Source organism: Eptesicus fuscus, chromosome 22 (assembly GCF_027574615.1).
Source record: "Eptesicus fuscus isolate TK198812 chromosome 22, DD_ASM_mEF_20220401, whole genome shotgun sequence".
Lineage (NCBI taxonomy): Eukaryota > Metazoa > Chordata > Mammalia > Chiroptera > Vespertilionidae > Eptesicus > Eptesicus fuscus.
The window spans coordinates 40,566,242-40,637,204 of NC_072494.1; the positions used below are offsets into that span (position 1 = coordinate 40,566,242).

The 70,963-nt window shown below is 54.5% G+C and overlaps 1 protein-coding gene across 2 annotated transcripts; it reads left to right on the forward strand.

Annotated features, from left to right (window-relative positions):
- The first annotated feature begins 27,094 nt into the window (after positions 1–27,094).
- On the forward strand, positions 27,095–56,661 carry DPT (dermatopontin). 2 transcript variants are annotated; one of them, XM_008153122.3, is made up of 4 exons: positions 27,095–27,409; positions 41,235–41,360; positions 53,967–54,074; positions 56,314–56,661. In XM_008153122.3, exons 1-4 carry the CDS (start codon positions 27,105–27,107, stop codon positions 56,378–56,380), a joined length of 606 nt encoding a protein of 201 aa, XP_008151344.1. In that variant the 5' UTR covers positions 27,095–27,104; the 3' UTR covers positions 56,381–56,661. The 2 variants fall into 2 exon arrangements, with proteins under 2 accessions (XP_008151344.1, XP_054567949.1); XM_054711974.1 differs by lacking the exon at positions 53,967–54,074.
- Positions 56,662–70,963: the final 14,302 nt, after the last annotated feature.

Sequence of the window (70,963 nt, forward strand, 5' to 3'; positions counted from 1 at the left end):
TATGCTAAGGCCACTCAACCACTCGCTATGACATGCACTGACCACCAGGGGGCAGATAGTCAACCAGTCAACCACTCGCTATGACATGCACTGACCACCAGGAGGCAGACAGTCAACCAGTCAACCAGTTGCTATGATGTGCACTGACCACCAGGGGGCAGACAGTCAACCAGTCAACCAGTTGCTATGATGTGCACTGACCACCAGGGAGCAGATGCTCTGACCAGTAGGTTAGCTTGCTGCTGGGGTCCAGCCGATTGGGACTGAGCAAGATGGGCTGGACATGCTCTGGAGCCCTCCTATGGTCCCTCCCCAGCTGGCCAACTTCCCATGTCCCTCCCCAGCCCTGATCATGCACTGGTGGGGTCACTCGGCCTGGCCTGCGCCCTCTCGCAATCCGGGCTGAGGGACCCCCCACCCCCTGAGTGCATGAATTTCATGTACCAGGCCTCTAGTTAAATTATAAATAAAAAGCAAACTCTACTTCTATAGCACTTCTATGTACCTTACAGGGTGTCCCAAAAATGTATACACACTGTGAATGATTATAAAGGCGGTGTTTGTTAACATAATTTCATTTTCAAGAAGTCAGAGAGCCTACAGACACTGTGCATGCATTTTGGGGGGACACCCTGTATTTGGTGTTCTCTGGTACCAACCTCATACGTTTTGTGCTCCTTTTCCCTCAGGGGCCACATCAGTTTTCTTTTGAGTTATGTAAAGTCCTCAATGCCGGGCTGGGTTTACCGTTATTCCATCAACTCTGATCGGATCGCTGGGAGGTGGTCGATACCCAGGTCCTTCCTATCCCCCTCCTCCTCAGATTGCATCTTCTCTGTCTGGAATTCCTTTCCTTTCGCCCCTATCCAGAGGGAGAGGCTCAGCTTCGACCTCACCCCCTCCAGACTGTCTCTTACTGTTTCCGCATAAGCCATCCACCCCCTCCCGTCCTTCTTGGGACAGGACTGGGATTTAAGAGACCTGTGTGTCGATGACCAACTGTGGCAGTGGTCGGCAAACTCATTAGTCAACAGAGCCAAATATCAACAGTACAACGATTGAAATTTCTTTTGAGAGCCAAATGTTTTAAACTTAAACTTCTTCTAATACCACTTCTTCAAAATAGACTCGCCCAGGCCGTAGTATTTTGTGGAAGAGCCACACTCAAGGGGCCAAAGAGCCGCATGTGGCTCGCGAGCTGCAGTTTGCCGACCACGGAGCTGTGGGAAACAGAACAAGGAGTTTAATCTCTCTGCGCTTGGTTATCTCTGACTTAGTCTAAACCAAGAATACCGATGCCCAGCCCCTGGAGCCGGAGCCTGGATTCACATGAAAGGCCTGATTATCTCTGGATGCGCTTCCCCGGGTCTGCCTTGTGCTCTAGCTCCTGGGCAGAGGGCCCTTCTCCCGACCTGGCTGGAGAAATCCCGGGAGAGCAATGGCTGTTCTCCTGGTCTTGTAACTCGCCCTGGGCTGGGCACACGTTGGAATGAGTGAGATGGAGTGTGTGTGGGAGCCAGGCCCTTCCTTCCACAGAGAGCCAGTGTCCACCCCACGCTAATGCCACAGAGAGCTCCCCGCCAGAACAGCCCAAGCACACGGGCCTTTTCCTCTGTGCACCCCAAGACGCTTTTCCAAGGAGAAGGAGGGGGGCGTCTCCCCTGATGAGTGACACGTGTTCAAAGCCGAGGAGCAAGGAACTAACATCATTCATCAAATGAGATTACAGACAGTCAGGAGACAGCAAGTCCCGATTAAACCAAACAACAGCCCACGCCAGACGCACACTCTGTTTCAGGCTCTGGCCTCGCAGTGCGTTATCCCATGGGGTTCAGCGCCAGGAGGGAGCAGAGGGGCGGAGCTGGGGGCCAGGGTGAACGACAGGCCCGCTCTGGAGAGGAGGCTAAAGGGAGTGTCGGATGTTTATCTTCTAACCATGGAGGGAAGGTGCTCTCAATTGACCAAATGACTTCCTGGACCCACCATATGCTTTTGAAGGTCAAATGAAACAAGGTAGGAAAGAGTGGCACGTGGAGATGCTAGCATTCCACGGATATTGCTTCCTTCCTGGTTTCCCATTCTTTCCCATTTTCTCACCGCCACCACCACCACCCCTCAGCCTCCATCCATGAACGTAGAAAGAAGAGGATCAAACAGCACAGGATACATTCAATTTTCATGTGGCTGATTTTTCAATTTTGGACACATTTACTCTCTGAAGTAACTAAATGTTAGCATGTTCCTTTTGCTCCATATTTGAGTCTTTATAACCTGGTCTGCCTGGTTCTGGAGCTCATGGACTGGATGCTCTACTTGTGTCTCCTGGGTCTCCCCGGGGTCATAGGGAAGCTGCCAGGCGATTAGTAAAGGAATCGGCATGAGGACGGTTGGATAACGTGACCCAGCCAGAGGTCAGGGGACCCCACTCTGTCACTTCGCTCTTGCAATCCTGTTAGACTTCAGTGTCTACTCTAGAAGGTCCTTGAGCTTTGCTCAAGTGTCCTCAGAGCTGAACCCGAGGCAGAGCAGGCTTGATGGAGGAGCTGCCTTCTAACCGGCCCTGGGAGATGGCCAGGAGCTTGTTCCCAGGAGAAGGAAGGGCCACATTCTGGGCAGAGGAAGCTACAGGTGTAAAACCTTGGAGGGAAGAGAACACGGCACGTTTATCAAAAGACAATTATTCTGCCCTGGCTGGTGTGGCTCAGTGGGTAGAGCGTCGGCCTGCGGACTGAAGGGTCCCAGGTTCGATTCTGGTCAAGGACACCTACCTTGGTTGCAGGCTCCTCCCCAGCCTGGGCCCTGGTCGGGACTCGTGCAGGAGGCAACCAATCGAAGCGTTTCTCTCACATCGATGTTTCTCTCTGTCTTTCCCTCTCTCTTCCACTCTCCCTAAAAATCAATGGGAAAATATCCTCGGGTGAGGATTAACCAAAAAAATAAAAATTAAAAAAAAAACCACACACACAACTATTCCAATGCTGGCAGGAGCCGCGGCTGGAAGGGCAGAGCTCACACACGGGAGGCCCTTCTATGCGAAGACACTTGCACTTGGTTCTGCCGACGACGGAAACTGCTGAGGGGCTAACCCGGGAAGAGGCAGGACCAGACTCAGTTTTAGTAAGAAAACCCTCACGGGGGTAAATGAGGATTCGGGGTGATTATTTCCTGTTGGCGGGCACTTTCCCTGAGCGCCTCCAACAATACCACTTATTTTATTACTTCTCAGAACTGTGAAAACGGGTGCTTTTGGTGGAAACTTTCATTAGAATATATCTTTCGGTTATTTTTTTTTTCTGCCTTTCAATTTATCATCCAAAAAAAAAGTTTGTTTGGTTGTTTGTTTTTTGTTAATCCTCACCCAAGGACATTTTTTTCTATTAATTAATTTATTTATGTTTAGAGAGCGTGGAAGGGATGGAGGGAGGGCAGGGAGACACATCAATTGGTTGCCTCCAGCCCGGGCACCCACCAGGGCTGGGGATCGAACCTGCAACCTAGGCACATGCTCTTGACCGGGAATCTAACCCGTGACCCTTCATTGCTTAGGCCAATGCTCTAACCACTGAGAAACAGTGGCCAGGGCCAAAAAATATTTTAAATAAATGTGTTAGCCAAGGTTCCCCCTGGCAGAAAACAGTATAGCATCCTCTCAGGAAGTTTTATGTTCCAGGTCTTTCTCATTTATCAGAAATCCTCTATCCTTCCTCAAAACGGAAATAGTCAACTGCTCAGTCCCTTGTTGGAGATCCTAACGGGAGACAAGGCTCTGCTGTTGGAACTGTTGGTAATGATTTTGGGGGAAGGCCATAGTTTCGCAATGTCGCCCTTAAATTCCTTCAAATTCTTGGGTGAATTTCATCTAGATTTAGTGATTTATTTAATTTAGTTTGACAATTTGACGTAGGAAATCCTGTTTATTCCCAATCCTCTTATAACTAAGAACCAAATGGTACATAGATTATCTTTTCTTTTCCACTTAAAATTAACATTGCTTGGTGGATGAAATGTGGCAGCTGGCATCCCATTCATCCGTGCCCAATGGAACACGCAGGCATGAACAGCGTTTGAACCTTGACCCCACTGCCAGGAGTCCCTGGAGTAACTGCTGGCTGGTCCACTGCACGGACATGGAGAGGATCATCAAACAGCCATCAGCTGAGGTGACCAGACAGTCCGACTGGATGGCTCATCTGTTTCTGACCCTCAACCTGACTGCATCGACTACATGGTCACTTCCCAGTTAGAAGTTTCAGGATGCCTGCAGCTTGCAGACTTTACCATACCGATGTGTAGCTAATTTTGTGCGGAATTTTAGAATAAGTTAATAAAGAGACATACATGTGAAGTCATCTATGTATGCAAATTCCTTTCATTTGTTTATTCATTTATTTTATTCGCTGAGTCATAAATTGCCACGCACAGAGGATATACACTCAAGCATAACCCTGTCTCTTGAGAGAAACGTAAATATAGGGTGTTCCCCAAAATGTATACCCCCTTTAACAGTTGATAACTCACTTACTTTTCACTCCTTTTCAGGTTTAACTGATTTGACATAATGGGTGAAGCCAGACTAAGCTTTGAATAAAGAAAACTTATCCTAAAGTGCCACTAGACTTTTTTTACGGGGATACATAAAAGATGAAGTTTATAGTATGAAACTGGCAACAGTAGACAAATTGCGGGCACACAAACACCAAACAAAAGGATTCTTGATGTTTTCGATTCCATTGCTTCACATTATCAGCAGTGCCTGGATCAGAATGGTCATCAGTTTGAAAATAGGCTTTGACCAAAAAAATTACTCATTTCTATAGATTCTTTTACATTTTAAAAAGGAACTGTATGTTAATAAACACTGACTTTACAATCACTCAAAGTGCGTCTACATTTTTTGGGGACACCCTGTATCATGTTGAACTTGATAAAGATATGAATACGGAGAAAAAATGTTGCTAAGATACAATGTCAAAATCAGATTAAGGGAGCCCTGGCCAGGTGACTCAGTTGGTTGGAATGTCGTCCCATACACCAAAAGGTTGTGGGTTCAATTGCTGGTCAGGGCACATACCTAGGTTGCAGATTCAACCCAACCGATCAATATTTCTCACATCAATGTTCTCTCCCCCCACTCTCTGTCTCTCTGTTTATCCCTCTTCCTTTCTCTCCCTTCCTCTCTCACATCAATAAACATATCCTTGTTTGAGGATAAAAGAAAAACAGTCAAACTAAGGGATTGGGAAATGTTTCCTAGAGAAAGAAATGTCTGTATTTATTTTAAAGGATCTGAAGGTGATCATTTGATTAAGAAGGTGGTGGAACAGAGTGAGAGAGGAAATTACAGTAGGTTTTGATAGTGGTCATATTCCCCAAGGACAGTGGGCAAGGACGAAAAATTCCTAAAGATACAGAGTAATGAAATTTAGAGAAGAATGAAGTTGAGGAAATTTACATCTTGGCTTTGATTTTTCTATGTGAAGTAAGAGACAAGATAATTTGCTAGAAGTGAGGAGTAACGGGACGCATCTTAAGAGATCTAAGGAGAGAGGAATGCATGTTACACATGTTGTTGAGGAAGCTTCAGAGCCTGAAGCGTGGATGGGTCAAGGGATTCCTGGGTGATGGGACTTACTGGGAAGAGAGAGTGGGGCCCAGAGTGCTGAGTGGACCCTTGAATACCTGATGCTGACGTAGCTTAGAGTATTGTGAGAGACTAGGAGAGGAACAGGGATCAGGAAAGGGACCTCAGCCAGATGCTAAAGGAGCGTAGCGTGTCCTGGAGGCAGAGAGACATGTCCGAGAAAGGGAGAGAGAACTGGAAGTGCATCCTCTCATGTCAGGAGAAACAACGCAGGTGGACCAGGACCAAGAAACGACACGGGGCAAAGTCAATCCTCGCCCTCCTCCTGGTCCTGGAGAGGAAGGGATGGAGAAAAGGGTGCGCTCGGGGGATGAGAGGTGGAAGCTCTGTATCAAGAGAAAGTCAGATGTGCTTTAAGGTTGAAGAATGTACACAAAGACTATCGGGTTGTCGTCCATGTCCAGCCCCGAGGAGGGTGGCAATGCGACCCATGGCCAGGAGAAACATCGGTTGGTACAAAGAGACCCAGAGATGACGCTGGCCCTATTGCCATCTCTAGATCCGATGACGTTGGCAAATGAGGACATTGAAACATCTCCTGTAAATATGAGCTCCAGGATGTAAAGGAAATGCAAACCCAATGAGGAGACAAGAAGGAGACACTAGAAAGAACCAAATGGAACTTCTAGAGATGAAAAATGCAGTGTCAAATGGAAACGTAACTGTGGGATTCAGAGTGGGTTAGAATCTAGGGCCCGACAGGACAGAGATGGAATCCGAGGAGAAGAGCTTGTCCCGAGGGTGTGGGTGTGGTGGCCACCCATTTACTTCTCTGTAAGGAGTTTACCAAAGCGTGCTAACACTGTTGAGTGCTTTCTACACGCTGTACTTGGTACTCGTCCCAGGAAATACCAAGATACATCAGACACGGTGTATAGTCATACAGGGAGGCAGGCAGGATGCAGACAACTGCAGGACAGAGGCTAAGTGCTGGGTGGAGGTGTGGACATGGAAGGAGGCCGTGCAAGAGCAGAGTCGGCTCTTCCCTGCCCCCCAGAGTGAGAGCCCCTTCAATTTCACAGCCTCCATGCTCTCGGGCGTCACCTCAATCTGGTCCCGGGATGGGACAAGGTAATGACCGTGGACAGAAGTGCTGGTTCCGGACCAGGCTGCCCAGGAGCCTGCTGCTATTCCCACGCCCCTGCCTGCGTGGCGGGGTCCGCGTGTGGGGACAGCTGAGCCTGTGGCTTGTGCAAAAGAACCGCTCATCTTGGAAGCCAGGGCTCCAGAGCCTCCTTCCCTGACCAGCACCGCCTCCGAGAAACCAAACAAACACAGCGAATACAAGTTAAATTTAGCGCACGGCTTCCTCCTCGCAGCAGCGCGCGCTTCACAAACCTCTCTTCTCACGGTGACCCTCCACAGGTCCACGGGAGGACCAGGACCATCTGATTCATGTGCTGTTGTTATTTTTTTTGTAAAACACTTTGGTTTTTGCAGTAAAATCTGTCACATAAACCTTCCCTTTTTAACCATCTTTTAAATATATATATATATATTTTATTGATTACAGAGAGGAAGGGAGAGGGAGAGATAGAAACATCAATGATGAGAGGGAATCATTGATCGGCTGCCTCCTGCACACCCCTCACTGGGGATCGAGTCCGAAACCTGATCACGTGCCCTTGACCGGAATCGAACCCGGGACCCTTCAGCCCTCTCTATCCACTGGGCCAAACCAGCTAGACCATCTTTTTAACCATCTTCAAACACACAATTCAGTGGCATTCATCACAGTCACCACGTTGGACAAGCATCACCAGTATCTACTTCCAAACGTCTTACTCAGTTCTTGTATCCAGACCACGCAAGTGTGATTTAATCTCTCTTTACTGAATGACTTGTTAAACTGATGCATGAATTAATCAATGGGCTGGGGCTGGACTATAAATACACGGCAGTTCCGATTTCCTTTGCTGTTAGGCAAAAATGGCAGCGACCAGAGGCTCTCACATCCAGACAAGTTGCAGCTGATAGAAGTGGGCAGATGAAGGGACGACCTTGAGGAAGCGCCCGCGCCCTCTGCTTTTGTAATTCCCGGCAGGCGCCGGAGTAAGAAGCCTCACGCAGACTCGAAGACTCGAGATGGCCACCGCAGGTGACAGGTTCCCTTCGCCAGGAGACAGCTTTCAAAGGAGGCGGCCGGCTGGCCTTCTGCCGGTGCTTTGACCCCCGGGGCGTTGAGGAAGTACTCAAAGATTTCCGATGTTTAATAACTGTATTTGCTCTCTCTCTAGGAGGAAGCCATGCTGGTCCTATTCCCGTCTCTCGTCCGGAAAAGTAGATGACAACAACCCCTCTTCTCTGTGCTTTATCCACACTGAGCCTCGGGGCACCGGGCCTGAGTGTTTCACAGGAGGGGGCAGGTCTGTCTGTAGGCGGAGACCCGGAGGGGAGGGCACAATGACACGTAGAAATCTCAGGTCACACGGAAAAATCAACCAAGGCTTGTTTCATTCTAGTGAAACGTTGGCAGATATGCTAAGCATGCTGTCTCCTTCGTTAACACCAGCCTCCTTCACGCGGTGCTACACACGAGGACGCACTTCTCTGACCGGCTGTCTGCCAGCCAGGAGCCGGCGGGCCTGGCTCAGAGGCCGGAGGGGAGCAGGGCCCAGGGAGGCCAGGGCACCGCGGACAGGCTCAGCACAGCCCCTCGGGGCTCCATGCCTCTCTGCGTGTGTGGATGTGTGTGTAACTGCCATGATCGTTATTACAACACAAGTCCCATAAATTCCTGACGTTTCTCCCCGTTGGAATAACTGTGCCCGCTCCTAACCTCCAGACAGACATAGACTCACACCATCCCCCTCCCTGGGTGTGAGTGTGAGATGGGGTGCAGGCATGAGTCTCACACTGCACTCCAGCCCCTCTGAAGGCTCTTCGCGCTGCGGCAGGAAAAACCCAAGTGTCACCGACATGTCCCCAGTGAGAGGCTCGCCTCTTCCTGGGAAGCAGCGGAGGCGGCGGCGTTGCCGGGAGGGCGTAGGTGCTGGGAGAGGAGCAGCGGGCACCTGGGCTTCCTCAGCAGCCCGCCCGCGGGAAGTAAGAGAAAATGAGACCCCTGCTCCCCTCGAACTTGGGTGCAGGAGCCGTTTTTTAGGAAAACTCAACCATCACAGGCTCTTTCCCTTCATCACTCCCCCTCTTCCTCACCACTAACTCAGGCACCCGTGTACTTTGGCGAGTCCGGACCAGGGACCCAGACAGAGACCAAAACCTAAACTCCAGCTTGGAGTAACCGAACAGGTAACCGAGTGCTCTTCATACATGTACACCTCAGCTTCGGTGCACACGGAGATCATGTGTCATTTCTGCGGCCCTAAAGCATCGTGCTCCCCAAAAAGATCCCGAGCCCGGCTGGCCTGGCTCAGCGGTTGAGCATCGACCCATGAACCAGGAGGTCAGTTACATTCCCGCTCAGGGCACATGCCCGGGTGGCGGGCTCCATCCCCAGTGTGAGGCGTGCAGGAGGCAGCTGATCCACGGTTCTCTCTCATCATTGACATATCTATCTCTCTCCCTCTCCCTTCCTCTGAAATCAATAAAAATACTTAAAAAAATAAAAATAAAAAGATCCTGAGAGGAAGATCGAGATATTCCCAGTAAGATCAGCCTAAGGCCAGGAGTTACTTTAGCTCACGGTGGGGGAGTGGGAGGGTGGGGGGGGGGGTGGGGGGAGAGACAATTTGGGGTGCTTCCTTTGAAACTCTACCTCTTCTTTGGCTCTTTTTAAAACACACATATTTTCTTTGGGAAAGTCACCCCATCGATTTGAATTACTCACTGCATCCTTAGCACAGACTCTTCTTAGAGAAAGAGAAGAGGGCGGGTGAAGGTCACATCCGCAGGGGCGTCTTTGGGAGGCAGGGGTGAGAGGTTCTGGGCCAAGGCGGGCGGCCAGGTAGCCCTGGGAAGGGACTGCAGTCTGAGGGCTCAGTAAAGTTTAAGGAAAATGAGGGCCCCACATAAACCCTACCTTGGGGGTTGGCCCTGACCCAGCCCCGACTCTCCCCACCCTCTCCCTCCAGCGCCCTGGCCCTCCAGCCCCTCTCCCCTCCCTCCGTGGCTCCGGCTTGGGTCCTGAGCTGCGCCTGCTCAGGGACGGCCCCAGGGAGGAGGCTCTATGGGTTACGCCAGCTACGGTGCACACGGCGGTCCCCACAGACTGGCTCTCCCCAGAGGTGTGAGTGGAAGAAAGCACAGCACTGCGTAAGACGTAAATCAGTTTGGAACAAGCCACTTGCTGCAGCCCAGGAGAAAACCACCCCCTGGGGGTGAGGAAGGAGCGGGATGATGGGGCAGAAACTCAGACCTGGAGCCGGGCCTGGCCTGGAGGGAGCCTGCGCAGTGGCCCTGATCACGCACAACAGCTTCTTAAACAGCTTCTCCCAGGCTCCTCGGAGCTCTGACGCCTCAGGAGCTCTCAGCCCAGTTTCTCTTTCTTTATTTGATGCTGCCTCAGGCTTGCACTGAGCTCTACGCAGCCTCCTGGGCGACAGAGCTGGAGGCTCTGCTCACTCCCTTCCCCCCACACTCAGGTCGCAGTGGGCATTCACGGTGGCCTCTGGCTTAGAATCTAAGGTCTGTCTCTAAGTGTCTCAGCCCTGGCAGCAGTGTCGTGGTTGTGGCCCAGACTCCTCGGCCTGAGTCAGTCAGTCCCCCTTCTGCAGACTGAGACCTGAATCACTAGGTGGTCTGGGATCTGCTATTGGAATGGGAACCCCATGAATGAGAATAGACCCCAATCCCTCTCCGAAGCAACACTCCCGGTAAGGCGTCGAGTCTGCCCTTTTCTGTAAAAGCCCCAGCAGGTATGTGAGGGTTTCCAGCCACCTGGCCTCTGTTGCAAGACTCCACCCGGTCCTTGTGGCGGGGAAGCAGCCACAGCTGGACGGACGCATGAGCAGCTGTGCCCGGCAACCTTTCCCTCTGCGCAGGCGCAGGCGGGCGGGCTGCTCACCCCTGATCCACACGACCCTTTAAAACGCCGCTTTCTTCTATTTTCACGTGTTCCCTATTACCACTATCTGCGAGTTACAAAGGCTCTTACATTTACATAAACTGCACTCATGGACTTTCCAATAATTTAAAATCATAACCTTACAGATAAAAAGCACAATAAGTTCCCTCTATATTCCAGCTCCTTCTCTGAACATGTGAGCCTATTTCACGCAGTTCTCATGTGTGTATGTGCTACAGTTTCCCTGTGTCGCACCCAGCACCCTTTTCCAGCACCGTAGAGACATGTCGGTCTATTCTGCTTACTTATTTTCAAAGCTCATGCCATAAGTATCTCATTACACTTATAAAGCTGGCCTGCAAAAAATTCTCCTATGGTTCAATGTTTGGATGTTTCCATGAGCTGGATAAACAAGGCTGCTATAAAAATCTTTGTGCAAGTGACATACAAGAAACTTCATATCCAAATGTAAATAAAAGCCACATTACTCCAGCTGGCTCTACTAATTATTAGGCTTGAAACATGGTCACATGCCCTAGCCAGCGTGCTCAGTAGTTAGAGCATTGGCCCGTGGATGGGAGGATCTCGGGTTCAATCCCTGGTGAAGGGCGTGTACCTGGGTTGCAGGTTTGATGTCTCACACTGATGTTTCTCTCTTTCTCTCTCCCACCCTATCTCCCTCCCTCTCTTCCTCTCTTTCTAAAAATCAATGGGAAAAATATTCTTGGGTGAGGATGAACAAACAACAACACAGCCAGATCATTTTTTTGAAGCAACCAGAATGCAAATTCATTGATTTGCCCATCCTGTTGAATAATCTATCAGAAACAACATTTTCTAAGAGATGTGATCTGATCTTAAATGTTTCTTAGAAGTCTGTAGTTGTCTACAGACATCACATGTCCCTTCCCAGATGCAATGATGCATCTTGTCACCATACAAGCTCACCTGCGCCCATGGCTTAGGCATTTCAAACTGCATTCAGATACCTTAGTATTCTAAATAAGACCGTTTCATTACCATGTCCACTGTGGAAAGGAGTTTTGTAAACAAGACTCCATAAGCACAAACACAGGTAGAAAAATGTTGGTTCTGACTACATAAACATTAAAGATTTCTCTTCGACACGGGCACAGCAGGCAGTGGTGACGGACGTGTACCATACTAAGACAAGGTTTCTTTTTTAAAAATATATTTTTACTAGAGGCCTAGTGCACGAATTTGTGCACAGGTGGGGTCCAGCCAGCCCTGCCCCCGATGGGGCCCATCGGGGACAGGGCCAGCTGGGGGGAGGGGCTGTGGGAGGGCTCCAGGGCATATCCGGCTCATCTCACTCAGTCCCGATTGGCCGGACCCCAGCAGCAAGCTAGCCTACCAGTTGGAGGTTTGCCCCCTGGTGGTCAGTGCATGTCATAGTGAGCGGTTGAGCGGCATTAGCATTACGCTTTGATTGGTTAAACAGACAACCAGATGACTGGACACTAGCATATTAGGCTTTTATTATATAGGATTGATTTCAGAGAGGAAGGGAGAAGGAGAGAGAGCTAGAAACATCAATGATGATAGAGAATCATTGACCGGTTGTCTCCTGCTGGGGATCAAGCCCGCAACTGGGGCATGTGCCCTTGACCGGAATCGAACCCAGGATCCTTCAATCTGCAGGCCAACGCTCTATCCACAGAGCCAAACTGATTAAGGCTAAAACAAGGTTTCTTCAAAGTTTAAAATCAATGGGAGTTTTTCCTTTTTATTGAGTTTATTAGGATGAATGACACTGGTTAACAAAATTATACAGGTTTCATGTACACAGTTCCACAGCACATCATCTGTACACTGTATTGTGTGTTCACCACCCCAAGTCAAGTCTCCGTTCATCACCATTTTCCCCCTCCACCCTCCTCCTTCACCTCCCTTCAGCCCTCCTCCCCACAGCACTCACCACCCTTTTGTCTGTGTCCATGAATTTTTTCTCTGCTTTTTTTTTTTTGGGGGGGGGGCGGTCAATCCCTCTACCCACTCCCCCACACCAAAGTCCCCTGCCCGACAGTTGTCAGCCTTCTCCCTGTCTATGAGTCTGTCACTATGTTGTTAGTTCATTCTGTTCCTTAGATTCCACATGAGTGAGATCATATGGTATTTGTCTTTCTCTGACGGGCTCATTTCACTTAGCATGACACTCTCCAGGTCCACATTAGATTATAAAATGAATGCCTATAAATCATTGAAAAAGTAGGAAAATGGGTCAAGGATATGCACAGTCAGTGCCCAAAATGAGAAACCTCAATGACGAAAGTTAGAGATTCTAACTTCACCCATAACTATAAGAGACATAAAAATTTAAACAACAGCATGATGCCACGTAATACCCACCAGTTGGAAAGCCCTTCAAAATGAGAGGACTCCCAGGTTTCCAACAACCTGTGGGAGACAGGAATCCACCCGCACAGCTGGGGGAGTGGGACCTGGCACAGGCGTGGGGGAATGCGTGTCCGTGCACCCCACAGGGAACATAGGCCTGGGATTCTCACACAGGCTCAATGCGCAGCTTCTGGACAACAGGAAAGAGAGCGAGACTGAGCAGAGAAGGCTGGGAAGCAGCAGGAACCCGCGAGGGGCTGCGAGAACCCTCTCACCTGAGGGGCAGTGAGCTTCTGTCCCCTCCACCTCCATGGGGCCGGCGGGGCCCACTCCAGGCGCCTGGCCTGGCCTGGCTGCAAGGCTGCCACAGCGAGTTCCGGACATGGCACATTACCTGAGCCCCTCGGCTCCTAGCCAAGGGGCCACGATGGAAAACAGTACGGATTTCCTCAAAAAGTTAAAAGTAGAGCTGCCATACAATCCAGCAATTCCACTTCTGGGGATTCACCCAAATAACACAAGCACACTCATCTGAGAAGATACGTGCGCCCTAGGGTCACAGCAGCATTACTAGGAACAGCCAAGATATGGGCGCAACTTAGCTGCCCATCAGCAGATGACTGGGCGAAGACAATATGGTGTATCTACGGACTATTACTCAGAAATAAAAAAAGAAAGAAATCTTGCCATTTGCAACAACATAGATGGACCTAGAGGGTGTTACGTTACGTGAAATAAGTCAGACAAAGACAAAAACTATATGATTTCACTCGTATGTGGAATTAAAAACAACAACAGCATACAAAAAAATGAATAAACAAAACAGAAACAAAGGGTTGCCCAAGGGGAGAAGAAGGGGGGATGGGAATTTTGAAAAATAAAGAAAATGGGGGAGAGGGAGCCGAAGGGGAAACTAAATATAACAAGAGAGGGACCTGTGGGGGCGAACACAATAGTGTGCCGTACGTTGAGAGAGGTGTTTGAGTCAATCCAAACTCTGCACTTAAATTCCAAGAAGTTAAAAAAAAAACACACAAAAAACCATACACAATATGGAGCAGAGAGTCCCCAGAGGCACACCAGGGCCGGAGATGCTTTCCCACGCGCAGGGTAAGTCCTGAGCCCGCAGGACAGGAAAAGCAGATGGAGGCTGTTCTTAAATGCATGAACTGTGGTTCTCCCAGCCTGTGCTCCCCTCTCCAAGTTCCTTCCCTCTGCACTGCGCGGTCATGCGCCAACTGGGGAGGGAGTCATGACAAAGCTTCCTCCGGAGCGTATCCTGGAAACGCGCTTGTGTTCTCGCCTGAGCCGCATTTTCCATGTTTCTCATCCGCATGCTGGCGGTAGCAAATGTCTCTAGCATGGCCGCCGTCCAGGCAATCTGAGCAGAGCTTTGCTCCGGGCCATCTTCCAGAAGACTCGTTTGGATTCCACAGCTGAAGAGCCCCAAACTTTAAGGAGGACCCAGAGACTACGAGTCTTGAAGCCTTTGCAAGTGGAAGAGGGGAAGGGGCTGGGTGCCCTCAGCCGCCCTCCAGGCCATGCTTTGCCTCTGGCTCTCATTACAGGACGCCAGGGGTTCCCGAGGATTTCAGGAGCAAGGGGTGAAGCATTGTGGGATAGTATATATTTGTGTTTCGAACCCAAACTGGGTTTGAAGATGAGTTGGGTAGCATTTTCCTCATGAGCACTGTGTTCATGAAAGGGCTGACGGGTGTATCTTTCCAGGGTGGGAGAATCACCATGCATGGACAAAGCCGCAGGTTTCTTCATAAGGTGGTAAGGGACCTTCTAGTCTCACTTAATAGAAGTCCCTTCATTCTTCTGGATGGTAAAATCAACCATGTTCAATATCTATGGTGTTGTAAGCTATCTATATATATCCTACCTAATAAAAGGAAGTATGCAAATAACCATCACTCCGCTACGCCCACGATTGGGCCGGTGGCAGGCTGGGGGTGGGACTTGGGATGGCCAATTGGGCTGACAGGATGAGCGGGGGGCGGGGACTCACAAGTCCCCCCCCCCCCCCGGTTCCTCCCGCAGGCCCCAACGGCTGGCACTGCAGGGGGACCGATGGAGCCGGTGGAAGGCGCCAGTGGCGGAACTCGGGGTGGCTGATTGCGTGGCTGCCAGCACCAGTTTTCCACCAGCAGCAGTTTTCCTCTGGCCACCCACCCGATCGGAGCGCCTCCCGATCGATCAGAGTTCCTCTCAGGGTGGCCGATCGCGCTGGCGGGAGGCGCTCCGATCGGTGGGTGGCCAGAGGAAAACTGCTGCTGGCGGAAAACTGGTGCCGGCAGCCAGGTGAAGGAAGGTCTATTGCACGAAACTTCGTGCAAGGGGCTTCTAGTATATATATAAAAGCCTAAGCTACTGGAATGACCAGTCGCTGTGACATGCACTGACCACCAAGGGGTAGACACTCAATGTAGGAGCTGCCCCCTGATGGTCAGTGCACTCCCCCCAGCCGGCCAACTTCCCCCAGTCTTCCCCATCCCCTCCCGTGGCCGGGCCCCAGGCTGGGAAGGGGAATCGGGGTGGGTGCTGGTGGACCCAGCTCCTTTCCCAGGGGGGCCTTGGGCCAACTTCCTCCTTGAGGCAGGTGGCCAACCTCCCATGGGTCCCTTCCCCTGGCGGGCAGGCCCCGATCGGCCTTGTTACACAGCAGGCAGTAAGGGAAAGAGGAGAGGAGAAGGCGGCCAACTTCCCGTGGCCCCTCCCCCTGGCCAGCAAACCTCCTGCAGTCCCTCCCCCTGGCCAGAAGGTCCTGTCCCTCCCCCCAGCCGGCAGGCCCCAGTGGCAGTGCGGTGGCAAGAGGAGGAGGGGAGGAAAGGGGGAGGTGGGAAACCACGGGGTGGCAGGGTGCCGATGGTGGCGTTGGCATCTGGTGTCTATTCCTTCCATGCCCAGCCCGGCAACCGTCACCTCCTCTCCTGACCCCGCCTTTATCACAGACCAGGCCGAGAGACCCCACCCATGCACAAATTTCGTGCACTGGGCCTCTAGTTTGTAAATAAAATCTCATAACTTTAACAAAACTGCTAAGTAGCATTCCTAGTTTACAAGTAAAGAATGGTTTCGGGGAGGTGCCTGCCGTGTCCGAGGTGACAGCTAGAATACAGCAGACCAAGCCGGGCCCACATGGGTCTGTGTGCACAGCCTTCCACCATTTCAGTGTTGGGGTATAAGCCTCTGTTAAGATACAGATGTATTTCAAGCAGCAGGTGGGAAGCTAAGTCATTCCTACGACCTTGTAGTATTGACGGATCAAAATCAGGCAGATGTGGCCTCAGAAAAAGAACCTTGAAGGAACAAAGCACAGGAACTTTGTAAAGCTCCCGCCCTTGGACCACTCAGCATGTAAGGAGGACAGAGAGTGCCCAGCACACAGGAGAGGCCCGGTCAGTACAAACTCCTCTCCTTTCCTCCTGTCCTGCATGAGGTGCACAGTGGAATGTGGGGGACAGAAGGCTGGACACCAGAGACCAGGATTCTAGGAGAGGGGGTCAAAGGCACTCCGCAGGAGTGACATGGCAGTCTCCAAGGGAAACGTGACCTATTTTTCCAAGCGCTACAAAGGTCAAGCCTCTCTCCTCATACAGAGCTGTTCTCTGTGCCATTTTCCAGCCGAGGCTGACAGTCCTGAAGCATCCTAAAGGTTCTGATTCCTTCTCATCACCTCTAAGTCCACCCAAGGATTGAATCTGCTGAGAAGGAGCCTATACTTTGTTCGTTGTTATGTGTCAGGAATAGTGGTGGTGGTGGAAGTGGTAGAAGTGGTGGTGGTGATGGTGGTGTTGGTAGTGATGATAGTAGTGGTGGTGATAGTGATGGTAATGGTGATGATGGTGGTGGTGGTGGGGTAGTGATGGTGGTGGTAGTGGTGGTAGTGATGGTGGTGGTGATGATGGTGGCGGTGGTGGTGATAGTGGTGATAGTGGTGGTGACAATGTCGTGGTGGTGAGGTGAAGATGGTGATAATGGTGGTAGTGGTGGTGGTAGTGGTGGTGGTGGTGGTGGTGGTGATAATGGTAGTAGTGATTATGGTGGTGGTGGTGGTGATGGTGGTGGTGGTGGTGAGGTGGTGGTGGTGGTGGTGGTGATAGTGGTGGTGGTGGTGATGGTGGTGGTGGTGGTGAGGTGATGGTGATGGTGATGGTGATGGTGGTGGTGGTGGTGGTGAAGGTGGTGGTGGTGGTGATAGTGGTGGTGGTGGTGGTGATAGTAAAGGTGGTGGTGGTGATAGTGGTGGTGGTGGTGGTGGTGGTGGTGGTGAGGTGGTGGTGATGGTGATGGTGATGGTGATGGTGATGATGGTGGTGGTGGTGGTGGTGGTGGTGGAGGTGGTGGTGGTGATTGTGGTAGTGAAGATGGTGGTATTATTATTTTCCCTTTTGGAGAAGTATCTTTTCTTGTATATTTTATGTTCCACAACATTAAGCATAGTGCTTTGCAAATAATAGGTTCTCAAATATAATTTTTGAAGGGATGACTGATTTTTTAAAATACTATGAGGTAATAAAGAGATGGCAACCACTGTAGTATTTTTCCAATTCTATGTAGGTGTGCAGTCGTCACTTTCCCTGTGGAGGCAGCAGAGCTCACTGCTGACAAGGGAGGGTCTCAGGAATGGGAGCTCGGACAGTGCACTTCATTTCCCTGAGCCTCGCTCCTTCTTTGTAAAGTTGGAGTAATCCTATCTAATAATAGACAAATATGCAAATTGACCATACCTCCGACACGCCCACAAGCCACGCCCACAAGCCACGCCTACCATCCAATCAGAGCGAGCATGCAAATTAACCCAAACCAAGATGGCTACAGCCACAGAGAGCAAGGTTTCCTAGGTAACAGAGGAAGCCAAGCTTTCCGCCTGCCCTTGCCAGGCCTAAGCCTCCACTCAAGCTACAAAGTTTCAATTATAGAAGGTAAACAAATTCAAACAAATGGCGGCAGAATGGAGCTTGAGAGAGCAGGCCAGGGTTGCCGCCAGCAACAGGGGAAGCAAAGCTTTCCGCATACCCTGGCCGGGCCCACCCGCTTAAGGCAACAAAGTTTCAATTATAACCCCAATACAAATGGCTGCCGGCCTCGGAGGGAGACCCAGGCTTGGCTCCGCTCCAGGCTACAAAGTTTCAATTGTAGAAGGAAAATAAATTCCAGATACCAGGGCCTCTGCTTGGGTTGCCAGGGGGTGTGGTCGGCCTGCAAACCACCACAGGCCCCTCGCTCAGGCTGCCCCACGCCCCAAGGGAACTCCCACCTGATCCGGGACGCCCTTCAGGGCAAACCAGCTGGCCCCCACCCCTGTACCAGGCCTCTATCCTATCTAATAAAAGAGTACTATGCAGATTGATCATCACTGCAACACACAATATAGCTGCCCCCATGTGGTCAAAGATCCTGCCCCCATGTGGACACAAGATAGCCACCACAAGATGGCCAGCAGGGGAGGGCAATTGGGAGGGTCTAGGCCTGCAAGGGAGGGCAGTTGGAGGTGATCAACCCTGCAGGAGAGGGCAGTTAGGGGTGGGAAGGAGGGAAGAGGAGGGAAGTTGGGGGCAAACAGGCTGGTAGAGGAGGGAAGTTGGGGGCAAACAGGCTGGCAGCAGAGTGGTTAGGAGGTGATAAGGCTGGCAGGCAGAAGCGGTTAGGGGCAATCAGGAAGGCAGGCAGGCAAGCAGTTGGGAGCCAGCAGTCCTGGATTGTGAGAGGGATGTCCGACTGCCCGTTTAGGGATCCGACTGCCCACTGGGATTGGGCCTAAACGGGCAATCGGACATCCCTCAAGGGGTCCCATATTGGAGAGGGTACAGGCTGGGCTGAGGGACAACCCCCCTCTGTGCATGAATTTCGTGCACCAGGCCTCTAGTGATAATTATAATGCCCACTGCAAAAGACCGGTGTGAGGATCTGAGAAGATAGACCACAGCATATGCTTGTACTTTGCTGGCACTTGGGAAGCATCTTGGCAAATATCTATTCTTCTTCGATGATGTTCTGTCCTCCCACTCACGTGGCAGAATTTACTGTTCCTTTGGCATAAAAATTTGGTCATATTATCATGACTAAAGGGTTCTTATTATTTAACAATTATCCCATGTTTCTCTTTATTATATCTCATGTCTCTGTATCTATATCTAAATCCAAATGTAAATCATCTATATCTGTATCTCCATACCTATAAAACAACTACTAGCTCACAGGTGCTCAATAGATATTCACGAACCCCTAAACCAACCCAAAATACATAGGTGGGTTTTTTATTAGATCAACAAGAGGTTGAGTTGGTCCATAAAGTGGCCAGAAAAGTGGGCTTAGGTGTGACCTGATGCATTTTGGGATAACTGGCAGCATCCCACACTCGCCATGGGTTTAATGAGAGACAGGACAGCTTAGCAAAGTCCTCAGTATATGGTACAAAAAGAGAAGATGAGAAAATGAATCAGTGAATGCTTGCCAAGGACACTAGGCTCTGGAGGTAAATAAATAAATAAATAAAACGTTGTATAATAACATAATAGCTGTGGGTGCTTGGGTGGCCAGAATCTTTCTCCTTAGTCATTGAGGGAACTCAATATTTTACAGTAATCGGTCGCAGTATTTTATAAATCTTTTTTAAGAATGGGTGAGACATGCAGGGGACTCAGATTACTCTCATTCTACAGAGGGGGAAACTGAGGCATGGCAAAGCCATAAAATTCCTCCTAAGCCACGTACCAATGTGGTGGACACGGTAAAAAATAGCTCCAGATTATCAAGAATCTACCATTTCTGCCCACTGTCAAGCCTGTTATCAACATCGCTAATTCTCACATTTACCCTGGGAGGTAAATATTAGCAAACTAAGGTTCAGAGAGGTTAAGCGACTTGTCTAAGGTCACACCGTGATTAAGCGACAGAATTTGGGACCAGCCTGTCTGATCCCAGAGTCCAAGCCCTGACATTCTGATCCATGGCCCAGAAGCCTGCCCGGGGGTGGGGAAAGGACCCTGCCTTCTGAAAGAATGAGTCAAGTTTCCAGACTTCGGAGACCAGAGCTCAGCACAGGCTGAAGGGGACTCTGGCCTCGGTGAACGCTGCTACATAGGCAGGCGTTGCTAGTTTAAGGAACGTGATTAAGCTGCAGTGGGGAGAGGGTGCTGGGGGAGAGCTTAGGGGTCCTGCTCTGACTCAGGAATGAACCGTGAGAGGGTCCATCCTAAGGGGCCTCTCTTAGGATGTGGGCGGTGCTACCTTCCAGGGGAGCATCGTGCAGAGGGAGCAGGAGGGGGAGGCTGGGAGCACTCCCTTCCCAGCCAGACCGGGAGGATGTCTCAGCCTGACTCTCCAGGTGTGCCCTGGGTGAGGTCCCTTCACCTGGCCAGCCACAGCTTCCCAGTCAGGAAACCAGGACTCTCTATCGGTCACAGGGAAGAGATGGTGGCTGACTGAGCCTGTCTGGTTAAAGTGTTAAGCAAGGAGCAGGAGTTTTGACCTTGCGGCTCTGGAATGGCCGGGACGCAGAAAGCCAAGCTGCTTCCCGGGGAGGCTGACTGTGACCCAGGGCGGCCCAGGCTGGTTTAGTGTCACCAGCACCAGCCGGGCCTTGCCGTAACGGTATTGCCTTGTGGGAAGGAACTGGGACAAGGCTCTGGCTGACCGGCTGGGGCAAGGCGGTTTCCACCAGGCAGCTTAGAAGGAGGAGGCCCTGAGTACAGGGCCTGCTGGAGGGGAGACCCCCTACCCCCTAGGAGCGGTACCGGCAGCCTTGCTCTGCCTGGAGACCACAGCCTGCAGGTGGGCTCGCAGGCCCCCAGGTACTGGGCGAGGGTGCGAGAGCAGGTGCATGCCTCTCACGGCCTCCTGCAGGCCTCAGACTTCCCTTAGGTGACCCCACCTTTGAGCAGGGCACCCACCCCTGCCGGACAGCTCAGCTCCGTGTTTCTGCCGGCTGAGCAGCGGCCTCAGGGGCAGCTTCAGAAGAGGGAGAGCTTCCAATTTCAAACTGAATGGGCACCAGCATTTATTATTCCTCGGGAGCCTGGAGCTCTCCTGTAATTTGCAATTAATATTGCCAGTGACCTTGACAGAGAGCCCTCCTGCAGAGCGCAGGGCCTGGGAGCCCTGACTTTGAAATGCACGCCATGGACCGGGAACCAGCTCTACTGCTTAGCTCACCAGACCCCTGATTCCAACAGCCCAGCTGTAACTGGGAATCACATTCCTGTAGCCCCGATGCCGAGGAACAAACACACTTTCTCTACTGCCTGGCACTCGTTAGATGCTCCACAAATGCCACCACCAGCCCCCACCCCACCCACCCGGACCCCTGGCAGCCTGTTCTCATCTGTGAGTCTGTCACTATTTTGCTTGTTAGTTCATTTTGTTCCTTAGATTCCACATGAGTGAGATCACATGGTACTTGTCTTCCTCTGACTGGCTCATTTCACTTAGCGTTAGTTCATTTTGTTCCTTAGATTCCACATGAGTGAGATCACATGGTACTTGTCTTCCTCTGACTGGCTCATTTCACTTAGCGTAGTGCCCCCAGGCCCGTCCATGCTGTGGCAAAGGATAAGAGTTCCTTCTTTTTTACCCCCAAGCCGGGGGCATGCGAGGGAATGGTGGAGGGATTGATTTTAGAAGAAAAACCTCCTGGACATGCATAACAGTGTGGTGACTGCCAAGGTGGGGTGGAGGGAGGTAGGTAATTTTGTTAACCAGTGTCACCCCAATAAATTAAATTAAATAAAAATGGAAAAATTGCCCCCAGTGTAATGAGTGGTGGAATAGTGACATTACCAACATGGTCACGAAGCAAAGCCAAGGGGATGGACTCGCATGAAGAGACCGAGCTTGGGATGGGAGTTCGGGGAATGACCTCGGGATGGGAGTTCGGGGAATGACCTCGGGATGGGAGTTTTGGGAATGACCTCGGGATGGGAGTTCGGGGAATGACCTCAGGATGAGAGTTTGGGGAATGACCTCGGGATGGGAGTTTGGGGAATGACCTCGGGATGGGAGTTTGGGAAATGACCTCGGGATGGGAGTTTGGGGAATGGCCTCGGGATGGGAGTTTGGGGAATGACCTTGCGATGGGAGTTTGGGGAATGACCTCGGGATGGGAGTTCGGGAAATGGCCTTATTGGCATTCAGACAGGTGGCCGCTCTGTGGCGCAGCAAAGGCACCGCTGCTGGGGCGTCCGCATCAGAACTGCTCTAAGGAGAAGGCTTTTTTAACTTAGCTATCAGAGGCTCTGGGTGTTGGGGATAATTTCATTCGTTCCACAGATATTTCCCCTGCCCACCATGTGCAAAGTTTTCAAAATAAAGTAACTGCCTCACTGAGAGGACAGCGGCGCACAGCAGGGCTTCCTCGCCGATTGGAATGATTCGGGGTGAGGTTTGCCCTGGACATTCTCGGGATTCTCTCCACATTCTCCCTGCTCCCTCTCCTCCCACCACGCCCCACCTCAGCACGCGGGTCCTTAGTCTCCATTTTCCTGATGTTGATCAGCTCTTACCTGCCCTGGCCCATTGCCTTTGGTTTCCTCAACGCCCAGCATTTGCAACACATCCCCAGGTGTTGCTGATGCTTCGGGTCCTAGAAGCACTTTGAAAGCGACTGATTAAACCTTAGTTCTTAAAGGCCCCAGCACCTCTCGAGCAACCTGCCAACAACAGCAGAAATCCACACTGCAAATTAGTTACGCGTGTGTTAATACAGATACCCTTATACATAGTTTGTTGGGCAATTGTTTCTAAATTGTTATCATTAGTGACGGCAGTTTTGATATCATGATGAAGGAACTCACAGAATAGGAATCGGAAGAGCTGGGGCTTATAACCTTCCAGCTCTTAGATTTTGTGCCAAAAAAGTCAAATCCCAGTAATGCATCACGGATGTACATCACAGGGTTGTGAGAAAGAGAATCTGGTGAGCCAGCTGAAAATGCAGAGTAAATTGTGACTGTGTCTTCTTGGTGAGCCATGCTCTGTGGGGCCCCAGCAGCTCGCCCCAGGCCTCAGCGTTCTGGGCCCTGAGACGCTGCCTGAGCGAGCGCGCCTTCAGCTCTAAGTCACGGGAACCTGCACCCAAACCGGCTGCAAGGACAAAGATGCTTCCTCTGCGCATTACCGGGCGCCCAGCCCTGGAGCGCTGGCTGTAAGAGGAGAGGGCTGCAGGGACGGGCCAGGGGGTTGCTGGGAAACGAGTGTGTAATAGAGATGGTGTTTATGATCATTTGCATTGGCTCTTGGAGCTCTTTAAGGTTAGGATGACTCATAAGCCAGACCCAGGACACTCGGGACGATGCATTTTAAACCCCAGAGCAGTGGGTCTCCGCGGGGGCTGCACGTGAGGACCACAGGCAGGTTTTAGGGTCCCCTGTCTGGGCGCTGCTCCACAGCTGCTCCTCTGGTGGGGCTGGGCTGTGCCTCAGACACTGGTGTTTTGCCAAAGCTCCCCAAGTAATTCTTTTCTTTTTTTTTAAAGATTTTTAAAATTTGATTTTTAGAGTGAGAGGTTGGGCAAAGGGTGGGATTCATAGGGCGATCCCTCCCCCCCTCCCCCCCACCCCCCCCCCGCCGCCACGCCACTCCCACCCCGTTCCACAATCCCTTAGAAATCAGTTCTTAAACTTTGGTGTGAATAAGAATCACCTGGAAAACTTTATTTTATTTTATTTATTTTATTGCAGACACCTGGGCATCCCCTCTGAGGGCTGATTTAGTAGGTCTGGAGGGGAGCCCCAGAGTCAGCACTTTCACCAGCTTCTTGAAAGTCTAAGATACGGTGGACCTCGGTTCTCGAACTTAAATCGTTCAGGAAGGCTGTTCGAGAAGCGATTTGTTCAAAAGCCAAACCATTTTCCCCATTAGAAATAATATAAATTGAATTAATCCGTTCCAGACCCCCCAAGGGATTCCGTTAACCTTCCTTATATACAGTACATGTCTAATGGACTGTTTAATCTATAAACAAACACTTCCTTTCTTAAATTGATGGAACCACCCCTACCGGCCTCACAGGACTCATTTTCAGCACTCATTCCAGGGGTGTCTCTCAGGTCAGCATGCAGTATCTTTGCTTGATCACGTATCACTGCCTCAGAAATGCTGTCACCTGCTCACTGCTTTGTCTTTATCCAAATCAACAGTCTTTCTACCTCTTCCATTGCCTGTGATCATTGCTTCTTTCACACCCTTAACAACATTAGCACTCTTGATGGTCTCTATGTGTTTTAAAATTGTGCTAATCACTGGTTTCCCCAGAAACAAAAGCTTTCTCTCCTTTGTTTGTTGCGTGAGAGACACTTTTTATCATGATGAGGTATCAGGAAGAAAGAGTTGTCAGGTTGAAAACCGAAGTTTGGTTTGACAACTGAGACATCGACATTTTTTCCATGAACAATTTAGTCAAGAACTGAATTGTTCAAGATGGGAGATGTTTGAGAAACGAGATTTGACTGTAATTGATCTACCACCACCATATTAGTAGAATTCCTCAAGGACAACCCTGATGAAAAATGGAAATGATTCATACTTAGGAGACACCCAAAAAACTCAAAAGATTGAACAGCCAAATCACCAAACAACACATATAGTTGTCCAATAGACACACATGAAAAGATGCCCCAAATCATTGGTCATTATGGAAATGCAAATCAAAACCTCATTGAAATACCACTAAAAAACTATTAACTTACTAAATGACTAAAATTTAAAAAGAGATTATGGCAATTTTGGTAGGGAAGCACAATGGCTCAGCCACTATAAATTTCAGACAGTTGCTTAGAAAGTTAAACATACACTTACCTTATCACCCAGCAATTCCACTCCCAGGTATTTGCCCACATGACATAAAAATTTGTTCATATAAAAGCCTGTTCATGTTCCTCTAATCCTCCTCCCCCAGCCCTCTGCTTCTGGTAACCATGCATCTGATCTCTTTTTTTTAGATTTTGGTGATCAAAGGGTTACAAACGTCCAGTTATAACATAAAAGATAAGTAAGTACTAGGGATGTAATGTACAACAAGCATGTCAAACTCAAAGGCTAACACGGGCCAAATAAACAAAGCATGCGGCCCACGGGACTCAAGTTTGACATGCTTGATGTGCACATGGTGACTATAGCTTAGTGCTGAATGATGAATAAGAAAGTTGTTAAGTGAGTAAATTCTAACATTTCCTATCACATGGAGGAGTCCCCCCACCCCTTTTCTTCTTTCTCTTCTTTTTATTGTATCTACTAGAGGCCCGGTGCATGAAATTTGTGCATGGATAGGGTCCCTAGGCCTGGCCAGTGATCAGGGCCAATTGGGGCCTTCTGGCTGCTGGCCGGTGCCTTCTTTCATTCCACACCGCTCCCTGGTGTTCAGTGTACATCATAGAGAGCGATCGAACTCCCGGTCTCCTGGTCGAACTCCTGAGGGGACACTTTACATATTAGCCTTTTACTAGTACAGTAGGTCCTCGGGTTACATCAGAGATCCGTTCCTACGGCGCGACGTAACGCAATTTTCACCGTAAGTCGAAACCCACCTACATAAGCACCTATATCACTCACATGGAGCACATACACAGCAGTAATGAAGTGAAACAGTAAAAAAATTTTTAAAGAAAGATAACAATTCCTGACCTTTACTTGTGGTAAATAAATAATAAAAATCATAAAGCACATGTGTACATACATCAAAATGACGGAACTTTTTTTTATTATAAATAAATGGGAGATGGCGATGTAACCACAAAACGACATACGTCGAGTCCAACATAACCCGAGGACTGTCTGTATATAGATAGATAGATAGATAGATAGATAGATAGATAGATATGAGAAGACGGATGTTGGCTAAGCCTATTGTGGTAACCATTTCACAGTATACATAAATCAAACCATCATGTGATATGCCCTAAACTTATACAGTAATGGATAACAATTATTTCTCAGTAAAACAAAAATATATGAAGTTTAAGTATTAAAAATGCATACATGGATATTTTTAGCAGACTTATCCATAATTACCAAACACTGGGAAAACCCAAATGTCTTTCAACAGGTAAACGGTTAACACCTGTAATACAGCCACACCATGTTACAATACACCCAACACAGAAGGAACGAAGAACCGACTGCAACCACGTGGATGGATCTCTAAAGCACTCTTCAGGCACAAAAGACTAGATGTTGTCCAATTCCACTTATTTGACATTCTGGAAAAGGCAAGACCATGGTGACAGGAAGTAGATGAGAAGTGACCAGGGTATGGGGTGTGGTATGGGTATGGGGGACAATATGACCCCCAAGGGGCATACGTGGGCTTGGGGAGGTGATGGAACTGTTCTCTGTGTTAATTATGGTGCCGGTTACATGACTGTATGCTAAACGTTTAAACAGACAAATCATACATCGGGGATGGGGGGGGGGCTTAATGTGAAGGAAAAGAAATCACACGGAAGGATAAAAAGTGGCTTCACTCAGATTAAACTCATTCTGTATTTGAGAGCCGAGCCCAGTTCCCGGGGAGCTGGGTGCGTGTGTCCGGCAGCTTGGAAGGGGCTTGTGCGGAGAGATGATGGTCCATGGGCCTCTCAGGGCCCACAGCCTCCGAAGGGGACTGGAGCTTTAGCAGAGCAGCCCTGCGCCCCGGGGCGCCACGCCCACCAGCGACCAGGCTCCCAGCCTTGCCCAGATCGCCTGGCTCTGGCCCTTCCTGGTCCTCCTGGTGTTTGAAATTACTTCGGACGCTTGTGCGGTCCTGGGAGGCTACTTGGAAGAACAAATACCAGGGCGTGCTGGGGGGGGGTCGGTGTGGCAGAGATAGGGGAGGTGAGGGAAGGGCCCGACACGCTGCTTTCTCAGGTGAGTGTTTCTAAGGAGTGTGAAGCCGCTCGCTTTTATGATCCATCTGCAAGTCTGTTCTTTCTCCAAGGAGTTCCTTCCATCTGTGTGTTCCCGACATTTTCCTAGAATTCCACCTTAAAACGCGCTGGATGCACTGAGGCCAGCGCCGCGCAGAGCTTTGCCTAGACGATGACGGATTGCCTTTGGAGCCGGCTCCACACATCTGGAAGCCACATGTCGGCGGCAGCTGCATAAAACGGTCGGCCCAGCAGACCTGGGGTGACACTTCTTGCCAGGAGCCCAGACAGCATGAGCCTCGCTCTTCTGTGGGTGTTTCTGCCGCTGGTCGCCGTGGCCTGGGGCCAGTATGGCGACTACGGGTACCCGTACCAGCAGTACCACGACTACAGCGACGACGGGTGGGTGAACCTGAACCGGCAGGGCTTCAGCTTCCAGTGTCCCCACGGGCAGGTGGTGGTGGCCGTGAGGAGCATCTTCAGCAAGAAGGAAGGTTCGGACAGACAGTGGAACTACGCCTGCATGCCCACCACCCAGAGCCTGGGGGAGCCTACGGAGTGCTGGTGGGAGGAGATCAACAGGGCCGGCATGGAATGGTAAGGGGGTGCAGGGGACCGAGGGGATGTCGGGTAAGGGATGTCCCTGCACTTGGGTAAGGGACACCCCCTGCACTTGGGTAAGGGATCCCCCCTGCACTTGGGTAAAGGACACCCCCTGCACTTGGGTAAGGGACACCCCTGCACTTGGGTAAGGGACACCCCTGCACTTGGGTAAGGGACACCCCCTGCACTTGGGTAAGGGACACCCCTGCACTTGGGTAAGGGACACCCCTGCACTTGGGTAAGGGACACCCCCTGCACTTGGGTAAGGGACACCCCCTGCACTTGGGTAAGGGACACCCCCTGCACTTGGGTAAGGGACACCCCCTGCACTTGGGTAAGGGACACCCCCTGCACTTGGGTAAGGGACACCCCCTGCCCTTGGGTAAGGGACACCCCCTGCACTTGGGTAAGGGACACCCCTGCACTTGGGTAAGGGACGCCCCTGCACTTGGGTAAAGGACACCCCCTGCCCTTGGGTAAGGGACACCCCCTGCACTTGGGTAAGGGACGCCCCTGCACTTGGGTAAGGGACGCCCCTGCACTTGGGTAAGGGATGCCCCTGCACTTGGGTAAGGGACACCCCTGCACTTGGGTAAGGGATCCCCCCTGCACTTGGGTAAGGGATGTCCCTGCACTTGGGTAAGGGATCCCCCCTGCACTTGGGTAAGGGATCCCCCTGCACTTGGGTAAGGGATCCCCCTGCACTTGGGTAAGGGATCCCCCTGCACTTGGGTAAGGGATCCCCCTGCACTTGGGTAAGGGACACCCCCTGCACTTGGGTAAGGGACACCCCTGCACTTGGGTAAGGGACACCCCCTGCACTTGGGTAAGGGATCCCCCTGCACTTGGGTAAGGGACACCCCCTGCACTTGGGTAAGGGATCCCCCCTGCACTTGGGTAAGGGACACCCCTGCACTTGGGTAAGGGATCCCCCCTGCACTTGGGTAAGGGACACCCCCTGCACTTGGGTAAGGGACACCCCCTGCACTTGGGTAAGGGATCCCCCTGCACTTGGGTAAGGGATCCCCCCTGCACTTGGGTAAGGGATCCCCCCTGCACTTGGGTAAGGGATCCCCCTGCACTTGGGTAAGGGATCCCCCCTGCACTTGGGTAAGGGATCCCCCTGCACTTGGGTAAGGGATCCCCCTGCACTTGGGTAAGGGACACCCCCTGCACTTGGGTAAGGGACGCCCCTGCACTTGGGTAAGGGACACCCCCTGCACTTGGGTAAGGGATCCCCCCTGCACTTGGGTAAGGGACACCCCCTGCACTTGGGTAAGGGATCCCCCTGCACTTGGGTAAGGGACACCCCCTGCACTTGGGTAAGGGACACCCCCTGCACTTGGGTAAGGGACACCCCCTGCACTTGGGTAAGGGATCCCCCTGCACTTGGGTAAGGGACACCCCTGCACTTGGGTAAGGGACACCCCCTGCACTTGGGTAAGGGATCCCCCCTGCACTTGGGTAAGGGACACCCCTGCACTTGGGTAAGGGACACCCCCTGCACTTGGGTAAGGGATCCCCCCTGCACTTGGGTAAGGGATCCCCCTGCACTTGGGTAAGGGACGCCCCTGCACTTGGGTAAGGGACACCCCCTGCACTTGGGTAAGGGATCCCCCTGCACTTGGGTAAGGGATCCCCCTGCACTTGGGTAAGGGACACCCCCTGCACTTGGGTAAGGGACACCCCTGCACTTGGGTAAGGGACGCCCCTGCACTTGGGTAAGGGACACCCCCTGCACTTGGGTAAGGGATCCCCCCTGCACTTGGGTAAGGGACACCCCTGCACTTGGGTAAGGGACACCCCTGCACTTGGGTAAGGGACACCCCCTGCACTTGGGTAAGGGACACCCCTGCACTTGGGTAAGGGACACCCCTGCACTTGGGTAAGGGATCCCCCTGCACTTGGGTAAGGGATCCCCCTGCACTTGGGTAAGGGATCCCCCTGCACTTGGGTAAGGGACACCCCTGCACTTGGGTAAGGGATCCCCCTGCACTTGGGTAAGGGATCCCCCTGCACTTGGGTAAGGGATCCCCCTGCACTTGGGTAAGGGACGCCCCTGCACTTGGGTAAGGGATCCCCCTGCACTTGGGTAAGGGACGCCCCTGCACTTGGGTAAGGGACACCCCCTGCACTTGGGTAAGGGACACCCCTGCACTTGGGTAAGGGATCCCCCTGCACTTGGGTAAGGGATCCCCCCTGCACTTGGGTAAGGGATCCCCCTGCACTTGGGTAAGGGACACCCCCTGCACTTGGGTAAGGGATCCCCCCTGCCCTTGGGTAAGGGACACCCCTGCACTTGGGTAAGGGATCCCCCTGCACTTGGGTAAGGGATTCCCCCCTGCACTTGGGTAAGGGATCCCCCTGCACTTGGGTAAGGAAGACCCCCTGCACTTGGGTAAGGAAGACCCCCTGCACTTGGGTAAGGGATCCCCCTGCACTTGGGTAAGGGACACCCCCTGCACTTGGGTAAGGGATCCCCCCTGCACTTGGGTAAGGGATGTCCCTGCACTTGGGTAAGGGATCCCCCTGCACTTGGGTAAGGGATCCCCCTGCACTTGGGTAAGGGATTCCCCCCTGCACTTGGGTAAGGAACACCCCCTGCACTTGGGTAAGGGACGCCCCTGCACTTGGGTAAGGGATCCCCCTGCACTTGGGTAAGGGACACCCCTGCACTTAGGTAAGGGACGCCGCCTGCACTTGGGTAAGGGACGCCCCTGCACTTGGGTAAGGGATTCCCCCCTGCACTTGGGTAAGGGATCCCCCTGCACTTGGGTAAGGGATTCCCCCCTGCACTTGGGTAAGGGATCCCCCTGCACTTGGGTAAGGGACACCCCTGCACTTGGGTAAGGGATCCCCCTGCACTTAGGTAAGGGACGCCGCCTGCACTTGGGTAAGGGACGCCCCTGCACTTGGGTAAGGGACACCCCTGCACTTGGGTAAGGGATCCCCCTGCACTTAGGTAAGGGACGCCGCCTGCACTTGGGTAAGGGACGCCCCTGCACTTGGGTAAGGGACACCCCTGCACTTGGGTAAGGGACACCCCTGCACTTGGGTAAGGGACACCCCTGCACTTGGGTAAGGGACACCCCTGCACTTGGGTAAGGGATTCCCCCCTGCACTTGGGTAAGGGACGCCCCTGCACTTGGGTAAGGGACACCCCCTGCACTTGGGTAAGGGATCCCCCCTGCACTTGGGTAAGGGACACCCCCAGCACTTGGGTAAGGGACACCCCTGCACTTGGGTAAGGGACCCCCCTGCACTTGGGTAAGGGATCCCCCTGCACTTGGGTAAGGGACGCCCCTGCACTTGGGTAAGGGATTCCCCCCTGCACTTGGGTAAGGGACACCCCCTGCACTTGGGTAAGGGACACCCCTGCACTTGGGTAAGGGACACCCCTGCACTTGGGTAAGGGATTCCCCCCTGCACTTGGGTAAGGGACACCCCTGCACTTGGGTAAGGGACACCCCTGCACTTGGGTAAGGGACACCCCTGCACTTGGGTAAGGGATTCCCCCCTGCACTTGGGTAAGGGACACCCCCTGCACTTGGGTAAGGGATCCCCCTGCACTTGGGTAAGGGACACCCCTGCACTTGGGTAAGGGATCCCCCTGCACTTGGGTAAGGGACACCCCTGCACTTGGGTAAGGGATCCCCCTGCACTTGGGTAAGGGATCACCCCTGCACTTGGGTAAGGGACGCCCCCTGCACTTGGGTAAGGGACACCCCTGCACTTGGGTAAGGGATCCCCCCTGCACTTGGGTAAGGGACGCCCCCTGCACTTGGGTAAGGGACGCCCCTGCACTTGGGTAAGGGATCCCCCCTGCACTTGGGTAAGGGACACCCCTGCCCTTGGGTAAGGGATCCCCCTGCACTTGGGTAAGGGACACCCCTGCACTTGGGTAAGGGATCCCCCTGCACTTGGGTAAGGGATCCCCCTGCACTTGGGTAAGGGATCCCCCCTGCACTTGGGTAAGGGACGCCCCTGCACTTGGGTAAGGGACACCCCCTGCACTTGGGTAAGGGACACCCCCTGCACTTGGGTAAGGGATCCCCCTGCACTTGGGTAAGGGACACCCCCTGCACTTGGGTAAGGGACACCCCCTGCCCTTGGCCTGGGACTATCACAGCATGTCCCGCCCCCGGGGGCTGCCTGACCCTCAGTAACAGCACCCACTGAAGCCTGGGCAAGTCCTACAGGAACCTCGCCGCTGGAGCTCTGGGTGGGTTTACCAGGCTGAGGTCCACTGCAGTTTGGGGAAACAGACAACTGGACCCTCTCCACAGACAGTTTGAGAAACACTGACTCAGAGCAATGGGTAGGGGAAAGGGGACAAGAACCAGGCAAAGAGACGTGAAATCGTGGCTCCCTGCTGCCCGTTACACGTGCTCTCAGTTACTGGGATGGAGGGCCTGCCCCGTCCATGACTGGAGAGCAGGTCACCAAAGGCTTCTAGGGGAGCTGCTGCTCCCCCGTGACTGGGCTCTGCCCCAATCAACGGCCCGGGCATGGTCCCCGCCTGTGCTTCACTCGCTGTGGGTGTGACTGGCCCAGCCCCATGCTGGGTCAGGAGCCTATCCCAGTAGCTACTAGCTGTGAGGCTCGTTACTCAAGCAACCTGGATGGAGGCAGGTGTGCGGATGGATGGAGGCAGGTGTGTGGATGGATGGAGGCAGGTGTGCGGATGGATGGAGGCAGGTGTGTGGATGGATGGAGGCAGGCGTGAGGATGGATGGAGGCAGGTGTGCGGATGGATGGAGGCAGGTGTGTGGATGGATGGAGGCAGGCGTGAGGATGGATGGAGGCAGGTGTGCGGATGGATGGAGGCAGGTGTGCGGATGGATGGAGGGTGGGGGACCTGCCCAGGGAGGAGGAAGCCTGGCTGACATGTCATGTGGTGCAGTGGGTTTGGGGGAGGTCAAGCCGGGGGGGTGGGGAGCGTGTCACACTACCAGCAGACAGAAAATGATGGGCCATCAAGGGGGAAGATGCTGATGGGTGGAGGAGCCAGGCAAGAGAGGGGACCTCTGAGTCATACAAACAGCGGCCATTTACTGAGCGCTTACCCCGAGCAGTACCATGGATTCTCTTACTTAATGCTCAGAGCAAACCTGTAGGTGATTTTGGTGGATGGACTGAGGTCTAGAGATCAGGGGTTTCCTCAGCTGGAAAGTGGCAGAGCCAGGATTTGGGTTCCACGAGTCTTAACTCCAAAGCGTTGGTGCTTAACCACAGTGCTGGGTCACTGAGGGCCTGCTGCCTGCCCCAGAGCCAGAGCCGCAGGACAAGGTCAGGGCCACAGGGCTGGACTCAGGGCCACAGGCCAAGGTCAGGGCCGCAGGGCTGGACTCAGGGCCACAGGCCAAGGTCAGGGCCGCAGGGCTGGACTCAGGGCCACAGGCCAAGGTCAGGGCCACAGGGCTGGACTCAGGGGCACAGGCCAAGGTCAGAGCCACGGGACAAGGTTAGGACTGTAGGACTGGACTCAGGGCTACAGGATAAGATCAGGGCCATAGGACAAGGTCAGGGCCACAGGTCTGGCCTCAGGGCCTCAGGACTGGACTCAGGGCCTCAGTCTTCATCCTGGGGAGGCTGGGATCTCAAGGTCACAGCCAAGCGCAGCTCTGGAAGGTTGGGGACTAACTTGGTTACCATGACTGAGGAGGGGCTCAGCCAGCTGGTGGAAGGGTGGGGAGAGGGTCACACAAGCAGTAGCAGGTAGGGGACCCTTTACTGGGCCTTTGTCCACCCCACTGCCTGTGGTGAGCAGATGTAATTATCCAAAACCCCTTCTGACCGCTGCCTGCCTCCGAGACTGGCATCTCCAGGGACTCCCGGAACCAGGGCCCATCACTGGCGCGGAGCCTGGGGAAGGCCCAGTTAAACTGTCCCTCTAGTCGCCCATCCAGGGGTGTCCTATGAGAGGGGCCCTCTTGGAGCCACAGCAGAGCAGCGCGCAGAGATGGCTCCTCACCCCCGAAGGAGGTGCCGGGGGCGCTGAGTCAGGAGGCCTGGGTCTGGATCCTGGTTCTGAAGACAATTTGCCGGGGACTTTGGGCCTAGGGTTCAGCTCCCTCAGCTGCCGGCTCACTTCGGCCAGACACAGGCCTTGGCGGGCACGACCCCGCTCTGGCTCTGCCGGGCCCTGACATGCACTTGGATTTTCTTGCCTCTGCTGCTCTTCTTGTTTGTCTTTCTGTTTAGAGAAGGCAAGTGGTGATTGCTTTTCAACTTGACAACTTGTGACTGGTTTGTCATTAACTCCCAAAGGCCTTGCAGAAAAGCAACAGAAAAGGGAGTGGGGATAACGTCATTTCATTTGGCCAAGCAAGACGCTGACAGGCAGGCTCTCCCCCTCCGCTTGCTCCTCACGGTGAGTGTGCAGAGTTAGAGGGTCCCCCTTCTTCCCTGGGGAGTCCCCCTCACTAATCGCAGAGCACAGAATGCACAAATATGAACCAGCCTCTCCGGGCGGACACCCCTCACCCACAGGCTTCCTGTCTTTAGATAATCGTTGCTTTGAGTTCAGACTCCAGTCTCAGGATAAAGTCTGGCGGGAAGGAATTGCTCAGTGGCTGGGAAGCAATTACCTCTCCTGTCCAGGCTCGTAATCTGTTCTGGGGGGAGAGCGGACGGTCCTGTGCAATTTGGCTGCCTCGTATAACTAAATTAGCCTGCGGGGCTTATGTTCAGAGGGGAGATGAGTCTCGAACTCCAGCAAGAAAAATCCAAGTGCATTTCCAGGGCCAAGCAAAGCTCAGGGCCCTGGAGGCAGGGCGCCTTCTGGGATCGGCAGTCTGACCGCTCTTTTCTCAGCTGGACGACAGTGCACGGGGTTTGCTGAGGACACTGGCTGAGTGGGCAGGACTCCTAACAGTGCTTCTACCGCGGCTGAGGGTCCAGGCAGCTGAGGGCCCACGTGGCTCAGGGGCCCATGAGGCTGAGGGCCCACGTGGCTCAGGGGCCCATGAGGCTGAGGGGCCCACGTGGCTGAGGGTCCACACGGCTGCTTGCCTCGGCGGCTTGGCTGAGACAGGATCCTGAAGTGTGCAGACTGCTCAGCTCTGACGTAGCCGGGAAGCTTTCCTAGGTCCCAGACGTGCCTCGGCAGTTGTCTGGAATCTTCTCTAACTCGGGAGGCACAGGCTGTGGGACATGTGGACCCGTGTGGAACAAGATGCCACTGGAATTTTGTAGGAGGTTAAACTCTGGTCTTAGAATCAGGAAACCTGGCTTCACAGCCCCCGTTTCCAGCACCGCGTGGCTCTGTGGCCGTGGGCACGTGGTTCCTCCTTCCAGGAAAACAGGAAAGGTGTGGCACCACTTCAGAAGCTGTTAGGCTGCTGCCAGGATGCTCACAAGAGAAAGAGCAGAGCCCTAAATCAACCCAGATCTAAACTAAATGCCTGTGAAGGGATCCGTCAAAACAAAACCCAAAACCCTCATAGACAGACAGCACTGTGGTGATTGCCAGAGGGAAAGAGGGTGGGGAAGGTAGAACAGGGTGCAGGGGCGATAAACGGCGATGCAAGGAGACTTAACTTAAGGTGGTGGACATACAATATAACATGCAGGTGATGTGTTAGAGAATAGCACCCCTGAAACCTATATGATTTTATTAACCAACTAGTGACCCGGTGCACAGATTCGTGCACATTGAAAGGAAATTAATTAGAAGAAAGATTCGTGCAGTAATTACGTTACTGCAAAAAATTGCATGTCAAATAGTATATATAATATAGAATTATATAGAGCATGGCTGGCACCCTGTTATTAGGTTTCTGTGGTCCTTGAAATCTCACTGTCCCAACGAGCTTAAAATCCACTAGTAAACCTCTTATTTCAAAACTAGAGGCCTGGTACATGAAAATTCATGCACTGGAGGGGAGTCGCTCAGCACAGCCTGCTTCCTCTCACAGTCCGGGAGCCCTCAGGGGCGGGAGGTGAGCCGGCAATCAGGGGAAGGCGATGCCCCATCACACCTCTGCTGCTGCCACTGCCTGCAGCGCAAGCCTCAGCTGGCCCTGGTTACCTGAACCTCAGGCGGCCCTGGGCGGCTGGGCAGCCGACATCCGAGGCTTGCCTATGCCTCGGGCCGGCTCTGGGTGGCTGGGGGACTGAGGGGACTGGGAGACTCTGGAGGCAGGCGCACGGCAAGGCCGCCCCAGCGAGGCTAAGGGAACTGTGTGCCGCCATCTTGTGGCTGTGGGCACCGCCATCTTTGAGGGTGGGGCAGTCAATTAGCATATTCCCTCCTTATTGGCTATGGGCGCTGTCGTCTTTGCAGCAGCGTGAGGGTCAATTAGCATATTCCCTTTTTATTAGATAGGATCATAAGGGCAAAGTGCCATGTGGTGACCTGATGCGTATCCTGGAGCAGAAGGGGCATTGGTGGAAAAGCCGGCGGATCTAATTCCAGCCTGGAGCTGAGTGGTGTCCACGTTAACTCCTGAGGGTGTGTGCAGGCGCCCAAGCTGTGAAGGCCGATGCTGCAGGAAGCCAGGGGGAGGGTTCACAGGTCCCGTATGACCTTCACGCATCTTCCGGGAACCTTAACGTTTCCAACATGAAAGGATTAAAAGCCAACAGGATGCCGGCGGTGGGGTGCATATTGGGAGTTAATGCAAACAGAGCGTCACAGATTCAGGCTCCGCACTGGGGGGAGGGGTTTCAGGGGGGCTCCAATTCACCCCAGAACAAGGCCCTTTCCCCATAGACTAGGGTGTAAGGCCACGAGAGCTCAGCCACTGGAAAACCAGCAGAATGCCACGTTAACTAGAGGTGCTATTACCCAGCCCTCCTTTCCGTGGTGCTTCAGAGTCATTAAACATTCCCCCTGCACACCTTCCTCTGCTCCTTCGTCCACGCCCAGATGCTTATTATCTCAAATGCCAGACCCCAGGGCAGTGACCCTGAGGGACAAACAGTCTCTGCAGAGTCACAGTCAAATCGCATTTGATCTTCACAGCTGTCCTGGGGGGCAGGCACTGCTGTTCTCCGTGTGTTTGGTACGAGGGGCGAGGGGCCCTGGCTCAGAAGTGTTGGGGCTCGCCTGCTCACAGCGCGACCGTGGCGGAGCCCAGGCCGGCGGCTGGGCCCACTGCGCTGCGGGCAGAGGTTATTATTCTTGGATCCCATAGTGGGTGCCGCGCTAAAGAAGGCATCACATGTGCTTGGGGTGACCCCTGAGGACCTGGAGGCTGAGTGCCAGAGAGCAGCCAGCTTCCCCTCGAGGTCCCTCCCCTGAGGACAGGAGTCAGTTGCCTGGGGGAGCTCCGCTAACATGGGTCCTGGCTGTGCCCACGAGGACAGCTGAGGTTCACGGCTCCGGGACGGGATTTGTTCCTGTCGATACCTCTATGTGCGTGCGTGCGTGCGTGCGTGCGTGTGTGTGCGTGTGTGTGTGCATGCATGTGTGTGTGTGTTTCTTTGAGCTTTTCTGAAATAATGGAAAGATTATGAATTTTGGAGTCAAACAGAGCAATTCCCAAAAGGCAGCCCGACTACTCCCTGTAGGCAAGGCATGTCAACCCTCTAAGCTGCTACCTCTGCACAGACCAGTCCCGGGCTGTGAAGTTAGATGAGGTGACAGATATGCATCACTGCTCCGTGTCCTCCAGGGACTTACTGACCTCTCCGAACCCGAGTGTCCTGAGTACCAAATGGTGCTGGGCGTGGGGAACGGACTAATCTGAGCCCGTTCTGTAGGACTGTTTTGTTGGTGAAAATAATTAATGTACACACAAGGCCTGGCACATGGTGACTTCTCGGTAAAGTTGCTTACCCTTCGAGTATGACTGCGCTGTGGGAACTGAAATTCGAAGAGACACCTAGGACAGCACTGGAAAATTATAAAGCTGAGATACAAATGGCCAGATTATGGGCCCCCGATGTGCAGTCTTTTGTTTGGGGAACATACAGTTCAGTTACGATCTAGAAATATTACGTGTTCAGTAGGAGTGTCTTGAGCAGCTTCATATTTTCAGGGAGACACCGAGGTGGGTTACACCTCTTGGTTTCAACAAAGATTGGACTAATCGATGCCCAGAGCTCCAGCGGCTGAGCCTGCGGCCCTGCACGGCCCTGGATGCTCTGGGGACTTAAGTGCATCTCCCAAGGCCATCTGGGTCTTCCGGGGCCTTTGGTAGCCTCCACCGCATCACGGGGCAGGAGCTGGTGCGGGAGGATCTGTATGTCTCTCCGCCCTGTTCTATGTCCCTCCATCCAGGTTGCTCCTGCTTCCCCCTCTTGTAACCTGGTAGACAGGCAGCAGACTGAAAGCCTGGAGTGGAGAAGGGAGCAGAAGCGGGACTGCAGGGATGGGGGGACTGCAGGGATGGGGGGACTGCGGGGAGGGTGGGACTGCAGGGATGGGGGGACTGCAGGAATGGGGGGATTGCGGGGGTGGGGGGACTGCAGGGATGGGGGACTGCAGGGATGGGGGACTGCAGGGATGGGGGACTGCAGGGATGGGGGGACTGCAGGGAGGGTGGGACTGCAGGGATGGGAGGACTGCAGGGATGGGGGAACTGCGGGGATGGGGGGACTGCGGGGATGGTGGGACTGCAGGGATGGGGGGACTGCAGGGAGGGTGGGACTGCAGGGATGGGGGGACTGCAGGGAGGGTGGGACTGCGGGGATGGGGGGACTGCGGGGATGGGGGACTGCGGGGATGGGGGACTGCGGGGATGGGGGGACTGCGGGGATGGAACTGCGGGGATGGGGGACTGCGGGGATGGGGGACTGCGGGAGGGTGGGACTGCAGGGATGGGGGGACTGCAGGGATGGGGGGACTGCAGGGATGGGGGGACTGCAGGGAGGGTGGGACTGCAGGGATGGGGGGACTGCAGGGAGGGTGGAACTGCGGGGGATGGGGGGACTGCGGGGATGGGGGACTGCGGGGATGGGGGGACTGCAGGGATGGAGGGACTGCGGGGATGGGGGGATTGCGGGGATGGGGGACTGCGGGGATGGGGGACTGCGGGGATGGGGGGACTGCGGGGATGGGGGACTGCGGGGATGGGGGTACTGCAGGAATGGGGGGGACTGCTGGGATGGGGGACTGCAGGGATGGGGGACTGCAGGGATGGGGTGACTGCAGGGATGGGGGACTGCGGGGAGGGTGGGACTGCAGGGATGGGGGGACTGCAGGGATGGGGGGACTGCAGGGATGGGGGGACTGCAGGGAGGGTGGGACTGCAGGGATGGGGGACTGCGGGGATGGGGGACTGCGGGGATGGGGGGACTGCAGGGATGGAGGGACTGCGGGGATGGGGGGATTGCGGGGATGGGGGACTGCAGGGATGGGGGACTGCAGGGATGGGGGGACTGCAGGGATGGGGGGACTGCGGGGATGGGGGGACTGCGGGGATGGGGGACTGCGGGGATGGGGGACTGCGGGGAGGGTGGGACTGCAGGGATGGGGGGACTGCAGGGATGGGGGGACTGCAGGGATGGGGGGACTGCAGGGAGGGTGGGACTGCAGGGATGGGGGGACTGCAGGGAGGGTGGAACTGCGGGGATGGGGGGACTGCGGGGATGGGGGGACTGTGGGGATGGGGGACTGCGGGGATGGGGGGACTGCAGGGATGGAGGGACTGCAGGGATGGGGGGATTGCAGGGATGGGGGACTGCAGGGATGGGGGGACTACAGGAATGGGGGGACTGCGGGGATGGGGGACTGCGGGGATGGGGGACTGCGGGGATGGGGGGACTGCAGGGATGGGGGGACTGCGGGGATGGGGGACTGCAGGGATGGGGGACTGCGGGGATGGGGGACTGCGGGGATGGGGGGACTGCGGGGATGGGGGACTGCGGGGATGGGGGTACTGCAGGAATGGGGGGACTGCGGGGATGGGGGACTGCGGGGATGGGGGACTGCGGGGATGGGGGACTGCGGGGATGGGGGGACTGCGGGGATGGGGGACTGCGGGGATGGGGGCACTGCGGGAATGGGGGGACTGCGGGGATGGGGGACTGCAGGGATGGGGGGACTGTGGGGATGGGGGACTGCGGGGATGGGGGGACTGCAGGGATGGGGGGACTGTGGGGATGGGGGACTGCGGGGATGGGGGGACTGCGGGGATGGGGGGACTGTGGGGATGGGGGGACTGCGGGGATGGGGGACTGCGGGGATGGGGGGACTGCAGGGATGGGGGGACTGCGGGGATGGGGGGACTGCGGGGATGGGGGACTGCAGGGACGTGGAGGGAGGTCGTGGAGAGTACCTTCTCCTGTCGCGTTTGTGCACCTTCTCCTGTCAGACACTCTGAGAGCTGTGTACTGGCCTCCCCCTCACTCGCTGCTGGAACGGGGCCGCACAGACCACTGCCCCACTGTCCAGACCCCCGCAGCCCTTTCCGAGCAGGGGAGATACTCCTGAGGGGATGTGAGCGATGGAAGCACAAATGAGACTAGACCATCGGAGGGCAGGGGCCTCGATGCACACCCTGATTTGTGATGTTGGTCTGGAGCTGAGCTCCCCTGACGTCTCAGCTCATGTGCACGGGTGACCCAGGCCCATCCCTCTCTTCTCTCTCAGCACGAAAGCACAGCGATCGCTAGAGAGCAGCCGGGAGTGAGTGTGCTGAAGAGTGAGGGACGGACGGGTTCAGTGCATATTTGAAGGCAGAGGTGTATGGATGAATAGGTGAACAATAAATAAAGGAAATATATTCAATGTCTAGTTTTGTCGGTGGCTTTACACACATTTGAGTGTCCGCAAGGCGCCTCCCACCCATCAGCACAGGCACCTCTTACTTTACCTGCGGTATTTTCTGGAAACTTAACTTTACTTGGGAAACAGGGCTGCATTCCAGCAGCGGTCAGCCAGGCCGCGGCCGGTGGCCAGGTGGGCAGGAAGCGCTGCGCTCAGAGGTGCTAAAGGCCTGTTCGCCTGGAAGTGCTGAGACCTCAGGCGCCGGGGGAGAGGGGGGGTCCCCGAGGCTCTGAGAGCAGCACCCTCTTCCCATGGAAAGAGCGGCCAGCATCCCGGTGGCAGTGGGACTTGGGCAGGAGAGGAGAGGGCAGCTTGGGAGATGGAAGGAGGGAAGAGGTGAGCACACTGGGGGCCAGCGCTGAGTCTGGAAGGGGCTGTGAAGACCCCTGGGGCCGAGTCCTAGACCTCCAGCCCCCCCGCCCGGGCAGCGCAGTGAGAATGGAGGGGCCACAGGGAGGGCTGTGGACAGGGAGCAGGGTGACCAGACTTGAGTCGGTAGCGAGGAGACTCCTGGGTAAGTAAGAGCCCCTGGGGTGTGTTCCCAGCTCCCCACGCCCCCCCCCCCCCGCCCCTGCCCAGCGTGCTCTCGGGGGCTTTGCCTGCTGTTCGGGGCCTGGGAAGGGGTACCCTGTGCTCCAGGCTCTGCTCTTGAGCAGAAGAAAAGGTCATGTGAAGGTCACCATTCACTGCCTTTCTCTTTTCTTCTTTTTATTTTACATTCAAGCAAAATGAAGTTTATTATCGTTTACTTTAAATGGCACGAATAATAAGACAATCTTGCATTTGTAAATTCTAGATGCCTCTACATCCACCCATTTATGCATTCTTCCACCTAACAGTGTGTTCACTGAGGGCGATCAGGGCAGCGTTCCCCCAATTTCCTTCCGTTGAAAGAGTCTGAATCGTTTGAATTTTAATGGTGAGCATATGTCATTTCTACAAATACAGCAAAGTCTTTATTATTTGCATAAAAATGGAATACATTGTCAGGGATCCAGGTCAGTGAGAGAGCGGCTGACGCGGCCTCGGTGGGGGCCGGGCCTGGAAGGGGCCGCTGGCGTGTCACTGTCGCTGGTTCACCGGGGTCTTCCTTCTCTCCAGGTACCAGACTTGCTCCAACAACGGGCTGGTGGCCGGCTTCCAGAGCCGCTACTTCGAGTCGGTGCTGGATCGGGAGTGGCAGTTCTACTGCTGTCGCTACAGCAAGAGGTGCCCCTATTCCTGCTGGTGAGCCGGGGCCCAGCTCAGCCCTCCTGACTCCGGGGCTGGGGGAGGGGGGGGGGAGGGGTGCTCTGCTCCAGGCCTCTGCCTTCAGATAAGCCTGGCACAACAGGCTTCAAATGCAGCAGCTAGCATATAGGATGGATGGATGGATGGATGGATGGATGGATGGATGGATGGATGGATGGACGGACCAATCAACCAACCAACCAACCAACCAACCAATCAACCAATGAAAAGGCTGGGAGGACATTCACACTGGGAGGGGCCTCACAGGTCTTCCACCAGATGCTCCCACAACATCTTTTGGTAAAAAAAGAAACAAACAGAACAATAGAGCAAGGAAGTCACCTGGCTGCTGCCTGGGGCCTCTGGAGGGGAAGGGGTCCATGACCTCTGCCCCAGTGCCTCTCCCTCCGTCACACCGACTTCCCATCACACAGAGGCTGTGGACCGGACCGAGATCCGAGCTTTTCCGGCCGATCACAGGTCCGATCTGCAAACACCGTACATAATTACAGACACCAGAAAAGAGGCGTTGTTTTCCAGATCAATCTGCAATTCCAGTCTGAGGCTTTGTTCCTTCCTCCTCCCTGGGCTGACGCCAATGTCCCGTGCCAGCTCCACGCTGCCGGGGATACGGCGTGAGCATGTAATTTCCCTGATAACGGACCCTGGGTGTTGACAGCACAACTTGCCCCAGGTCTCGGTGTGCAGACAGCCAGGCATGTCTGCCTGGGACCAGGGGAGCCGCGGGTCAGCGTGGCAGGTGGCTCTCACCGTGGTCTATCTCTACGCGGTGAGGCCTCCAAGGGCGGCCTCGCGGGCTGTGCGTGTTCTCTGAGACCACACTGCCTTGCTCCAGCGTCCCAGGGGCACACTGTCCCGGGCACAGGCAGCCCCCAAAGCTGAGCATGTTTCTGGTATGTTCAGAGCCCACGGCAGCTGAGTCAGGGCTGGGCAATGGAGCGGCTGGATGACGGAGAGGGGCCGCCTCCAGCTCTCCGAGGTGCTTCCCCGGGGCCACAGAGCAGGGGAGGCTGGGGTGTAGGCTGGAACTGCCAATCAAAGGCAGATGTTCTGCATCAGGGACAGGGGTTTCCCGAGGCAGTGGCAGGGGTGCCACCGAGCCTGGGCCCCTCCTCTCCCTCCCCTCCTCCCTCTTCCTCCTCCCCTTCCCTCGTACCCTGCTCGTCTCCAGGAAGTCACTTTCCTTTCTAAGGGGCTCAAGTCCATCCCTTAAAGTGGCGGCCACCTGTCTGGCCATAAGAATCAGGAGAAAGGGAATGCACCGAAGCACGCTCACACTCGCTCACAGAGCTTCAGGGCGCGCTCGGGCCCACGCTGACACCCCGGGACTAGAGACCGTGGAGGTTGTACTGCGCCCTAAAATGTCACAACCCCAAAGGCGCCTTTGCCAGGGCAGGCCAGACGCACAGTCAGTCTGTAAGTCAGGATGAAGGTCCTGAGGACCAGGCCTTTGGGAGGGGGGAGGAGGAGCCTGTGACCTCAGTGGCTAGGCCTTCGGGAAGCTTCTCTTCCCTGCCCTGCCCCAGGGCTAGGCTAGCAGCCGGCCTCCCACAGTGAGGTCAGCCTCCCTTTGTTACCAGGCACCAGACACAGTTTGCATGTAAACAACATGTCTGGAAGAGTGAGACACGAAGGAGCACCCGGTCAGTGCATCCATCACACGTTAGGAAGACGCCCCCTTCGTCGGCTCCAAAGGACCCACAGGGTTGGGCACCCTGGGCCGTCCAGGGGGTGTGTTCTGGGAGGACGGGGTGAATGAGAAGTCAGCCTAGAGCCGTGGTCGGCAAACTGCGGCTCGCGAGCCACATGCGGCTCTTTGGCCCCTTGAGTGTAGCTCTTCCACAAAATGCCACGGCCTGGGCGAGTCTATTTTGAAGAAGTGGCGTTAGAAGTTTAAGTTTAAAAAATTTGGCTCTCAAAAGAAATGTCAATCGTTGTACTGTTGATATTTGGGTCTGTTGACAAGTGAGTTTGCTGACCACTGGAGAGCAAGGCGGGGACGCCCCGGGCAGCGGGAGGGCTGGGGTGGGCCTGTCCGCTGCCCCGGTGGGTGCCTGGGCCTCCGTGCTGAGGACACCCCCTCAGACGGGCGAGGGCAGGCCCTGCCCACTGCACTGGGTGCGTTGGAGGACTCTGGGACCTTGATCATGTCCGCGGTGCCTAATCAGCGCCAGAACGCAGTGTCTGCTTGGTAAGCTTTGGATGGATGTTGGAGCCGGTGCTTCGGGGGAGGCGGAGGGGAGGGGGTGCAGAATAAGGTGAAGAGGCCCCGAAATGCATCATTTACTTATTAAGTCTGCCTCCCCTCCCCTCTTAGCCCTAGCTGCACCAGCAGAGTCCCTAAATGGTGCAGGCACATAGTAGGCACGCAGCATCTGTGAGTGAATGGATGAGTGACTTCAGCCTGCTCCCAGTTCTGTTGTGGGGGTGAAATGAGAGCCCATCTGCCTGGTGCTGCCCCTGGCTAAGGGGGCGCAGTGCTGGCCTGTCGGGGGGCCGAGGCCCCTGGCTAAGGGGGCGCAGTGCTGGCCTGTCGGGGGGCCGAGGCCCCTGGCTAAGGGGGCGCAGCGCTGGCCTGTCTGGTGGCCGAGGCCCCTGGCTAAGGGGGTACAGCGCTGGCCTGTCTGGTGGCCGAGGCCCCTGGCTAAGGGGGCGCAGTGCTGGCCTGTCAGGGGGACAAGGCCCCTGGCTAAGGGGGCGCAGCACTGGCCTGTCGGGGGGACGAGGCCCCTGGCTAAGGGGGTACAGCGCTGGCCTGTCTGGTGGCCGAGGCCCCTGGCTATGGGGGCGCAGTGCTGGCCTGTCGTGGGGCCGAGGCCCCTCCCTCCCGGCTGCTGCGAGACCCTGCTCCTCACCTGCTAACAGGCTTTGAGGGGTCAGATGACCTTGCAGGAAGCCGAGCCGGTGACGAGCTGAGCTGGTTATACAGAGGAACGAGGAACCGTCCACTGGACAGTGTGGTGGGGTGTCCTGACACCGCTCCCGGGTAGAGGAGGGGGCTGGGGCAGCTGCAGGGTCACGCCTGCGAGGCCTGAGGCCTCTGCCCAGACCCAGGGGAGAGCGGCCCCCTGGGCGTCGCACTGTCACTGGCTGGCCACCGGCTCCTGGCCCAGGAGAGAACACGGGGCGTGGATTCAGGCCGAGGCTTCGGCGACGCGGCGGGCAGGACACCGAGGCTCATGGTGTTAGGGAAGTTGCCAGGCACGGTGTGGGGGTGAATGGAGGCGAGGGAGGGAGAAGGGGAGCTGTCCACACCCCCGAGAGCGCTGTCTTCTGTGGCTTCTGTGATCCGTGTCCCCACCTCCTTTCAGCCCACCAAGCAAGACGCTAAAGACTAAGGAGGAATGAACTTGGAGCTCTGTGTGTGGACACAGCCCTGCGCTCACAGGCTGGTGGAGGGATGAGCAACTTTTCTGAAGTTCCTGAGACCCTCGGGGCTCAGGCGACAATACTGGCCTTTGGTCTGCCCACCCCCACCCTCACCCCCTCCCAACCTTGGTCAGCCTGCCCCACCGCCCAGGCAGGCCCCTAATGGTCAAGAACCAAAGGATGGGCCAGGGGAGGGAGGGGACAGGGCGGAGGGCAGAACTGCTTAGAAAGGCAGGAAAGCCCCTTTGCAGCGCGCGCCCCTCAGGAAGGCTCCACCCGCTGCCTCTATTCCTGGGTGTGCGGTTAGAGATGGACGCTGCCATGGTTACCGAAGAGAATGGCGCTTTATCAAAGGGCAGCCTGACCCACCGCCCCCCTGGGCGCCTGGACATCGCAGCGGCCTCTCCAGCCGGCCCGAGTCCTGGCGTTGCGCGTCTTTCTAATGACCGAGGCCCCGGGGCGTCAGGTAGGCCTTGTTTCTCCAGCACCTCAGCGTGCTGCCTGGCACACCGTAGCCCCTTCGTAAATGTCTGCCGTGAGTAAGCCTGCGGCAGTTTCCTAGGAACAGTAACCATGGTGACCCCCACACGGATGCGATGTTGTTTGTACTGAAAAGGATTTCTTTCACTCGCACTGTTTTCTCTGACCCCCTGACGACCCTCCTGAGAACTAACTGTTTTCCCACACTCCCACGGTGAAACTGCCCCGAGCTCCCGTGTGAAAGCGCCCCTCCCTCTCGCCCTGTTCGCTGGCTGTGATGGCCTCCCAGGGAGCCCACAGTGCGGGGAGCTGGCTGAGGGAGCCTCTGTGCCTGCATGGGGGCATTCGGGGGTCAGCAACAGCTCCCCTCTGCAGAGGAGCCAGCCGCCAGCTCCCGCAGGACGCGGTCACTGGCGTGGTGGGACCCGGTGCTGTTCCCACTTCGGTGGGTGCCGTTTCTCCAGATGCGGCAGCCTCGCTGCTCTCTGGCAAGAAGGCGAATTCCTGGTAGATGCGGACACGCCGTCACCAGCAGCCCCACCGGGTTGGACACGTGTCCATTTTACACGTAGTGTTTATGCATGAGAATTCGCATTCTTAGCCCAGCCAGTCATCGGCAAACCACAAACACATGTTGCAGCTGAGGAAACCACAACCTTCGGAGATCACGTGTGACCACTTCCAACCTCCATGCAGCACCAGCCACCGCCTGTGCGCGCGGACACCCCTCCCACCCCCCACCCCCACCAGCATGCCAAGGTTGTCCAGGCAGAGCCCTCTGGGGGCCAGGAACTCACTGTTTCACACTGAGCATTGATTTTTTTTCTTTTTTTTTATAATATATTTTTATTGATTTCAGAGAGGAAGGGAGAGGGAGAGAGAGAGAAACATCAATGATGAGAGAGAATCGGTGATCGGCTGCCTCCTGCCCCTCCTACACTGAAGATTGAGCTGCAAGCCTTGCACGTGCCCTTGACTGGAATCGAACCCGGGACCCTTCAGTCCGCAGGCCGCTGCTCTATCCACTGAGCCAAACCAGCTGGGGCTGAGCATCCATTTTCTATTCTAAAGGCTTTTTCAGATCCAAGGCCTTCCATTTGGTTCATTAGATAACAGGTTGTGACCCAAAAAGTAATGCCCGTCCTCAGAATCAACACAGCTGACCTTCCGTTTCTCCCTCCACCTGAGAGTCTCGGACTCCCGAATGCCGCCTTCTCCACGCCCAGCTCCTCTCTCCTTGCGCTGAAGTCACGAGCCAGAGAATGGGTCTGCGAAGTTCCCAGATCGCTCAGCTCACCGGCACGACAACAAACCAGAACGTCCTTCTTCTCTGTCCACCCCAAAGCCCCGGATCAAAGCTGATCTCCAACTGCCGCTCACCCCTCAGGCTTTAACACAGACGGGCGGTGTCTGCACGGCCTTTCCCCGGGGAACCCTGGCAGGGAGGAGAGCCGCCTGCCGGCACCTGGCGGCTGCTGTCCCTCCCCGCTAGGTGCCTGCTGCGCACGCTCCCACGCTGGGAGCCACGCTGGGTCCTCTGAGCAAACTGAGGCTGTTAGTGTGGAGATGAGAGGTCCATGCTTTGGGAAAACAGGATTGGACGCTACATTTGCAGGCAGTTTGCATTGAGTGTAGATACTCATTTCGGGGTGGGGGAGGGGGAGGGCAACAGCACCCCTGAGCTTGAGCGGAACCAATCGTCCCTTTCATCGGTCCGAGTGGCTGTCCCGTTAATTGTGCCGTATTTATTATTTACGAAGCAATTGGCTGTCTGCGTATCAGTAATGCCTCCCTCCCTACACTCAGCTCTGCAGAGCAGGCATTTCAGAAATGTGGCCGGTTGTCTAGTAAGTATTGTCTAACCCGAGGCCAGGCCCTCCCAGCCACGGAGAACAAAGCAAACCGCAGTTACAGACCAAATCCGTTGCTTCACACCAACCTTGGTCCTCTTGTATCCCCTTTACTGGATCCTAGAGGCGATCACTCATTCTACCATTCATTAATTCATTGTGTCAGCCAGAGAATGGATACAAAATAACCATAATTCATAGACTTTGAGTCAGTTCCCAATAAAGATGATAATAACTTCTATTTATTGAGCATATACCCCACGCTCATGTTAGCTCTGTGGTCGGCAAACTGCGGCTCGCGAGCCACATGCGGCTCTTTGGCCCCTTGAGTGTGTCTCTTCCACAAAATACCACGGCCTGGGGCGCGTCTATTTTGAAGAAGTGGTGTTAGAAGAAGTTTAAGTTTAAAAAATTTGGCTCTCAAAAGAAATTTCAATCGCTGTACTGTTGATATTTGGCTCTGTTGACTAAGGAGTTTGCCGACCACTATGTTAGCTCATTCACTTCTCACACGCAGAAATGACGACACTGTTACAGAGCATCGTATAGAACTATACATGATCCACCCAGAGGGAGCTGAGTGCACAATGACTTGTTCAGGGTTCCCAACTCAATCCAAACAGGTCCGGCTGCCTCCAAACCCTGCGCCCTTTGCACAGGACCGAGCTCTCCCAATCTCGATGGGGAAATAAGACCAGCCTAGAGGAAGTGGTGGGTGACGACACAGCCAGCATCTCGTGTGAAAACAGGGAGGAGAGTAGTTGTATTAGCTGGAGGGGAGAGGGAGGGGCGTTGTCCCCGCCAAGGTCAAAACCAGGGAGACCAAGATGGATGGGACTGATGAAAGCCAAGCTGAGTCCAAACAACTGCGCTTGCTGACCGGCGTGGGCGTGGGCGGTGAGCAGGGCGCTCCGTGCCAAGACTGCAATTTGGAAAAGACTCAGGGACTTTCCTCTGCCAGTGTGAGCCACGATGACTCTGGAGCTGTGCTCCCTGCGTTGGGATACACAGTGGAGCTGAAATTTAAATCTCCAGAAGGCCGCACCAGGAAGACGTGAACACGGGCGTGCGTTCTCACGCCCCGGGGTGCAGGGTCTCTCCCCAGGGAAGGGCACTTCGGTGGCGGCAAATGCTGGCCATTCAGTCCCATTTGGCAGCTTCCCCAGCTCTCTGGGGGGAAGCCAGGCTGGCTGTCCCTTTGGGGGGGCTCTCCTCTGTGTGTCACTGCATCCGGGGGTTAGTGTCTCATCGTTGCAAGAATAATTCCTTCAGCTCCGATGCAGCGCCTGCAGGCTAACCTGAGGCATGCGCATGCCCTGTAGCTTACCTGGGAGAGCAGGTGCGTAAGGATCACAAACACTTGGTTTGTGCAGAAACTTCTCGGCGATCCGCCTGTCAGAAAGGGACGTCCTCTCTGTGGCCGGGTGGAGAATGCAGGCCAACCTCAACACCTCGGTTCCACAGGAGCTGCCCGCCCTCCCCCAGCATCTCCATGGCCGGCACTGAGCGAGATCACAGGTGTGCATGCTGCCCGGTGCCAGTGCAGATCCCCCCCCCGCCCCCCCAGGAGCTCTCTTACTGGTCAGCATCACGAAGCCAGGTGCCACACAGGATGCTGGGTTTTTAGCCAAAAGCCAACGAGATGGTGCCGGCAAGTCATCGACATTAGAATGGGACGTCTGATATACGGTGCCGACTGGGAAGTGGGGGGAATGGGGTGCCCCCGAGGCAGCCCCGCTCCGGTGCTGAGCAGGCCGAGCCTGACGCGGGCTGGGGAGCGCTCGGCTCACTCTTGTTTTGTAGGAGCTGCAGGGCGGCTCCCCGGGCACCCCGTTCTGGCTTGTTAACGTGTGAGCAGCAGGGGTCCGTGGTGTCGGTGATGCGTGTGCTCCAGTTTCCCGCCACGGCGTCAGTGGAGGGTGTGGCCGTGGCTGACGCGGGGCCTGGGCGAGCCCTCGGCTGTTGTGCACTGTGGGCCGCGTGGCCAGGGGGCTCCAAGAGCGCCCGTCGTCCTGAGTGCCGCGGGCAGGTGGGGGCAGACAGACCCGCTGCTGCGGACCTCACTCGAGGCTCGGCCGCTCAGCCACCAAGAGCAGGGGTAGAGTTTGATGAAATCTTATACACCGAGTGGCCAGATTATGATGATCTCTGAACGCATAATAATCTGGCCACTCAGTGTACTTCTCTTGAGTACCTCATTTATTTGATATCAAAGATACTAGAAATCGTGCACCTGATCAGTTTTCCCCTTTGCACTGGCTGATAGAAAGCTCAGGGCAAACAGGTGGTTGATCTCCAGCAAAAGTCTAGAATACTTTTGGTGCCCATCTGAGATACAAATACACTGAGTGGCCAGATTATTATGCGTTCAGAGATCATCATAATCTGGCCACTCAGTGTATACTATATATAGTAGAGGCCCGGTGCATGAATTCGTGCATGGGTGGGGTCCGGCCAGCCTGGCCAGGGGGAGGGGACATGAGTGGTTGGCTAGCCTGCCTGCTGGTCGAACTCCTGGTCGAGGGGACAATTTGCATATTAGCCTCTTATTATATAGGATATACACTGAGTGGCCAGATTATTATGCGTTCAGAGATCATCATCATCTGGCCACTCAGTGTAGTGAGTCGCTTTCTGTTGAGAAACAGGCTCCAACCCTCTCCTTTGTTAAAACTCTAATCAGTCCTCAGCCAAACCTGTGACACATAAACCCGCGTGTTTATCTAAGTGAATCGCACCTCCACTCGCCCTTTCACACGAGTGTGGCGACACTCTTGGCTCTGTGACACGTCCTGTCCCACAGCTCCCAGCTCAGTGCGGGCCACACTGGTCCGTGCCAGGTACTGACTCCAGCTGCGACTGGGGCTCATCTCAGGGCTTTAAGAGTCTGGGCTGAGAGGCGCCGGCGGGCAGTGCAGTTGGTTAGAATGTTGTTCCCATACACCAAGGCTGTGGGTTCAACCCCCGGTCAGGGCACATGCAAGAATCACCCAATTCTCCTCTCTGAGGAGCCGTTACCGTCTCTCCTGCAGACGGCAAACAGTGTTGGGAGGTGAGAAATTGTAGCTCAATAGCCACTCACCCGATAGTGAAAGGAGGAACACGTGATCACCTAGGTCAGTGGTCAGCAAACTGCGGCTTGCGAGCCACATGCGGCTCTTTGGCCCCTTGAGTGTGGCTCTTCCACAAAATACCACGGCCTGGGCGAGTATATTTTGAAGAAGTGGCGTTAGAAGAAGTTTACGTTTAAAAAATTTGGCTCTCAAAAGAAATTTCAATCGTTGTACTGTTGATATTTGGCTCTGTTGACTAATGAGTTTGCCGACCACTGGATTTCCGTCACTGTCCACACTCCTTCCCCTGCCCCTTAAGTCTCTGTAAATAGACTAAACTTGATCTCACGGAGTTTTCCTGTGTGTTTTTTGTGAATCCTCACCCATGGATATATTTTTCCATTGATTTTTAGAGAGAGTAGAAGCAGGGTGGGGGAGAGAGAGAAACATTGATGTGAGAGAGAGAGACATCAATTGGTCGCCTCCCACATGCACCCCAACCAGGGCCAGGGATCAAGCCTGCAACTGAGGTACATGCCCTTGATCAGAATCAAACCCGGGACCCTTCAGTCTGCAGGCTGACGCTCTATCCACTGAGCTAAACCGGATAGGGAAATCTCACAGTTTTATAACGAAAATAAAACTAAACAACAATGAAAAATCAAGTAAATGAATACCTGGCTGGGACTGAGATGGAGATGGACCAATGAGCACACAGCACACCTTCTCCAGAGCCTCACCAGAGGGCAGCACCCCCCACCCCCACCCCCAGGAGGCCTCCCAGACAAACTGTCCAGTACAAAGGGCCCTGTGTCTGGTCACTACCAAAAACAAAGCAATAGAGATGCTTGTTAAAGAGAGCATTGGGTAGCCCTAGCCAGTTTGAGCCGGCCTGTGGACTGAAGGGTCCCAGGTTCGATTCCACTCAAGGGCATGTACCTCAGCTGCAGGCTCGATCCCCAGCCCTAGTCCGGTGGCATATGGGAGATACAATCAATGTGTCACTTTCACATCCATGTTCCTCTTCCTCTGTCTCTCCCCTCCCCTCCACTCTCTCTAAAAAATCAATGGGAAAATATCCTCAGGTGAGGATTAACAACAACAAAAAGAAGGAAGGAAGGAAGAAAGGAAGGAAGGAAGGAAGGAAGGAAGGAAGGAAGGAAGGAAGGAAGGAAGGAAGCTAAGGAAGGAAGGAAGCTAAGGAAGGAAGGAAGGAAGGAAGGAAGTAAGGAAGGAAGGAAGGAAGGAAGGAAGGAAGGAAGGAAGGAAGGAAGGAAGGAAGGAAGGTAAGGAAGGAAGGAGAGAGAGAGAGAGAGAGGCGGGGGAGAATTGGGTAACTTTCTCCTTGGAAGCTTAAAAAGTCATCATTTTTTAAAATGCAAGCCTCTCTCTCCCACTTTATTCCAAATGTATTTAACTCTCTGACTAATCTGAAGGCAGGTCAGCAAAAAATTAAAAAAAGAAAAATCCTATCCTGATTATTAGTTAATCAGGTAGAGTCTGCCTCAGCACATGAAGAAATACCTGGCAATTAGCTTTCATACATTGTATCCAAGGAGTGCTTCCGAGCTCTGGAAAAGATGTCACGTTCCCAGGAAGTGAGGAAAACGCCTCCCACCCCATCTCTCTCCACCCGAATGTGCATTATTCACATTCGCAACAAAATCCCGTTTCGTCGGGCCAAGGTTAGTCTAGCTTTGTCCAAACCTTCGGGGATCACAAACCAGTGGGGTCCAAGCGAGGCCCTGTTAGGTCCACTGACAAGTCGTTGGACGTTTTCATTAGAAAGGGGAAGTCCTTGCCCGGGGGCTCTGGGGAGGCACAGAGCAGACTTCTGACTTGGCCGAGCCTGGCTCCCCACAGGCACACGTAAGCGGAAGCACATGTAACCCACACTGAGCTGGGCCTGGCACCCTGACGGAGCACAGCGATGTCCTGAGAGGAGAATCCGGGCCCAGGACGGCGGCTCAGTGCGGGAAGGAAGGACATGAACCCGGGGAGCGGGCTGTGCTCACCCCCAGCTCACCCTGACTAACCATGGGTCTCGCTGCCTCTGAGCCCTGAGAGCCTCCTACCAGACCTTCCAGCTTGTCAATCCATCTGTCCAAGATGTGGTGACAGTCCTTGCAGTAGAAGTCTACGTACCGGAAGGACTTTCTATCGTCAACATACAAGCCCTGGTGAACCCAGACCCAATGAACACTGACTGTGGGGGTGCAGATGAGACTTTGGGGGCCATTTCCTACCGGAAGAAGTATTAGGGTCCTGCGGAGCCCCAGTGGCGAAGCCCTTACGAGAGCTAGATCCTAGAGTCATCCCAGGGTGGACCCAGCGAACCCTAATCACCGAGAGGCTGGGGTTGACTTAATCTTGGAGGAGGAAGAAGACACAGAACTGCTCGCATCAGCCCCTCCCACGCACCACCTCCCACACGTATTTGTCTTCCCCCCACCGACGGACCTGTCAGGGAGCTTTAACGCTCCCGTAGACCAGGAAGCTGAGGTGAAGTGACCTCCCAAAGCCGCGCATTGACTCAGTGGCCACTCACCGTGTCCCAGCAGCAGCCGTGGCCAAGGCAGCCACCACCCGGGGAGCTCACCTTTCCTTTCATTTTTCCAAGCACCTTTTTATTGTGACTCACATAAAAGATACAGATTAAACTACCACACAACACATGCATCATGAAACACACGCATGCATACATTTAAACTACCACACAATACATACATCATAAAACACACACATGCATACATTTAAACTACCACACAACACATACATCATAAAACACACACATGCATACATTTAAACTACCACACAATACATACATCATAAAACACACGCATGCATACATTTAAACTACCACACAACACATACATCATAAAACACACACATGCATACATTTAAACTACCACACAACACATACATCATAAAACACACACATGCATACATTTAAACTACCACACAACACATACATCATAAAACACACGCATGCATACATTTAAACTACCACACAACACATACATCATAAAACACACACATGCATACATTTAAACTACCACACAATACATACATCATAAAACACACGCATGCATACATTTAAACTACCACACAATACATACATCATAAAACACACACATGCAGCCCGGCCAGCGTGGCTCAGTGGTTGAGCATTGACTTAGGAACCAGGAGGTCATGGTTCGATCCCCGGTCAGGGCACATGCTGGGTTGCTGGCTTGATCCTCCGTGTGGGGCGTGCAGGGGGCAGCCGATCAATGATTCTCTCTCATCATTGATGTTTCTCTTTCTCTCTCTCTCTCTCCCTTCCTCTCTGACATAATAGAAATATATTTTTTTAAAAAACACACACATACATACATACATGTGAAACAAAGTTTTTACACATATACCCAAGAACTTATCCTTCATGTGTACAATGAATTCACTGATGTTTCCTATTCTATTTCTCCTTGTGTAAAGGAAATTTGGCAATAACCAATTACATTGATTTCATGATCCCTAATGAGTCACTATCCGGTTTGAAAACTTGGTTCTGGCTGACTTGAATGGGATGAACTAATATTGATATTAATATTTCTGCAAGGCCTGGGGCGGTATCGGCATCTTTCTCAGCGTCCAGCCTCCTGGCAGGGAGAAGGAAGGGGAGGGTGGAGTGTTCCTCTTTGCTCACAGCCTGGCCGGTTGGCTAAGCCATCCACCCACCTCCGGGCTGGGCCCCAGGCCCCGAGGCCGCCCTCCGCACAGCCTGCCCCGCTGCCCGGCGGTAAGACGAGTCTCACCTTCCCCTCTCACCTCCTGCTCCTCCCGCACAGGATGACGACAGAGTACCCCGGCCACTACGGCGAGGACATGGACATGGTGTCCTACAGCTACGATTACTACATGCGCGGAGCGACCACCACCTTCTCCGCAGTGGAAAGGTGAGCTTCCCCGGGCCAGGGGTTCGAGGAGCAGCTCGAGCTCCGTGCCGGGGCCCTGGCTGCAGGACGTCCGAGCTGGGGTTCTCACTGTTGTGGTTTCCCAGTTGGTCCGGGGTGCAGGAGAGACTGCCTAGAGCAGGGGTCCTCAAACTTTTTAAACAGGGGGCCAGTTCACTGTCCCTCAGACCGTTGGAGGGCCGGACTATAGTTTTAAAAAAAACAACTATGAACAAATTCCTATGCACACTGCTAAGTCAGCTGCTAAGCAGGACAGGCAGCGGCGGCAAAAACACCCGGCGGGCCGGATAAATGTCCTCGGCGGGCCGCATGTGGCCCGAGGGCCGTAGTTTGAGGACCCCTGGCCTAGAGGATGGGAGGCGCTGGGAACTGACTTCTTCTCACAAATGCGTTGAGTGGAGCCACTCACCCCGGCCACGAGGGGTGCAGCCTGCTCCGGGGCGGGACGTCCCCTCCTTGGTAGCCCATGATGCTCTAAGCTCTTCCCTTCACTCCATTTCAAAGAGCACGTCTTCTTCCAAACTTCAGCAGGAGAGGGCAGCCATGGTTGGAGGGGTACCCGCTGCCAGACTGGCCCCTCTCAGCGCTGTTTCTCCACAGGACCCCTTGGGGCCGTGGGGAGACAGAAGGGGAGGGGCTGGAGAGAAGAAGCACGCCAACCCCCCAGCCGTATTTAGAAATGAAAGAGGGAAGTTTTAGTAACACAAAAGGCACTCACCTTTTCACCCCCTTTCTCTCACAGTCAGCTCCCCAGTCCCACCTAAATTCATCAAGGCAACACAACAAGCAGAAAATAAGAATCCTCCTCCCTACTAATGTGGAGAGAGGGGTGTGTGGGTAAATCCAGGTGTTGAAAGGTAGATGTGACCTACCTGTAGGCAGGTGAGAATCAGTTCGCCCAGCAAATGAGTTCCTGAAACGTTACCTACGCACGCTCTGCACAGAGAACAAAACTTACGTCACCTCAGTAAATTGTGGACGGTGATGGATGTGGGTGTGACTTACCTTCTGTGTATATTTATGTTTGTAATGAAATGACATCTCACCTCACTAAAGTGCACGTATTCAATAAGGTCCACAATGCAAAACAAAAACAAAAAACAAAAAATGTTAATTAGCTCTAAAGAGGCTTCCTGAACAAACATATTCATGTTACTCATAAGAGAACCCTCAGTTCTCCGTCGGGATCATTTTTATTTCAGATACATTTTAACTAGTTAAGTCACCTATTTTCTAGAAGCAGCAAATTCAAAAATGAACAGGGAAGATAGTACTTAGAACGAAAGTTGCTTCAGCATGGAGGAGAAACAGCTGAATGATGTCACACCACACACACACACACACACACACACACACACACACAGGCACGCACACGCATGCACACGCACACACTCTCGAATGCGCTCGCCTCAGAGAAGGAAAGACCTCCGAACTCAAGGGCCACAGAAGCTGGTGCCGTTCAGCCGGCGGTGTAGCCCCAAAGGGCAACTGGTAACAGGAGAGCGGGTGCCCAATGTCTTTAATGACGCCCCCACGTCCACAGAGGATTAGCTCTGCGTCCCTGTGTAAAAGGCAGGGGAATCACAGTGAAGGAGGAATCCATCTAAAATTGCTACAACAGAAATGGATTGGGGCAACTAAAATGCCCACTTCCTCCACTCCACGCTGGTCAAGGCTGAGCGAGTCTCTGCACTCTCACACCCACGCCCGCCCTCTGAGCAAACAGACGACCGATTCCTGCCGGGCCCAAGGGCAGCCCCTGCCTTCCCCTTTCCGGGGTTAGGGTGGGTTCCTCGCCTTCACTCCCGTGGCCGGTGGTCGTGTTTCCGAAGGAGCGTGCCACCGGGTCAGAACTCAGTCAAAGAAAGAACAAACGAGCAGGTGGATGGCCCGTCAGGAGACGATTCTTCAAGGTGAAATGTGGGCGGTGTTGCCACATGCTGTGCTCCAAGCTGTTAGGGATGGAGCAGTGGGCGCTGACCAGGCTCCACATACCAGCCCCCTAGTCAGTCCTCCAGGGGCACCGGGCTGGGTGAGGAAGAGCCCAGGACTCCTGACCTCACAGGCCGCCCCCCTCAGTCTCCCGGAGGCTTCCAGACCTGTCCTCTGAGGGAGTAGGGAGGTCCCTTCGGTCCTGACTGCTCCTTGGGGGCTCACGGCTTTTCCCTCGCAGGACCCTTCCCACGGAGTCCTTTCTCACCGCCGTCCTCTCTCTCCACAGGGACCGCCAGTGGAAGTTCATAATGTGCCGCATGACCGACTACGACTGTGAATTCGCAAATGTTTAGATTTGCCACGAACCAGATCGGGGTGAAGGGGAGAGGCCAGAGGCCCAAGGGTGTCCACCTGTGTTAACTCCAGTTGGATCCCAGGAGGTTCCTGCCACTCTTCCTCCCCCTGAGCTGGTCAGCGGCTGCGATGCCGGCTTGCTAAGCCTTCCTGACAACTATCACACTTATAACCAAACCCACAATGAAGCCACGTTTCTCACTCTCAACATGCGACTGTTTTATAGGACTGACAATGGCTTTCCTGCAGGCCGCACCTATGGTGTGCATGCTCACAGCCAGAGCACCTACTGTGTGCACGCACAACCCAAGCACCTACTGTGTGAGTGCTCACAGCCTGAGCACCTACTGTGTGCGTGCTCACGGCCTGAGCACCTACTGTGTGCATGCACAACCCGAGCACCTACTGTGTGAGTGCTCACAGCCTGAGCACCTACTGTGTGCGTGCTCACGGCCTGAGCACCTACAGTGCGCGTGCACAGCCTGAGCAGGAGCCTGGTCCCTGGAGCCCCCGGGCTGAGAGTCCCTGGGAGCTGAGCGCAGGGCAGGTGGAGGAAGGTGGCAGGGAGGGGTCTCTGCAGATGGGAAGCTGGGTCCTCTCGGGGGACAGACCTCCCCTTGAGGGACACGCTGGCCTGGAAGTTCAGGGCACCGCTCTGTGCTCCGGGTGAGGGGACTGGGAAGGGAATTGGGAACAGGAGGGCTGGGGTGGAGCTGAAAGGCGGGACTGGAGATTTCCCGGAGTGGAAGGAGGCTGTGAGCACGCCCAGAAGAGCCAGGAGCACGGGGCTCAGCCTCCCGTCAGACAGAACGGGAAGAAGAGGAAGGCCTGAGGCTGGACTCCGGTTAGGATGGGGGCGCGGGGGCGGGGAGTGTGCAGGTTGCTTTGGGAAATGGGACCGGCTTGGAGTCGCTGGCGCCTGGAGGCACAGCCAGGCCTCCTGGGAGGCTCCTGGCCAGCTCACCAGACTGGCCCGGATTTTCTGGATGGGAGAGGCTGCCCTGGGGGCCCACTCCCCTCCAGTGTTAGTTTAGGGGTGTCCTTGGCAGAGGCGGCACCATCTCCCCCTCCCGTGATGTGTCTGTCCCCAGCCTTTGTACTCTCTTCATGATAAAAGGAATAAAAATACGAGCGTTCCTGTGCTGCGATGGGAAGGGCCAGCGTTTGCTCCCCCGCCCCCTCCAGCTCCTCAGCCATCCTTTCAGAAAGCACAGCCCCGCGTCGGGGTCCGGGCCGCGCACTGGGCGGGCATGGGGAGACCATGAGGTCAGTGACAGGAGTGGCTGGGGCCCGTCTGGAAACGTGCTGAGCGCTCATCGACGACTGGACACAGGGTGGAGCCGCAGCTCCCTGCCTCTGCCTCGAGCCTGACTGGTCCTCAGCCCCCTCAGCCCCTCCCCTCAGGGTGCCACAGGCAGCCCTGGCCAGCAAGCTAGCGGGTTGGAGTGCTGTCCCGTACAGCAAAAGGGGGCGGGTTCTATCCCTGGTCAGGAAGGGTCCAGGAGGCAGCCGATCAATGTCTCTCTCTCTCTCTCTCTCTCTCTCTCTCTCTCTCTCTCTCTCTCTTTCTTAAAGAAAAAAAGCCCCCCGTGAGGATTTTAAAAAAGAATATATCACATGCGTTTTTAACCACAGAAGCCCCTCTTTCCTTTAGACACAGTTTGCCTTTTGTTTTCAGATCTGTGCTGCCCTGTGGACCAGGAGAGCAGGCAGCCAGGTGGAGCCCGGAGAGCGGGTGGGGCCAGCCCGCGAGCTAGGCACCGGCCAGACGGCCAAGAAGGTGGGTCTGGCCGGGGGGGCTGCCTGGCCGGGAGACCCCGACATGGGAAGGGGAAGGCAGGGCTAGGATGGCCTCCTCGGCCTTCACTCGAGGTCCTTTCTCAGCTGGGTGGTCTCCAGCCCGTTGTTCCCACCCCTCGCACACACTGACTTGACAACAAGCCTCGCCGTGTTATTTCTCACAAGGGGAGCCGTTAATATGTGAGTGATTGCGCCCTGGGTCGGGGGGCGGCTGCCAGGAAAGGGCTGCGCTGGGTGTGGGGCGAGCTCAGCTGGACGGGGACAGCAAGGCGGCTGGCTGACCCGCAGCTGTGATGTGAGGGGGTGAGGGGGGGATGGAGCTGGGACCAGCGGCCCCGGAGACCACCCGCAGCCCAGCTCCGGAGAAAACAGCAGAGCGGCCCCGTCGGAGCCTGGGCCCAGCAGAGCGAATGGGGAGGTTTCCCCTCCGAGAACGTCCCTGTGCCCACGGACCCAGGACAGCTGCAGCGCGGACATGTGCCCTCGGTTCAAACCCGAGTGACGCGTGCTTTCCGTCGTACGTCAGTCAGGCGGGGAGAGCTAAGCCGGACCAGGCCTACGTCCCAGACCGTCTGACCGCACGCTCCCTCTGTGTTTCCATTGCTCCAATCCTCCCGCCCATGTGCTCCCCAGCCTCGGACGAGCCTCCTCCCCATTCCCCGGGACCTCGGCCTCGGTTGTCGTTGGCTCCTATCTGTCCTAGGAGCGCGATCCTGTGAGCGCTATCATCCGGCCTAATTATTTACTCGGGGCTTTGCTGAGGTGTCTTCCAGAGGACACGCCGGGGAAGAGTCGAGCGCCTGGGCCCACCCCTGCTCTGACCGAGGGTGGCTGGGTCACCGGCCAGATCCCCGGCCACCGTCTCCTCACCGGCCTGGGAGGGACAGGAATCCGCTTCCCAACCACTCCCACGTGGAACGGGAAGAAGAGACGTGGGTCCCACCTCCCGGGCCACAGTCTCGCAGGGAGACGTGAGAAGACAGACAGTGAAGGCGAGGGCCCTGCAGAAGCCCAGGCGATGCTGGGCCCTGAGGGACAACAGGAACCCCCCACCCCTGCCCTCACCCCAACACCAGGGCCCGGGAAGTCCCCTCTCCATCCGGGCTCTTCAACACATACCGTCTTTATGGCCAATGGCTTTGGCCCAGACATGAAAGCCAACTTCTTTTTCGTTTCCTTAGAACCGTGGTTGGCAAACTGCGGCTCGCGAGCCACATGCGGCTCTTTGGCCCCTTGAGTGTGGCTCTTCCACAAAAGACCACGGCCTGGGCGAGTCTATTTTGAAGAAGTGGCGTTAGAAGAAGTTTAAGTTTAAAAAATTTGGCTCTCAAAAGAAATTTCAATCGTTGTACTGGTGGTATTTGGCTCTGTGGACTCATGAGTTTGCCGACCACGGCCTTAGAAGAACACATTCTCCCAAAAGCCTCGGTGAGTGCATTCACTCAAAAGAGAACCTTCCGTGTGGACGTTTCCTCCTTCCATAGTCTTTCCTGTCGCCATGCAGCAGGGGCGCCTGTCTCTGCCCCCGCTTCTCACCCTCCTGTTGGGCAGTCGGACATCCCTCAAGGGGTCCCAGATTGGAGAGGGTGCAGGCTGGGCTGAGGGACACACACCCCCATGCATGAATTCCGTACACCGGGCCTCTAATAGTAATAATAATAATAATAATAATAATAATAGGCTACTCACTAATGATGGGTGAGTTGGAAAGCACACCCGCCTAGTCACAATTGCCACTTACATGCTCAGAAAGTGTATGTCACCATACTCGGTGCCTGAATGCCAATTTGGGTGTTTTTATGGCCTCTGGCCTGTGAGCAAACCAACATCCGAGCGGCAGCCCAGGACTAGGCACTGGGTGGGCATGTGTAACCTGTGTGCATTTGGACGCCGCTGTTTTTCACCGGCAGACAGCCCCGGGCGTGCGCACAGGGCGGTGGTTTGGTTGGCTGTACCCCCTGCACCACAGATACTTCACGATGAGTAAAGCAGAGCCCCAAGACAAGCCCTGGCACAGATGTGGCTTCACGAGCAGCGTCTGTGGCCCTGTTTCCCGTGTCACGCCCACGGAGAGTTTGCTGGTGGGTCAGCGGGTGCGGGCGGGGCAGGACAGCGAGGCCGCTGTTTGGAGCTGGGTGTTTCCTGACACGCGGTGCCTGGCGGACACTCATGGACTCTCTGTGACCGTGGCCTGGGCTGACGTGGCTGACCCCCTGGGCCCCTTTTACTGGCAGACGCAGAAGTGAGCTCACTAGCCATCACTCCTCAGAAACATGTTCTTGGAAATCACACACGCTCTGAGTCACGCTGCCTGTCCCTCGCCCGGACGGTGCCGTGTCGGGCAGGGTGCTCTGCCCAGGGCTTCCGGGGGGAAGGGGCTGAGGGCTCAGCATCAGGGAGCACGGCGGGTGGAGGGTTCCCCCACGGACACGCAGAGGGAGGCGGCTCTTGGCAGCTCCACGTGCGCAGATGAAAAGCCCACAGGCATCGCATGGGGGCAGGAAACCGAGAAGAGGTGGGCACGTGGAGAGGGGGGCGGCGGGGGGATGCACCCCTGCTTGTTCTAACCCCGAATCTCCATGGCTGTGCCTCTGCACATAACGCTGACTGTCACCGACAAGGTGTCATTAACCCCTGCTCTGTTCCTGCACACACTGAACGAGGCCAAGAAGCACAAACACACTCTTGGGGGGGGGAGGGGGGGATGGGTTGTCCCAGATACGGAGACAGAAAGTAAAATCCAGAAAGTTTAACACATGGAGGAAGACAGCTTACGCCCCGGGGCAGCGAGCGGTGCCCAGGCAGGAGGGTGGCTGTGGGCAGAGGGAAGGCAGGACAGGCGGGAAGAGGTTGGGGCCTGGGTGGGGGTGCGGGGGACTGCCTGCCTGAGCCAGCCATGGAAGTGGGGTGCTCCCCAGGCCCGAGGGAAATCTGGGGGATCGTGCGTCCCACTGCCACACCTCACCACGGAGGCTGGACGGAAATGCCTCGCCCAAGGACACCCGGGAGGGGGGGCAGAGTCCGGTCCAGAATTGGGCTCTGGGGTCTGAGCCTGGAGATGGTCTCCCCATGCCCTGTCCGGGGTTTAGCAAGCGGGCAGGACAGGGACTCAAGCTGGCCCCCCACGCTCTGTGCTTTCCGTGGCACCCCCGTGTCTCTGGGGGCGCTGCTGCAGCCACGTGGGCGGGTCTGGAGGTTTCTGAACAGAAGGCCCTGCTGCCCACGTCAGGGTCACCCCACTGGCGGAAGGGGACTTTGAACCCCGACTGTTCCCAAAGCCCAGTTTCTCTGCGATGTGACCTGGAGTCGGGGTTCCACTGAGCGAGGAACGTTTTCACTCTTTTATGCTTCCAAGCTGACGGCTGCCCAAGGAGACGAGGTACCCGCAGGCTCACCTGGCATCGGACGCGCAGCCCTCGGAGGGCGGGGAGCATCGGGAGGTGGGCGGGAGGTGGTGGGGGTCAGCGAGCTCCTGGACTTATCCCTGGTCGCGCAGCCGGTCCCCACCCATCACCCAGGGCAGCCAGCGTCTCCTGCGGCTGCAGCAGCCCTGTGTCTGCTCTGAAATGACTCCTGCACAAACCCCCGGTCCACGGACACGCTCTGGCCCCAGGAAGCAGCTCTGACCGCGCAGGGAGAACCGCCGGCTCCACCGAGACGCGCGGCCTGGGCCCTGGGCCGTGTCTCCGCAGCTGTCTCCCCGGGGACGGGCTCACCCACAGGCACCCTGCCCTCGGCCCGTTGAACCCGGCACCTGCTCTGGGAGCAGAACTGAGCGAGGCTGACGGCAGACCGCAGCCACTCCTCTCGGGGGCTCTTTCCAACAGAAGCCAAGCCGACTGCTGGAAGTCGGTGGTGACACCAGTGCAGTCGACACAAACAGCTTTCTACGAGCGCTGCCCCGGTGGAGGGATGTGGAACCCGCCGGAGGAGGGGCCTGATGACTTGGGCTCTAGGCCGCGCTGTGAGGCTCTCGCTGCGGAGGGCTCCATCCAGGGGTCCTGGTCTCCTGGGGTGCCCACAGTCACTGCAGAGACGAGACCTTCCTGCTCGAGGGGCTTGGACGCTGGGGGAGGGTGTAACACATTGAGGACTGTGTGCCGTTCGTTCGTTTGCAGCTACCTGTTCAGATCACTTCGCTCCTGGCACCGTCTTCGGGGCTAAGGAGGCAGCCGGGGACCATGTGGCACAGAAACACCTGTGGCGGCCCCTTCCGCGTGCTCCGCGAGAGGTGGACAGACACACGGACTGAAAGCAACGGGATGGGGCACGATAGTTCGTGAAAAGGGAAACCGGAAATAAAGCTGGGGTGGCAAGAGTTACACCAGACCAAACAGACTGTGAGAAAGGCTATCACAGGAGACAAAGGACCCAGCGGCTCCACACCTGGGACTTAGCCAAAGAACCCGAATCCCGACATGGGAAGACACGTGCATCCGTGTGTTCAATGCAGCGTCACTTACAGTAGCCAAGACATGGAGGCGGCCGACGCGTCCCTCAAAGGATGGGCGGGTAAAGAAGCTGGGCACATACACCCTGGAACATGACTCGGCCATAAAAAAAAAAAAAAATGACTTCACTTACATGCAGAATCTCAGAAACCAAATAAAGGAACAAGCGGAACAGAAACACGCTCACAGCCACAGAGAATATTTTGACTGTCGCCCGGGGGGAGGGGTGTTGGGTGGAAAAGGTGAAGGGAGTGAGAAGCACAGATTGGCAGCTAGAGAACAGCCACGGGAGGTAAGCACAGCCTCGGGAATAGAGTCAATAATATCGTAATAACTCCGGGCACCAGGTGCAGCCAGGCTTATCGGGGGATCACTTCACAAGTTACATAAACGTCTCGCCACTGGGTTTGTACCCGCGGAACTAATATTACATTGTGTGTCAACTGTATATTGTGTGAAAACTTTTAAAAAATTATTTTAAGGCCGGTAGCCACGGAGCTTACATGTGAGATTTGAGAGCCAGACACGAAGCACTGCACGGACAGTTAATCCCCGCCCATCCCGACCAGGGGGGCATCAGATGATCGCGCCTCCAAACCACAGGGCCGCCCAAGGTCTGCGTGCAGGTCTGCCTGGCCCCCGAGCGGGCACCTCCCTGTGGGAGAGATGCGGGGGGAGCAGGAGGCCTCGGGGAGGAGAGCCTGGCGTTGAACCCAAGTGAGTGCAGTATGGGAGCAGCCACGGTCTCACAAACCCTGGACCCGCAGGCGTCCTGCCAGTCTTGTAAAGGCCTGGGAAGCTTTCCATGGCCTTTTATTCTGTTTTACAACAAAACCACCACTGCCCTCTCATTACAGTGTTTCTCCGGGGAAATTCCGTCCTCTGCCTGGCACAGGGATGCTCTCTCTCTCTCTCTCTCTCTCTCTCTCTCTCTCTCTCTCTCTGGAGATGGCAAAGCGCGACGGCCTGGCTCCGCGGGGGTGGCGTTGTGATGGATCACTGGGGTGCTGGACAGGGAGGCGCCCACAGCTGCTGTATCGATCTTTCCATCCCTCTGTCCCTTCTCCTCCCTGAGTCATTGATGAAGGAAATTTGGCTTCAGAATCGGGAACCAGGTGCCGCCCCTGCTCCCTGGACAGTTAGGCCTCCCGAGCCCCTTTGCTCCCTGGACGGCTCCAGCCGGCCACCAGGGGCCTCTGAGCCCGGGTTCTGGAAGGACGTGGTGCGGGAGTCTGTCCTCAAACTCCTGGTCAGACGGTGCACGTTGGAGTCAGATGGCTAACCCGTTAGCTGGCACGACCTGGCCACGGACCACGTCCCTCCTCAGTTCTTCCTGCCCCCTCCCCCCACATCTGGTGCCAGCGGCGTCAGCTGGTGTGGTGTCCTGGGATTCTCGTGGAGGTGTTCAGTGAGAAGGCGAGTGAAAACCACTTCCCAGTGTGGACCTGAGGGGGGACAGGTAGCTGGCCCATTCCAGTGGAATCAGGGGAGAGTTCATGAGTCTGACTTACTCCTGGGCCACGCCACACCCTCCTCAGAGATGCTGTGGTCCCTCCCGCTGAGGGACATCTGCACGTGGGGTCCCGTGTCAGGAACAATGCCACCCCCAAAACCCGCCCCAGCTCCCCTTGACCAGTCATCACTGATCCACCCACCAGCTCTCAGCCCAGATCCCTGGCCCCGGGCTGGGCTCTGATGCCCTCACCTCTGCCTCAGCTCCAACCCCGGAGCTCCCAGCATGTTCAGGCTCCGTCTCCTGTCTCCACGGTCAGCCCTGTGGGCAGGTGCGGGCGCATCTCTGTACTCCTGGGAAGCGGGCACGTGAAGGGGCACCTGGCACCCCTCCCCGGCGGACTGTCCCACACACCACTTGCCCCGATTCTGTCTTCCCAAGTCAGTCAGCTGGCGAAGCAGAAACCAGTTGAGGAATGAAAATGCCAATAACTTCTCTTTGTGCCAAAACCACACATTTTTCTGATTCTTGGACACTCTTCTTCATCTGCCTGGGCTGCAGGGAGGACAGCCCCCCTCCCGGCGGGAAGGACCGAGCTTGTCCCCCAGCACCGCGCGCCCCAAGGTGACCCCTCTCCGCTTCCAGTCGTCTGGCTGTCGTACTGCCAGGGAGACAGGGGGTGGCGGGCGAGGTGGGGTCTGAGCTGCTGCCTGGGGAAGGATGTAGCAGAGCCTTGAATTTAGAAGGTTGGACACTCAGAGCCTTTTGTCTTGTCTTCGGCTTTAGCCCCACTTCAGGATTTAGCCAAGCCCACTCCCCGTCTGCTTACATGTGCCACGCCAGCACAGCCAAGGGTTCGGTGAGCCTGAGGGGGGGCGGCGAAGGGTTTAGAAAAGACAGAGAGAATAAGCTGGGTGTCTGTGGATCTCCTGTGCCTGGCTGAGGCCACAGAGAGAGATCCAGACGGCAAGCTGAGCCTTTATTTTATAGCCAGAGGTAAACAAGGTAGTGGTCACCATAGTTACAATGTTCTTGTGAGTTTCACTTGTTTTGGCAGCACTTGCTGCACCCTCCCCCCCACACACACACACAGCCCATTAGCTACCCAGATCGGATCTAGGGGGCATCATAAGGTCAAGCTTAATTATACTAAGAGGGTTGTGCCCTCTAAGCTGGGACTTGTTTGTGGCTTTGCCAACAGGTCAGTCCGAGGCTTAACCGGATAGCCGCTCCCTACACTCACATATACCATAAAGGAAGAACAACTGAAGTTTGGGGGGAATCCAGAGTTATCCGTGGATTTTCACCTGCACAGGGGTCGGTTCCTCTAACCCCTGCATTGCCCAAAGGTCAACTGTATATATGTTCTAGTCATAGCAGGCTCTCAAAACTAGGTGTTAAAGCCAGGTAGATCCATAGGGCACAGGTGGAAATTCTAACCAGCAGGAAAGAAAAAAGGTCCTAAAAGTACAATGACAGGAAAATTACCCATCACCGTTTGACAAGAGTAGATCCCGTTAGGACAACTCACACCTAAGTGGAGGTCAGAGGAGTGTCCTGGCACCAGTACCTGCTCAGATGTCGATGTGCGGCAACCGTTCATCTGTCCTGGTCCGGAGCTAGAGACGGGGCACTTGACTTATGTTAAATGCTGGTTAGAAAGCCCCCAATAAAATCGCTGTTAAAGACCACTTCAAGCCTGGAAATCTTCCTCATATGTGTGCCTTTGGCGTTTTTTGGTTCACATTACATTAGCCTGAGGATCGAGGCGTTTGAGGCCAACGTGGTACCGCCTTCCAAGCTCACTAACGTGGGCTCTGCTACCCAACCGATGTTTAATTTATCCAACAAATGCTTATTTTGAGCATGTGCCATAGACAAGATAACATGCGGGTTATTCTGGGCAGGCACGGATGAGTCAGAGATGGGCTGTTAGCTCCCTCCAGGGTCTGATGAACCAGAACACAGACAGCAGGCGCAGGCGGAGTGCCTCTCAGAGCAGAAATCACGCTCTTCCTGAGGTGCTCATAAAACCTTATTGGCGCTCCGAGAGGCAGGGATGTCGCTGTATTTTAAGATTTCGTTTATGATGTGGCAGGATACAAAATTAACACCCGGAAACCGGCGGCATCTTTTTCAGTTTTCATTTATGTGTCTGACTCCCCCGGAGGGATCCAAGGGCTTTATCCGTCTGTGTATCTACAAGGCCAGACATGTGATAGGCACTCAGCAAATGTTTACTGAAGGGGCGAATGAATGAGACTGAAGATTCTGGCGTGTTTATTTTTCAAAGTGAGGCATAGATCACCCTTCATTTGCATATTTCATATTAAATAAATGAGTATTTCCTTGAGGCAAAGGACCATGTCTCATGTTCTATTCTTCCCAGAACCTGGTGGGTACAGTTAATACACAACAAATATTTCCTGAATAAAATGAACGAGTTCATCCGGAAGGATGTTTTCACAATGCCTAGCAAATGAGTAACTCTAATGTATTTGTCAAAACTCACAGAAATATAAGCAAAAAAAGGATGTATGCTAATGTATATAAATTTACCTCAGTAAAAAATTTTAAAACTATGAAGTTTAAACAATAAAAAAGTTCATTTCACCACAAAGCAAAATATATAGAGGTAGGGTGACTACTAGGTCAGTTGATTTTTTTAAAAATTAACTTACTGATTGCCCGGCCAGTGTGGCTCAGTGGTTGAGTGTCAACCTATGAACCAGGAGGTCAGGGTTCAATTCCCAATCAGGGCTCGATCCCAGTGGTGGGTGGGCAGGAGGCAGCGGATCAATGATTCTCTTATCATTGATGTTTCTCTCTCTCTCTCCTTCTCCCTTCCTCTCTCTGAAATCAATAAAAATATATATTAAAAAATAGTTTACTGATTTTTAGAGAGAGGAAGGGTAACATTGATATGAAGCACATCGATCGGCTGCCTCCTGCACACCCCCGACTGGGAATCGATCCTGCAACCTGGGCCTTCTCCCTGACTGGGAACCACCTGACAATGCTTTGGTGCGTGGGACGACACCCAACCAACCGAGCCACGCCGGCCAGGGCAAGGCCAGTGGTCTAATAGCTCAGCAGCGGCACTAACGACGCAAGTTCCCTCTCTCTCTGCTCCGCCATTTCGGTGGGTTTATTTGTCCTCAGGGTAGTTCTTCCCACAGTTACCAGATTCTATAGTGTTTCCACCTGCGACATCATCCAGACGTGAAACACCCCGAGGAAGGAGACGCCATTTCCTCTCTGTGTCCTCTCAAAAACAAGTTCATTTCTTCTGGTCGCCCAGACACCGTTCCTCATGTTCCAGTGGCCAGACCTGCCGTGTGTGCACATCTGGACCAAAGACTCCTGAGAGGACAGAACCACGTGACTGACTGAGAACACCAGTGTCACCTCCTCCCCTACCCCCCGCCCCCGGCCGGCCCTGCTCAGCCTTCCCCAGAGGAGGCTGTATATCCTCACAAAATCAAGTCCACTAGGAAGTAAGAGTTTGAGGGAAAAAAGGATATAAATTAGGCAACCAACAGTAATGCGTGGAATATGGACTTTCAGGTATTAGATAATTAAATTTTCATTTATGAGAACTTGAACCCAGGTCAAGTAATTTTTTGACATTCCCTTCATCACCTCCATCCAGATGTTCTGCCCTTAAAGCACCTCCCAGTTGGCCCAGGACACACCCACCTCCCAGGTGCCTCCACTCCTAGGTCCAGGCCTCACCTACACCCACAGCCAGGACTTCCATCAAAGCCACCTAGACTAGCACCTATTTTTAGGGTCTGTCCTCAGCACTCTAATCGCTTATTTGGTTTCTATCACTTCCTTCTAAATCGTTGTCAAGAGTCCTGGTCATGCTGTGTAACCAGACACATGTGCATTTTTGCAAGTTCCTATGGAGTAAAAATGACCGTCAATTAAAAAATAAATCTCATTTCTTTTTTGTTGTTAATCCCCACCCAAGGATATTTTCCCATTGATTTATTTATTTATTATTTTTTTTTTTAGAAAGACAGTGGAAGGGAGGGGAAGAGACAGAGAGAGAAAATGACCAGAATCAAACCCGCAAACTTTCAGTCCGCTGCAGGCCGACACTCTATTCACTGAGCCAAACCGGCTAGGGCAATAAATCTCATTTCTAAGGACGCTGTGTTTGACCCTGAGGCAGATTGAAGAAAAATTGTGGGAAGAAAAAATGCCCTACAGGCCCTCTGGCATGTCCACATCATCTCTTCCACCGGTGTGTTTCTCTTTCCTGGGCTCTGTAGAGTCTGGTTTTCTTGTAGCAAGAGTAGGTGAGGATTTTATGACATTTATACAGCTGGAAAGCTGTGGGGAGAGGGGTGAGGAAAGAGGGATTGTGGGAAGCAGAATGCCCCACTGCCTTAAATGCTGTGGCTAAAGGTGCTGCGTGGCTCAGCTCCCCCTACAGGACGCCATGGGACATAGCAGCACATGCTTGGAGGGTACCATTTTGTTACTGTCCTGGATCCTTGGTTTCATTCATCCTGTCCTGAGTGATGTTATAAGAGCTCACGGTCATGGGCACCATCCCCAGCCTCCCTACACCAGAAACGCCCCTGGCCTCTCTCAGCCTTTGCCAACAGAATGAAATATCTGGGAATAAAATGTTTTCAAAATTAAAGAAATGAGCTGGACGCATTGCCAAGTGGTGAGTCGCAATGAAAAACTTCCAAGTCTCCTTCCAGCTCTGAGATGCCATTGTCCCTCCTGCCAGGATCCACGCTGTTCAGTAGGCCCTGGCCTTAGCTCACACCTGACCTATAAAAACTTTAGCGCCTCCGTCATTACACGGAAAAACAGCTGCTGAATCTGGGACAGAGGGTAGGCGGCGTGTACGTCACTCAGGAAGTCTTCAGGCCGCCAGGCCCAGAGGTTCCCAATTGTTCATTCCAAGAAAAATTTCACACAGCCGCCCACACGTGGGGTATCGGGGGGAAAGTGAGAGTGACAAAACGATAGTGAAGGGAATGCTCTCTGGTTTGTGTTGCGTTGTACTGAACTTAGAGCAAATGCAAGCAGCTCAGAGTGAATTTCCTATTCCAGAAACCTCTTCCAGGGCAGGCTGTAATTGGGCAGCTGACAGCGCCACCTAGCTGTCACTACCAGAGCCTGACACCCTATTTCCAGCCTGGTTTCGGGGTGTAGGATTAGTCACGGCCCAATGAGACAGCTGGTTGCCATTTGATGATGAAAGCAAGCAAAGTCCCCAAAGGAGGTTTATGTGTAATAATAACTTACACTTAGATTATGTTGTCTGCAGTCCAAACCACCTTTTCACTGAGAGCACCTACACTCACATCTTCCTTGTTGAACACAGGCGAGGCTGCCCTGCATTCGTTTTGTTACCCAAACTGCCACACTCTGCATAGGTAGCCTCCTGCCTCCTCCGGACAGCTGTCAGCAGGCGGTGTCATAGACGAGGCGTCTGAAGTCACCGGTTTTGCAAGCTCCCCGGATGTATGCAAAAATCTCTAGGGAGGGCAAACGGTAACATTTCATTCTGAGTCACTCACATTCAATAGCACAGCTGCTCACCCAATATTTGTAGGAGGAGGCGCACGAGGGGTCCCGCAAAATAAAATCATGGATGACGTCATGCTTGCAGAAGACCAGAGATCCTTGCTGGAGGCATGATCCAGACGAAAGCCTGACAACTGCATTTTATGATGCGTCAGATAGGAAGTCCTTTACTAAAGTAAGCAGGGGTGGGGAATTATCCCATCACCCCTAGTGCTGGCGGTGGGCGGGGGGGGGGGAACCTCTAGATGTTAAAGGGGCAAGAAGGCCAGAACTGGGCTTCCTCCCTCTGATGCAGCCTCCGGCGGTACAGAGCCGGGCGGAAATATTTAAACACGGTGCTTCCTACATGTTTGGGGGAATTACCCTCCCTGAGCCTTTTCTGTGTTATTGCAAAAAGGAGTGAAGATGACGTTGTAATTTTGGGTTTTTTAAGTAAACAGTCTTTATTATCCTAGGTAAATCCTGTGAAAACATCCAGGAGGACTAGAACTGTGTTCTGTGCCTATTTGGATCCAGGGAGAGCTGATTAAGATGCGAGCTAGTGATTTACGAGGGGTGAAAAGTTCCCTCTCGCATTGCCTCTCCTCTGCGTCATCTGCTTCCGAAAATAGGGGCCGTGCGTTTCAGCAGCGGTCCGGTCTGAAACAGCTGCTGCACTGCGTGAGGGTCAACGTCGAGGCGCATGAACCGGAGCGAGCCGTGGAGTCAGAAGGGGGCCGGTTCAGTGGTGCGGCTCCCTGCTGGCTGTCACGGGAAGGCACACCTGAGCCCGCTTTCTTTCTTTTTTTTAAATATATTTTATTGATTCTTTCACAGAGAGGAAGGGAGAGGGATAAAGAGTTAGAAACATTGATGAGAGAGAAACATCGATCAGCTGCCTCCTGCACACCCCCTACTGGGGATGTGCCCGCAACCAAGGTACATGCCCTTGACCGGAATCGAACCTGGGACCCTTCAGTCCGCAGGCCGACGCTCTATCCACTGAGCCAAACCGGTTAGGGCCTGAGCCCTCTTTCTTAAGGGCACATCAGGGACTCAGTCTTCTTATGGCCACTCAAAATAGGGCTGGGACCCCAAGCAGCGACCACAGGGAACCAGCAACTCTGCCCAGCAGTCAGGATGGGGTGGACACGATGACCGGCCACATGTGTCCACACTGTGGCTGCAGCACCTGACCTCAGTGAGGAGTGCATTCAGGGCGTGGCCCACTGAGAGGCGTCCTGTCTGTCCCAGGCTCGGGGACCTACAATAGCCTTCCCCCTGTGAAGGCCCAGAGGCAGCGGGCTCTCCCCACTGGGGCTGTGGAGACGAGCGAGCGAGCG

What these genes read in the sequence shown, in the direction of transcription:
- DPT (XM_008153122.3), top strand. Translation starts at nt 27,105, where the DNA reads ATGAGCCTCGCTCTTCTGTGGGTGTTTCTGCCGCTGGTCGCCGTGGCC. An exon ending in AACAGGGCCGGCATGGAATG is followed by an intron (nt 27,410 to 41,234) that starts GTAAGGGGGTGC and finishes CCTTCTCTCCAG; the next exon opens with GTACCAGACTTGCTCCAACA. An exon ending in AGGTGCCCCTATTCCTGCTG is followed by an intron (nt 41,361 to 53,966) that starts GTGAGCCGGGGC and finishes CCTCCCGCACAG; the next exon opens with GATGACGACAGAGTACCCCG.